Raw genomic sequence first — 71331 nt, forward strand, 5'->3', positions numbered from 1 at the left:
ATGCTCTCCGGCACGGGGGGCTCCCAGAAACTATTTTTGGAGAAACCAAAAAAGCTAACCAAAGGTATTCCAGTGGGATACCTGGAAAACTAAAGCCAGTTCTTAAGAAAGTAGACGAGACTAAGAAACAGCTAGAAAAACACAACAACTGCTCTACATCCTCGTGGTTTGATTGGTAGGAACGTCTGCCGTCCCTGTTGAATGAGTAGGGCAGCTTGGCAGGCAGACATCACGATACCAGCAAACTAATTGTGTTGCTAGGCTGGAATTCGGCTGGATTCGGGGCCTCAACTTGTAAGCCAGGGGGCGGAGGGGAGCCGTACATTTGTCCCCCTAAGCTCTGAATTTCTGAAACTGAACATCCTCATTCACAGGAGTCGTTCCTTAGCGGAGTTGGGGATGTTGATTCCACGGCGTTCGAGGCTACGTCATTAGTACTAGCACCAGCGTGATGCTCGGGGTAAATCTTCCCTTGCACTGGGAGCAAGCTGGATTCCCACTCTACTCGAACCCACAGCTGTAACATCTGGGCCGGGCAAGAACAGCAGCAATTTACTATTGGGAATACAGATTTTGGTTTCGCGACGCCTCTCCTGCCTCCCAGGTTCCCGCGGGGTGGTGGACCCAAGAAAGCCGTAACAAGATACTACCAGCGTTTTGAGACTGGGACAGCAAACGTTCGCCCAAATAACTCTTAGAGCGAAGCCGGTCCAAGTTCAAGTCCTGGGCTGCTTTTTCTAATACTGAGATCTCTTGGTCCGGGAGGGGGGGGGGAAGCATTTTGTAACGCAAAACACACAGAGACTCTCTTTCTCTCTTTCAAATCGATGTACCGCTAACGGGACGGAAAAGCAACCACACATAGCTATACTCATCCTCTGTCATTCACGTGTTAGAACACATCTCTTTCCCATTTGAAGGTTCATCCCTGTGGCTGAGTTTATATACATGCAAGGAAAACCAGTGGTAATGCTTTACCTAGGTGGGGAACACCTGGTGCACCAATGTTGCTGTACCCTATTAGCCCCTACCAGCATGGCCAGTTGCTGGGGATGATGGGAGCTATAATCCAACATCAGGAGGACCACAGGGTCCTGCTGTCACCTAGAGTGTATGCCCCACAGGCTGCAGGGAGGAGTTTGTTACAGGACTGCTCCACGCAAATAGAAGAGAGATTGCTGGGGTGAACTCTTCTTCCTGACATGCTAGCTTTCTACAGGCAAGGAGATCTTTATTTTATTTTTTAGCAGCTAAATAAGCTGACTGGCACCTGCAGTCTAAAAGCAGTACACCTCGAGGGGAACGCTGTAGTGTTTTCTTTATTCCGTTGCATGTATAAATCGGGCCAAGGTAGAAAAATTAACCCTCAAGTCATGGGGAAGATGTCTGAGAACTTAAAAAAAAAAAGCAAACTTGGTGAAAACCATGGAGAAGGAAGCAGAAGATCACATCCGCCTTCTTCGAGGAGCCTCCTGCAACGTGAGCCCTTTCCAGAATTGCTGTCCTAATGGACGGCAGCTCCCAGAATTCCAAGCCGGCATGGCCAACTCCGGGATTTGCCGTCCAATAGGTCCAGAAAGGGCTCACGTTGCGGGAGGCTGCCCTAATGCTTTGCTGAGTACATAATTCTGACAATCTCTACTTTGTCTTCAAACCTTTGCACGGGGCATGTTAAAGCAAAGAAATCTCTGAGCAGACGAGAGGCATGTACGGCCGCCAGCGAAGTCCGCCCCCGTTTCGTAAACTCCAACCCACCAACAACTCGACAGCTACCGACGTTAAAAAATAAGTTAAAGAACGGTCCGCCTGAAAATTCGCATCCCACATTGAACGTGATTAGGATTAATCAGAAACTCCCCGTCCGGGACTTCAAGAGTCTTTTCCGTGACACCTCCGAACAAAGTCGTCCCCCATTGGCCAACAGCGCCGGGCGGTAGGTATTCTGCAGACCGGTCAAATCCGGAAAGGGCAAAGAAGAGCATCCGTCAGGAGGAAGCCGCATGGGTTTCTCGGGGATTCGCAATAAAATAAAATAAATCGCTGACTTCTCCCAACAGGGCCCCTGGACTGAGGCATCGCTACCCGCCGACGCAGCAGGGCGCCTGCCGCCCGCCCCAAAACTGGCACAGTTGGGCCCTTGCCAATTAAACCGCCACTGAAGGCTGCAAATAGCTGTACCGCTTTCTTCGGGAAGCAGGCCCAACTTGGGAAATCTGAACCGTTTAGGGCAGGGGCCGTCCTGATTAGGTGCGTGAGTCCACGCTATGAATGCGGTAGTGGTCGTAGAGCAGAAATACTTTAGGTAGCGCTTAAACGGGGTCCCGGGTACTGGGGGAGGAGGCCTCTGTGGTGCCGCCTCTTCTCAGGAGTACACCCGAGCATCACATAATCCTCTCCGCCTCTTCTCCTTCATCAGTGCTTCTCCTGAAAGAGAGGAAACCGGGGCGTGAAAGTGAGAATTGCTGTCCTGATAGAATAATATATGCTCGTCCAAATGTTTGCTTTCTGCCCCATAAAGCAGATTTGGCCATATGAGGGTTTACGGCACCGGTTTCTCCGACGGGCTAGGACCTCTGCGGACTGTAAGAAACACACCCCTAAAGCGCACCAAGCTCTGCAAAAAAAGAAGAAGAATCGGCATTGTTTAGAAAACAAATCTCACCCAAATCAGTCATTTCCCCTCTGAGAAGAGTCCCTGCGCTACTCGGATTTAGCTTGATGCCAGCTGTTGTCCTAGCGCCGACCTACAGATTATGTTAATTGCGTGAAAGAACTAAATGCAAAAAAAGAAGAAGAATCGGCATTGTTTAGAAAACAAATCTCACCCAAATCAGTTATTTCCCCTCTGAGAAGAGTCCCTGCGCAACTCGGATTTAGCTTGATGCCAGCTGTTGTCCTAGCGCCGACCTCCAGATTATGTTAATTGCGTGAAAGAACTAAATGTCGTTGTTTTTTTAAAAAACACACACCCCCCCAATAGCCACTGTGTACGTGTGCACGTCCCAAGTGAGATCCATGGAGGTGGGGTTTAACCCTTATTCCCTTCCTCGCTGCCATGGTACCAATGTGTGTGAATGGCATTTACGGAGAACCCGTCATGGAATGCCAACGTTTGGTGCAGCAACCATGAGGGCAATTGGGCAGTCAGTCTGGCTGGGGGAAAAGGTTCACACAGGGCTTGCGTTTGGGCAAAAAAGGGGGGCGCTAGGTTGATATTGGGTATTAAGATAGGAAACTACCCCCATAACAGTGGCAACTGAGCAGCTATTGAGCCGGAAGCAGAGAGCCAGTGCGTGTAGTGGCTAGAGTGTTGGACTGGGAGTCGGGAGATCCGGGTTCTAGTCTCCACTGGGCCATGGAAGCTCTCTGGGTGACTTTGGGCCAGTGAGAGACTTTCACCCCAACCTACCTCACAGGGTGGTTGTTGTGAGGATAAAATGGAGAGGAAGATTATGTATGCCACCGTGGGTTCCTAGGAGGGGGGGAAAGGTAGGATATAACCTTTTTCAGGAGCTTGGATCCTGGTTTCAGATCCTAGTTAGTAAACCAGCATTAAACCAGCATCAGATATAACCACCAATGGTGGTTTAAAGAAGACAAAAGGCAAGCAGTCGTCTACTCCGAGGCCAACAACCTGGCCTTTGCTTCCACGTCAACATATAGGTGGTCAGCAACAAAGCCCTGATATGACATCACTTCTGCAAGCGGCCAGTCACTGCTGAATTGTCAGCAACAGGGAACTGGGGCACAGTGCCAACTCCCAGCTAGGAACAGATCTGTTTTTATTATTTAGGAAAAGAAGAGTTCTTTATAATGAACCGGCTGGTAGCAGCAGAAGTTGGTTTCTGTTTATAACACAAATCAGAAATGAACTACAGGACTGGAACAGCCAGAATCTTCTCTTTTAAAAAAAAAAAATCAGAGCATAGTAGATTGTAGAGACAGGAAAACTGACATATATAAAGGCATGTCTTGGAAAAGAGATCCAAGTATCATTTCAAAGGATTTGCTGAAAATTGTAATAATCAATGCAGTCATTGTCTGGAACATGACTGTGTTGTTGTTGCTAAAACTCTTTGTGTAACTTTTTTTTTATGGGGAGACGGGGTGCCCACACCCACTTCTACACACCCCATGCCTGGTACCTTTGCGCCCACAGGCGAAACAGGGTGGGCAAGTGGGAGGGAGGGTCTTAAAGACCCATTCCCAGCGGAATCCCCCTTTGATGGGAAAAAGGATTTCTCCCGAGGCCTGGCTTTTAAATCACAGGAGAAATCCTTTTCCCCGACATGTGGGAAAAGGCTTCCTCGGAGATAGAGAGGTGTGGGATGGGGGAAGGAAAGGGAGACCCCACCCTGGCATGAAGGGGTACCTTGCCCTCTTTATTTGGGAATCCCATTTGTGCAAATGGAACTCTAAGAACATTTCTTTCTTTCTTTTTTTTTAAAAAAGTGGCAAATTGGTGTTGGGGGCAAAATGGCCAAGGACAGTTGGGGCAACACGGTCCTTGGCCAGGCATTGAGTTTGCCACCCCACCCCTGATTTTCCAGGCAGGGCACCTTTAACTCGCCAATGGAAGTCTACAGGAATGATCTTCACGAGGAGGATCAGGGGTCTGGAAACAAAGCCCTATGAAGAGAGACTGAAGGAACTGGGCATGTTTAGCCTGGAGAAGAGAAGATTGAGGGGAGACATGATAGCACTCTTCAAAGACTTAAAAGGTTGTCACACAGAGGAGGGCCAGGATCTCTTCTCCATCCTCCCACAGTGCAGGACGCGGAATAATGGGCTCAAGTGACAGGAAGCCAGATTCCGGTTGGACACCAGGAAAAACTTCCTGATTGTTAGAGCAGTACGACAATGGAACCCGTGACCTAGGGAGGTGGTGGGCTCTCCCACTCTAGAGGCCTTCAAGAGGCAGCTGGATAACCCTCTGTCAGGGATGCTGTAGGGTGGATTCCTGCATTGAGCAGGGGGTTGGACTCGATGGCCTTAGAGGCCCATTTCAACTCTACTATTCTATGATTCCTACAACCCCGAGGAAGGCCTAGCAAAAATACAGGCTGAAACGCGTCGGGCTTCTCAACCTAATATAAAAAGTTCAGCGTCTTGAGAACTCGTTTCTCCCTTTTTTGCACCTTAAAATAAACGACACCAGAGGATATGATAACCCAGAATGGGTTAAATAAGCCATGTTAACCCAACGTGGGTTATCGTGATGTCCGAACCCGGCCAGAGGTTCCATCAGCAGAACAAAGGGGGAAAAGTCCAGTATTATAGATATTTAAAAGCCACTAACCTCCTGTTTGTGGGATTTATCCTGTTGATGGATCCCATTAGCAGATCCAGAGTTTCCAATAGTCTAAAATGAAAAGAACGCTTTGTAATAGATGGTTTATGAGTGCATCACAATTACATATAGAGAGGGCACCATTTAAAACAGTTTTATGTGATGCCCCCAAAAAAACTTATGAAAAAGAAATGTTAAACGCCCTAAAGCTTCTATTTTTAAAGAAGAAGAAGAAGAAGAGGAGGAGGAGGAGGAGGAGGAGGAGGAGGAGGAGGAGGAGGAGGAGGAGAAGAAGAAGAAGAAGAAGAAGAAGAAGAAGAAGAAGAAGAAGAAGAAGAAGAAGAAGAAGAAGAAGAGAAGTTTTGAGGGGGGGAAATCAGGGACAGTTGAAATAACTTTCTGAGATTAATAACGAGGTATTTATAAGTTCTGTTTCTCATAGGTGGAGCAACTGTGTCTACATTGCACCGCTTCACAGACTGGGGTGGGGGAATGTGTGTTTTGGGGGGTGGGAGAATCCAGTCCATATCGAGAGCCAGTGTGGTGTAGTGGTTTTAGAGTGTTGGATTTCTTAACACCAACAATAAGCTTGAATATTTCTCCATAAATCGAAACAAAATTCACAACACAGAGGAAAACCGGCACACCAGGGGAAGGCTAGGCTAAAATGTGCATGGAATTATCTATGCACGGAGCCGTATTTGGCTAACGGGTGTTCCCACCGGCCGCCTGAAGTGGTACAGTCCTGACAGGTTTATCATCTCAGCGAGAACTTGGCCAGAATTAACGTCCCGCTGCAAGGGGCGCTCTGCCGTATATTTACCATTCCATGTATTTCTGAAGTTTGGCTAGCTGTGAGGGACCCTGGATATGGAGACAAAGGTGGCATCAGCCACAGACGAGAGGCGGTACCAGCAGGCTTTGGGGGGCAGGGGGTGGAGAGGAAGTCCAGAACAGCGAAGGAGGCCTGAGCATGAATCCTGGCGGAACGGAAAAGCCGGCGGAAGATGGGATGAATGGAGCATCATTGCGGAAGTCATGACTGACCGGCGATAGCAAGTTATAAGGGACGCGTGACACGGCGACATTTTGTGGCCACTCCCTCTTCATTTTATTTCACATGTATCTCCCGCCTTGCAACCCGCATAGCCCATGTTATTCCAACAACCCTGTGAGGTAGTTTAGGCTGAGGGAGACCACCCAGTGACCGTCCTGGATGAGTGCCAGTTGAAACTCTGGCGTTCCTGGTCACAGTCCTGTTGATGGACTACGTCGCACGGGTTCCTCCTTTTTAAAAATCCATTGTTGTTTTTATTATTCCATTGAGAAACGCAGTCCCCTAAGGCAAACACAGTCTACCAGGAAAAAATGTATCAGCTAATGTATATTTCTGTCATGTCTAACCCTACTGCCCCTGTTTTGGGAGAAGGTGTTTCAGGTAATCCATCAGAATCAGATTCGGACCTAGAGGAGGAGGCACCAGACACCAGCCAGCCTGTACCGGAGAGGGAGGAAGCTCTCACAGGCGATTCCCCAGCTGGCAATCAGCCCTCTCCAGAGCTTATCTCCTCAAGGCCAAATCCTACACACTCAGTGGGAAGCGAGGTTTCTTCCGGAGGTGAGCGTCCCAACAAGCTAGCTGATGCTAGGGTCCACCGGAAGCTAACACATACGGGGCGGAAGGAAGGTGTGAGAAAGTCAGTCCGGCTAGGATTGCACCAGAACCTGCCTCCACACCAGGCTCTCTGAAGTTATGGGCATTTGGGAAGAGGCTTCCTGTTCTCCTTGGTCAGACAACAGTCTCGCTTAGTTTGCATAGTTTTGCCTAGGGGGAAGTTTCCAAGAGATTAGACTCTCTTCAGGTAGAAGAAATGTTTGCTGCTTAATAAAAGCTTTGTGGATTACCTAGCAGGCCTCGTCATTTGTCTCCCATCGAAAGCAGGAGTGTTCTGAGAAACACAACAATTTCTACATCGCTCACACCAGACAAAACCGATTGGTTGACCAAGAAATAAAGACCAGGAGATTGAAATCGGGCATCGCATTTCAGAGTTCAGGAGGCGAGGGCAGGCCCGAACTCACAACTCTAGAAGATGCTGGAGTGACCAGAGAATCCACACAACTTGGGACCACGGGGACCAGAGGACTGGTTTAACAGGCCACAGAAAATCCACCTGACGGGGAACATCTACCTGTGCTTTTTCAGAACAGCTTCTCATGGCCTCCACGAGCTTCTCCATCTGTTGGCCCTGGTCCAACGCATTCCTCAGGACATCCTCGGTGCTGACTAGCCGATGCTGCAACCGGAGAACTTCCGACTCCGACGAAGGGTCTATGAGAGAATATCGCCGCTGGTCCGTTACCGCTTTCTCTTTATCCTGGACATATAAAATGAAAAACAACGTTGATGTCATTAGATGTTCCTATATTAGAACAGGAAATCAATGGAATCTTGATTTTGCCAGTATTAAATCAGCATCAAAAGAAGGAAGCAGAGGAATTTTGGACCCATTCACCCAAGGAAGAGCTTTTCTGAAGAACGGGTAAGAGGCTGGATTTGGGCTGACACGCCAGCTGCGCCCCTTCCTAGAGTTGGAAGACCTAAAGATGGTAGTGCATGCGCTGGTAACTTCGAGGCTCAACTTCTGCAATGCACTCTACATGGGGCTACCTTTGTACCTAGTCTGGAAACTTCAACTAGTTCAAAATATGGCAGCCAGGCTGGTCACCAGTACACCTACGGGGAACCACATTACACCAGTTTTAAAATCTCTTCACTGGCTGCCAATTAGTTTCCTGGCAAAGTATAAAGTGTTGGTGATCACCTTTAAAGCCCTACATGGTTTGGGTCCAGGCTACCTGTGGGATCGCCTCCTCCCGTACAATCCGCCCCGCACACTCAGGTCCTCTGGGAAGAATTTACTCCAGACAACAAAAACAAGGCTGACAAACTATTACCCAGAGGGCCTTTTCTTCTGCCGCTCCTGCTTTGTGGAATGGCTTGCCGGGAGAGATTTGCCAACTGAACAGTCTTCCGGAATTTAAGAAAGCCGTAAAGACTGATCTCTTCCGGCAGGCCTACCCAGTTGAATTTTAAGATGCCTTTTTTTTAATGGTGTGCTGCTTTTAAGGATGCAGTGGTTTAAACATTTGAATTAGTTTTATGTATTTTATGGTGGTTTTATTCGTGTTGTACCCCGCCTCGATCCAGAGGGAGAGGCGGGTAACAAATAAATAGATTATGATGATGATGATGAACCAGAAGACATATGTTCAAATCTCAGCTCTTCCAGGAACTGAAGCTGTAAGCAAGCCTCACTCTATCTCAGCCCTTCCCATCTGCAAAATGGGAATAATAACAGACACACAGAATTGGAGGGGGTGGTGCTTACAGGACAGGGGTGGGGAAATTTCAGGCTTGCGGGATCTAGTTAATTATCTGCCACAACCTGTGGACAAATCTCTATGAGAGCTACCTGATACCAGGGATTCTAACAACATTCTGATGCTGGCCAAGGCAATTAAACAAAGCGCTGATCAAAAGCAAACACTCAGTACTCCTACTAAGTGTTTATATTGTATTTATATTGTATATTGTATTATATTGAGCAGGGGGTTGGACTCGATGGCCTTGTAGGCCCCTTCCAACTCTATGATTCTATGATTCTATGAATTCCTGATCTTAGAATCATAGAATAGTAGAGTTGGAGTCCAACCCCCTTCTCAGTGCAGGAATCCACCCTAAAGCATCCCTGACAGGTGGTTGTCCAGCTGCCTCTTGAAGGCCTCTAGTGTGGGAGAGACCACCACCTCCCTAGGGAACTGGTTCCATTGTCGTACCGCTCTAACAGTCAGGAAGTTTTTCCTGAAGTCCCACCGGAATCTGGCTGTTGGATCCTGGAATGGATCTTGGTTATGTTTTCCATTGCTTTGTTAATTGCTGAGGATCTGGAAGAACAGAGGACTCAGCAGAAACTTAAAGGTCAACTCTACACCTGGACATTGAGTGTCATCATTGAATAATTGTCTAACTGATTGTCTTCAATTAAGGGTTGCAAGGAGTTGCATCATTGTACATGTTGTCTATAAAAGTAAATGTGTTTTCATGTTCACTTTACTTCCATGTCCCTTACTCAACTTGATGTGAGCTGTATTGACTGACCGTTTGTAAGTATTTGTATCTGTACTGCCATAACTAAATTATATATTTATTTGCCAGTAAAAGGTTTGTTTTAACCTACAAAAATCTCTGTCTTAATTCATGTCTTTGCTGACTTGGCTGAGAACCGCTGCAATCTCTGCTAGTCTCTGGAAGGCCCAGACAGAGACTTAACACAAAAGGTTATGTGCCAGAAACCCAGTCTGTGCTTCTAAAGCCATAACTCAACACTGGCTTCCGACCTGCAATCCCTAGAGTGATGTCTGGTCACTGCATTGTTGACCAACTGGAGTTTCTAGACTGTGTTTAAAAGCAGCCCAACCCTTCCGCCCCAAGGTGGGAGCACCTGTGGGTTACCTGTGCGGCGCTCTCCCCCCCCCCCCCATTCTGCGCTCACCAGAACGACCAGCTTCTCTCTCAGCTCCTGGATGTCGTCTTTGAGTTTCTGCTCCTTCATCCTCCACTCCGCTTTGTGCACCTCACGGCTCAAGTCCCGCTCAGGCCCGGGCGAGTGCCGGTTGGCTTCCATGAGCAGAGCGCGGAGTTCGTTCAGGCTTCTGGGGGGGGGGGGGGGAGAACGTCACAAAGGGGTTTTTAAAGCAGGACTTCCAACAATGCTTCCTTCCCCCAGGGATTTCCCCCCCCCCCGCCCAGGGAGGGGGCTCTGGTACGGCCTGAATGAGCCGCAAAGGTTTCAATTCGTATGCTGAACCCCCTCATGATCACAGAATCATAGAGTTGGAGGATCAGCAAGTGATCAATGCAGTGATCCACCTTAAAGCATCCCCGACAGAGGGCTGTCCAGCTGCCTCTTGAAGGCCTCTAGTGTGGGAGAGACCACCACCTCCCTAGGTAACTGGTTCCATTGTCATGCTGCTCTAACAGTCAGGAAGTTTTTCCTGATGCCTCTAATGTGAGAGAGCCCACAACCTCCCTAGGTAACTGGTTCCATTGCCATGCTACTCTAACAGTCAGGAAGTTTTTCCTGATGTCCAGCCGGAATCTGGTTTCCTGTCACTTGAGCCCGTTATTCCGTGTCCTGCACTCTGGGAAGATCGAGAAGAGATCCTGGCCCTCCTCTGAGTGACAACCTTTCAAGGATTTGAAGAGTGCTCTCATGTCTCCCCTCCATCTTCTCTTCTCCAGGCTAAACCTGCCCAGTTCTTTCCGTCTCTCTTCATAGGGCTTTGTTTCCAGACCCCTGATCATCCTGGTTGCCCTCCTCTGAACACGCGCCAACTTGTCTGCGTCCTTCTTGAAGTGTGGAGCCCAGAACTGGACGCAATACTCAAGATGAGGCCTAACCAGGGCCGAATAGAGGGGAACCAGTACCTTACACGATTTGAAAGCTATACTTCATAGAATCATAGAATCATAGAATAGCAGAGTTGGAAGGGCCATCGAGTCCAACCCCCTGCTCAATGCAGGAATCCACCCTAAAGCATCCCTGACAGATGCTTGTCCAGCTGCCTCTTCTATGAATGCAACCCGAAATAGCATTTGTCTCTTTTGTAGCAGCAATTTGGCACAGACCCTGGAGAAGGACCCTCAAAGATGACATTAGGGTCCGGGCCGGTACATTTGGGAGGAGATGAGCCTTCGGGTAACCTGGCCCCAAGCTGTTTAGGGCTTTGAATGTTCATACCAGTACTTTGAACTGGGCCTGGAAAGGGTCAGGCAGCTAGTGCAAGTATTGCCAGAACCAGCCAACATTTTCCCTGAAGGCCATCTGAAATTACAAAGTTCTCACTCCTCCTGAATAGTGAACAGTGACAGAGATATGTGCGGATGTCCCATCTTGGAAGACATTCCATGCAAGGCCTCCCTGGGGTGGTGTCCCACTCCACTGGAAGGAAAGGAAAGGAAAGGAACCTCTCGTGCAAAGCACTTGAGTCATTACTAACTCTTGGAGGGATGCCAGCTTTCGCTGACGTTTTCTTGGCAGGCCTTAGAGCGGGGTGGTTTGCCGTTGCCTTCCCCGGCCGTGATTACCTTTCCCCCAGCTAACTGGGTACTCATTTTACTGACCTCGGGAGGATGGAAGGCTGAGTCGACCCGAGCCGGCTGCCTGAAACCAGCTTCCGCTGGGATCGAACTCAGGCCGTGGGGAGAGTTTCAGCTGCAGAAACTGCTGCTTTACCGCTCTGCGCCACACGAGGCTCACTCCATTGGAACTACCACCAAAAAGGCCCTGTCCTACAAACAGTGTTGTGTTATGGGTCCCCAAGATAATTGCTGTTGCTATCAAGTTCTATGAACATTTCACACCCTTTGTGGAGAACAGAGGAGTCTGACCTTTCTTTTTTGAGTAACTCCTGGCTGATCATAACCAGCTGACCAGAAGCATCATGTGTTTTTCTAGACACCGTGTCCAGTTCAGCTTCCAGCCTCTTCTTCTCTTTCAACAACGAATCAGCCTTTCTCTCGGTACTTCTGCATCTGTTTTCCAACGCTGCCGGACAAAAAGGAGGAGCGGGGAAAAGACACAAGATCAGCCAGAAACTAGCTCTGTAAGACGGCGGAGTCCTCGATAGTCTGTCCAGTTCTGGGCCCATTTTGGCAAGCCGGAATTAACATCAATTGTGAATTGATGTCCTTTTCCAGCTTCATTGGCTGCCAGTCTGGGCCCGATTCAAAGTGCTGGTATTAACATTTAAAGCCCTAAACAGCTTGGGGCCAGGTTATCTGAAGGAACGCCTCCTCCCATATGTACCTGCCCGGACCCTAAGGTCATCCTCAGGGGTCCTTCTCCACGAGCCCCTGCCAAAGGAAGTGAGGCAGGTGGCTACCAGGAGGAGGGCCTTCTCTGCTGTGGCACCCCAGCTGTGGAATGAGCTCCCTAAGGAGGTTCGCTTGGCACCTACGTTATATGCCTTTAGACACCAGGTGAAGACCTTTTTATTCTCCCAGCATTTTAACAGTCTATAAATACATTTTAACATGGTGTTTTAAATTTGTAATTTTGCATTGCTGCTGTTTTTATCCGGTTGAGCTTTTATATTGTATTTTATATTATGGTTTTATACTGTCGTTTTATACTTTGAATGTTTTTAATTTTTGTGAACCGCCCAGAGCGCTCCGGCTATTGGGCAGTATAGAAATGTAATAAATAAATAAATAAATAAATAAATACTTCGAGAACCTCAAGACTGGCGTCTTTTTGGAAGTAGTGAAGGAATTGAGAGGTAACTTTAAACCAGCAATATTTGTCAACCACTGTAAGAAGGAAAGGCATTTTTTAATATTGTCTTTTCTAGTCCCTATTATCGCAACAGCTAGTAATGTAAAACAACAACAACACAAAAATACCACAAATGTTTTAATCAGCCCCCAAAATTAAAACTGATGGATTTTCTTCTTCTTACCAAAATCTTTTTTAAAAAACCCTGCAGGTAGAGAACTAGCATGTCAGGGTTCTAGTTTTGCTTTCACACTGAACTGCTAGTTTTCCACAGACAGGGAACATACACAATTATTCACTCATGTCAGCCCCCATTTCCCCTCTGAAGTGGTACAGCCCAGACCCAGAAGATTTAACCTGTGCCCCAGTGAAAATTAGGACTAACACTGATGTAGCTCCACCAAAAGAGTCTGTCATTCTGACCGACGAAAGTCGAGGAAACTTACCACTTACTTGGGCCCTTAGAGTGTCCGTCTGAGAGGCGAGAGACGAGACCTCTTTGTCCTTCTTACTCAACTTATCCTGGAGATCTGGAGAAGAAGACGAGGTAGTCAAGTCAGTCTCTTTTCATCACCCCGTTCTCTTTTGCAACCCCCGTCTTCCTACCCAACCAACAGAATGCCAAGAAGGGACAGATGCAACAGAGGCTGGTGCGTCCGATGTCAGTGGAGTGGAGAATCCGCTCCGGGTTTCATTCAGAACCAGTCAGAACTCTAAAGGAACTCTCCAAGGGGCTTCCGCTATCCACGGCTACTAGCCTTGATGGTTGTGTACTGCCTCCAGTATCCGAGGCAGTAAGCCTGTGTGCACCAGTTGCTGGGGAACATGGGCGGGAGGGTGCTGTTGCACCATGTCCTGCTTGTTCGTCCCTGGCCGATGGCTGGTTGGCCACTGTGTGAACAGAGTGCTGGACTTGATGGACCCTTGGTCCATCCAGCATCAGGGCACTTCTGATGTTCTTATGATGAGAGGCAGTAAACCTATATACTCCAGTCACTGGGGAACATGGGCAGAAGGGTGCCTGCTGGTGATTCCCTGGTCAACAGCTGGTTGGCCCCTGTGTGAACAGAGCTCTGGACTAGATGGACCCTTGGTCCATCCAGCATCAGGGCACTTCTGATGTTCTTATGATGAGAGGCAGTAAACCTATATACTCCAGTCACTGGGGAACATGGGCAGAAGGGTGCCTGCTGGTGATTCCCTGGTAAACAGCTGGTTGGCCCCTGTGTGAACAGAGTGCTGGACTAGATGGACCCTTGGTCTGATCCAGCATCAGGGCTCTTCTGATGATTTCAGCAAGAAAACCAGAATCCCCCCAATATTTTCCATTGTAAAGACTGGACCAAATTCTACAGTGGATTTAGAATCCAGAATTCAATGCCAGGTTACCTTCCATCGTCTGCTTCATCTTGATTTTCTCTTCTGAAATGTCATTAGTTTCAATCATCTGCAAGGAACACAAAAGACATACACACAGAGGCACGTATAGATTATTATTCTTATTATTATTCCGGTCTACGTTGTGGTTCATGGGAATGTCAGGAGATGCAAGGGTTATACCCATTGGCCAGTGAATGTGCAAACGTCTCCCAAGCGGAGAACGGAGGCACACTCACTGGGATAACGTTCTGTTGATGTTGGATGTTCTATACATCCCCCAATAGCCTATAGTTCATCTGCAGCATGTGGCCAGGGACATTTTGGACTTATGAAATTATCCCAGACAAAAGGACTTTCTGGAACACCTAAGTTTGGCCGTCCTAACTTAGCCGATTGGAAAAGAAAGGAATTCACTTCGAAATGCCTGCATTTTTCTCTGCTGTTTCCATTTGCTCCTTCTCCTTGGCTGATCCCACGCCCCCAATCGCCTCCTCCTCCTGCAATTGAACAAATTTGGGGCCCTTTTTTAAAAAAGTTCATAGAATCATAGAATAGTAGAGTTGGAAGGGGCCACTAAGGTCATGGAGTCCAACCCCCTGCTCAATGCAGGAATCCACCCTAAAGCATCCCTGACAGATGGCTGTCCAGCTGCCTCTTGAAGGCCTCCAGTGTGGGAGAACCCACAATCTCCCTAGGTAACTGGTTCCATTGTCATACTGCTCTAACAGTCAGGAAGTTTTTCCTGATGTCCAGCCGGAATCTGATTCCCCACTGATTTGCCTGCACCTCTCTCCCTTCCTTCAAATCCCACCTTTTTTGCATGAATTTTGGCATATCCGTCTCCTGGGCAGCTTGGCCACGGTGGTACAGGTGCTAGTAACCTCAAGACTAGACTACTGCAAAACGCTCCATGTGGGGCTGCCCTTAAAGCTGCTCCGGAAGGTGGAGCTAATACAGAACGCAGCAGCTGGGCTGCTGTCAGAAGGTGTCCCTTTTCAGCGTGTAACTTCTTTGCTGAGAGGGAACTCCACTGAGTGTTTATTTGCTACCGGGCCAGGTTTAAGGTTTTGTCACTAGTGTACAAAGCCCTAAACAACTTGGGACCAGGATACTTGAGAAGAGCCAACCTGCCTGATCTCTGAGGTCATAGAATCATAGAATAGTAGAGTTGGAAGGGGCCTCTAAGGCCAATAAGTCCAACCCCCTGCTCAATGCAGGAATCCACCCTAAAGCAACCCTGACAGATGGCTCTTGAAGGCCTCTAGTGTGGGAGAGGTCATTAGAGGGCATGCTCCTGGTGGTTCCACGTGGGCCTATAGCCCGACTAGAGTCCACCCGGAAAAGAGCCTTCAGTGTGGTGGCCCCCTTCCTTTGGAACTCCCTGCCCGTGGAGGTCAGGCAGGCGCCAACATTGTGCTGTTGCCAGCACCTCCTGTAAGCAGTCTTCTTCCACGAAGCGTTCCTTGACCGACAGCCACGGTTTTTATTGCCTTTCTGCGCTTTTCGGTATGACAATGGTGTTTTAATTTTTAGATCTTTTGCTGTTTAAATTCTTTACGTTCACCCTCCAGAACCTGTTTCAGATATGGAGCGGTCTACAAATTTTGTAAACAAATAAATAAACCTCCCCCTTAACCCTCACTACCAACCCTAACCAAACTTGAAGGCTCTGTAACCATCCCCCAGCCTGCCTGCCTGCCTTTCTCCTTTCCATACCCTAAAATAAAACTGTAAGCTCCTTACGGGCAGGGGCCTCTCTTGTTTTTCCTACGCAACTCCATCCTGAGCTATGTACACTGATGGTGCTGAATTAAACAATCAGACAAACACATCCAAGAAACCCAGAGGCACCCAGAGTCTTGGCTGGGGCAACGGAGGTCGTTCCAGGCCACGGAGCAATTCTTGTACACCATGGCTTTGTGGGTCTTTTGGGTGGCGTCCACGTGGTCCTAACAGCTCGGCTGGGGCAGCTTCGGAGACCGCCAGTGGCTTAAAACTGCTCAATATGTGTTACTTCTGTATAAATACCTCCAGAAGTAAATTTAAAAAAGGGGGGGGGGGGAAGGCAGGTAAGAAAAACCAAACAGGTTCCTCTTAAAAATTAGCTGTTCGTCAAAGACACACAGAGCAATGAACTCAAACACATACGTTGGCATGTTGGGATTGGTGGAGCGGCTCCGTGGACTGCAGCTTGTTCTCTAAAACAAGGACTTTCTCCTGCCACCGCTGGATCTCTTGTTTACTCTGGGCCTCGGTCTTCTGCAGCGTCTCATAATCCAACATCTTCTTCTCGGCCAGAGAGATCTGCTCTTTCAAGAACGCGATGGCTTGGGCCTGGTCTTTGTAGTCCCCGTGCAGCTTCTCCAGCTCGTGGACTCGGAGGTCCGCGTCCCGGCACTTCTCCTTCAGGTCTTGAAGTTCGCTCAGGTGCTGGTTGGCTTTGGTTTCCAGCTGGGTCTTCCAGTTGTTGTTGTTTTCTTCCACCTCGTCCTTGGCTTCTTGCACCTTCAACTTCAGGCCTTCCTTCTCTTTGACGTGAACGGCGGTCTCGATGTCATGCTTGGCTTTCAGGTTCTCCAGTTCCAGCTGGTGTTCCATCTTGATGCTCTCCACCACAGCTTTCAGCTCCACAATCTCCTTGTGTTGGGTATCGGGGCCCGTGTTCAAGGTAGCCTTCAGGTCCTCCAGTGACTTCTGATGATCAGAGGCCAACGTGTCCAGCTTGGATTTCCAGTTGTCCATTAGCCCCATGTTCTCGTTGGTGGCCTGTTGGACTTTATGCTTCAGGTCCACGATTTCTTGGGAGTATTTCTCATTTAGAGCTTTCAACTTCTCAATCTCTTGCTGGTGCTTCTTCAAGGTCCTCTCGTACTTCTCCTTCAGCTGGACGCTCTCTTTCTGGTGCTCCTTGTTGGCCGAAAGCAGCTGGTCGCGCAAGCGGAGGGCTTCAGACTGCAGGCCGAGGCCATGATCCGGAGACTCTGGCTGGTGAGAGTTCTTTAAACACTGCCGTAGTTCCTCCACCTCACTTCGCCTTAAGGTCAATTCTTCCTCTAGCTGAAGGATTCTTGACTTCTCTGCAACCGTGGTCAACTGGGAACATTTATTATAAAACACACACGCACACACAAACACATACACAAAGTGAGTGCTTGCATTTCCATACTCATCAATTCCTTCACAGGGGTGGGCAAACCATCACCCTCCAGACGGTGCTGGACTACAGTTCCATCCTCCCCCGATCATTTATCATGCCGGCTGGAGCTTGGAGTCTAACAACATCTGGAGGACCACAGTTTACCCGTTCCTGTAATTTCTAAGGCCCTCTTCACACATTGTGGGGTTTGTTCATTTATCTGGCATACACTCAAAATCTGTTAAGTATATATTTAGCAGTGTAAAGTGTGAGCGCAAAATGTGTTTGGAAACACAAACGCCACATCGATAGGAGAGCTGGGAGACAGTGCAAGCTCTCTACACTCAATGGCAAACCTCCGTTTGCTCCTACGTAATGTGTGAAAAGGCTCTTAAGTAGCGCAAACAGAAATCCCTCTCCGAAATACGATTCCCCTCCACTTTCTTTTTTGCAACAGGGTAAATTTTCCACCAAGTATTTCTTGGCAATGAGGCCATTAATAAGGAAGCCCAAATTTGCATCTTGCTGTCTTCTCTGCAGAAAGGATCTTCTACCTGGAAATATCACTATTGCTTGTGAAAGACAAAGTTCTAAACCAGCCTATATCATAGAATCATAGAATAGTAGAGTTGGAAGGGGCCTATAAGGCCATCGAGTCCAACCCCATGCTCAATGCAGGAATCCACCCTACAGCATCCCTGACAGATGGTTGTCCAGCTGCCTCTTGAATGACTCTAGTGTGGGAGAGTCCACCACCTCCCTAGGTCACTGGTTCCATTGTCGTACTGCTCTAACAGTCAGGAAGTTTTTTCCTGAACATAGAATCACAGAGTAGCAGAGTTGGAAGGGGCCTACAAGGCCATCGAGTCCAACCCCCTGCTCAATGCAGGAATCCACCTAAAACATCCCTGACAGATGGTTGTCCAGCTGCCTCTGAAAGGCCTCCAGTGTGGGAGAGCCCACCACCTCCCTAGGTCATGGGTTCCGTTGTCTTACTGCTCTAACAGTCAAAGTTTTTCCTGATGTCCAGCTGGAATCTGACTTCCTGTAACTTCAAGTGCGAAAGCAAGGAAAACCCCGTAGGGGACTAAAGAACAGCCAAAGGCAAGGGTGAAACCAAGTAATCTTCTACAATAATATTATTAGTAAAAGTTTTATTAAAGTGCTGGGTGCCTACGCGTTTCGAACGTGACTGCGTTCTTCCTCAGGGCTTTATCTAAAAAACAAAGAAATCCTCTGTATCATAATATTTACAATTAGAGGCATTTTCCAAGTATCTGTACCTTAAAAATATATAATATCTAGTTAGAAAAATGTTAAAACAATATGTATAACGAGACATACAAATTACATCATCATTCAGCCAATTGGAGTAGCATAGACGATTTGTTCCTGGTTGTTATACTTTGCATAGATACTCCAATTGTATTACATCTTATTGTAGAAGATTACTTGGTTCCACCCTTGCCTTTGGCTATTTTTTACTTTCCTGTAACTTCAGCCCGTTATTCCGTGTCCTGCACTCTGGGAGGATCGAGAAAAGATCCTGGCCCTCCTCTATATATCTTAATAGCAAACTCCAAAGGCCTTATTCACCCTGGTTAAAGCCGTGATTTCAGGTGTCTTTTGAACAGAGCCAATGAGCCGCTCCATCAATCCCAACATGCTTATTCCATGAATAAAACTTGGTGAATTCATGAGCTATTTTAACCCTCGACAATTGGTGCTACCCGCTGGGCCTGGGAAAATGCAATTAACTCTACTACCCCCTGGGCCTGGGGAAATGCAATTACCTCTGCTACGCTCTGGGCCTGGGGAAAATGCAATTACCTCTGCTACCCCCTGGGCCTGGGTAAATGCAGTTACCCCTGCTACCCGCTGGGCCTGGGAAAATGCAATTAACTCTACTACCCCCTGGGCCTGAGGAAAATGCAATTACCTCTGCTACGCCCTGGGCCTGGGGAAATGCAATTACCTCTGCTACCCCCTGGGCCAGGGGAAATGCAATTGTACCAATTGTTCTGTCTTTGTTTGTATTTTATGCTTTTTACGGTTTTAAATTTTGCATATTTCTTTTTAATGTTCACTGTTTCTAACTTTTGTAAACCACCCAGAGAGCTTCGGCTATGGAGCGGTATATTGTTGCTCATTTACATTGTAGGCTTAGACACAATTTGACTGTAACAAGGCTTACCCTGGTGTAAAAAGAACTTGGCTTTTTAAACAGAAACGAAACCAATCTGTGGAAACCAGTTAGAAGAAGTCATTAGCAAAAAAACCAAAAAACCACCCCAAATTAAAGGGAATAAGTAAGGAAGGATGCTCAATGTAAAAGCGAATTGCTGATCATGGTTAATGTTTAATGACAGGATTGGAAGTAGCGGGCTAGTTCATGGGGTGCAGCGTGTTCGGCTCGCAAGTCATGGTAAAAATGGAAGTGACTGGGTGGGCGGCACATCCAGAGGCAGGAAGTCTGTCCAACATTGGCCGTTCCAATAAGAGGAAGAATCCAACCAATTCTTTCAAATGAAAGAGCAGAATAAGCCTATGAAGCAGGAGAATAAGCCTACGTACACAGCTGCTGGGGAACATGGGCGGGAGAGTGCTGTTGCACCATGTCCTGCTTGTTCATCCCTGGCCGATGGCTGGTTGGCCGCTGTGTGAACAGAGTGCTGGCCTAGATCAGTGGTTCCCAAAGTGGGCGGTACCACCCCCTTGGGGGCGGTGGGATTGGATAGGGGGGCGTTAAGAGGCAAGGGGGCGGCAGGACACAGAATAACGGGCTCAAGTTAAAGGAAGCCAGATTCCGGCTGGACATCAGGAAAAACATCCTGACTGTTAGAGCAGTGCGATGGTGGAATCAGTTACCTAGGGAGGTGGTGGGCTCTCCCACACTAGAGGCCTTCAAGAGGCAGCTGGACAACCACCTGTCAGGGATGCTTTAGGGTGGATTCCTGCACTGAGCAAGGGGTTGGACTCGATGGCCTTGTAGGCCCCTTCCAACTCTGCTATTCTATGATTCTATGATTCTAGGGGGGCGCTCGAGGTGGTCTTTTCCATACCAGGAGTTTTGGTTACAGAAGGAAATTTCTGATCGCTATCCTGCACTACGGAGAGTGGTTTAGAAGCTCCTAGTTGCATTTCCAACATCATATTTGGTGGAATGTGGTTTTAGGGTGGTCTGCCTACTTCTCTCCAAGCAAAGAAATCGATTCCAGATTACTAAACGGGGTGATTTCAGACTCGTGTGAAGTGGCTTTAAACCAGACATTGGGAAACTGGTATCCCTTCATCAAGCCCATCCATCAAATTAGGAATTTACAGAATAGTGAGGTCCTCTACCCTAGTTACTAAACGTGATATCTAATATTCTTGCTCAATGACTATCAGACTTTGAAAAGAGGATATCACTGGATCAAGTTCATCAATTATGTTTAATTGAACAAACTAAAAAAAAGTGATTGGATTTTGAATATTCAATTAATTGTTACTGTTTTGAATTTTATTGTTATTATCTTCCTTAGCGGGTCGTTGAAAATTGCTATTCTGAAGAATGATTTTTATAGTGTAGGGTAGGGGGGCGCTGGGCACGAGTTTGTGGAACCAAGGGGGCGGTGACCTGAAAAAGTTTGGGAACCACTGGTCTAGATGGACCCTCGGTCTGATCCAGCACGGCTCCTCTGATGTTTGTTGAAATCTGCCAGCCCTATTTCCCATAATGTCTGCATTTCCCATCCTCCAGCTGGGAAATGTCAAAACATGTAAATGCTGCTGTTCAGGATAGACACCTGGCCTGCTTTGGAGAAGACCCTCCTCTGCTTGAAGGTGCCCACTATTTGAAGGACTGTAGTCTAAAGATGAAGACGTTAGGATGAATCTGCAACCCTGGACTTTCCACCCATGGTTAGACCCAGGACACCAGGCAGAGCAGGCAGGCAAGTGACCTGGCCATAGCGAGATGCATTTCTATTAAAATTATAGCAATGATTTCTAAATTTGCATCTTCAGATCTACAGGAGCACGTGCCCATTTTACGCAAATCTGGGCCCTCCTTTATTCTCTTTGTTTGCTGACGCACACAGCAATCTCTTGTTGCGTACAGAAATAAATTAAAGCAGCAAAAATTGAATGGGACAACATCGCTTTATTCTGTAGTCATGTGACTGCCCCAGATGGCAAAAGTGAAAGTTGGGAAGTTCCTGGGGAAATGCAATTAACCCTGCTAACCCCTGGGCCTGGGGAAATGCAATTAACCCTGCTAACCCCTGGGCCTGGGGAAATGCAATTAGCCCGGCTACCCCCTGGGCCTGGGGGAAGCAATTAATTCTGCTACCCCCTGGGCCTGGGGAAATGCAATTAACCCTGCTACCCCCTGGGCCTGGGGAAATGTAATTAACTCTGCTACCTCCTGGGCCTGGGGAAATGCAATTACCTCTGCTACCTCCTGGGCTTGGGGAAATGTAATTAACCCTGCTACTCCCTGGGCCTGGGGAAATGCAATTAACCCTGCTACCCCCTGGGCCTGGGGAAATGCAATTAACTCTGCTACCCCCTGGGCCTGGGGAAATGCAATTAACCCTGCTACCCCCTGGGCCTGGGGAAATGCAATTAACCCTGCTACCCGCTGGGCCTGGGGAAATGCAATTAACCTTGCTACCCCCTGGGCCTGGGGAAATGCAATTAACCCTGCTACCCGCTGGGCCTGGGGAAATGCAATTAACTCTGCTACCCCCTGGGCCTGGGGAAATGCAATTACCTCTGCTACCCTCTGTAGCCAGTTCCAACCCCCACTGCTGCTCTCTTAAAAAAGGGGGGGGCTGCAAATACCAACAGAAGACAATCGTTCTTCCAACACCGTAGAATAAGCCTCCTGCCTCAAGGCCTGTGCTATCCTGCTACTCTGCGCCCCCCCCCGCCCTGCCCCCCTGCAGAGTCCTTGCATTACTAATACTCTCCCCATAAAATCCCTCCCCCTTTAAAGCAGTTACACAATTCCAAAAACACACGGTATTGGGGATTGTTTGCAGACGCCCCGCTTCTCTACCGCCGGAGTGTGGGATTAAGCATCAGGCAAAATGAAAATTCAGCATCCAGAGGGTTTGATACCAAATTCCAGAATTCCTGGGTCTGGCTGTTGTTGTTTTTTCTGGACCCATTTTGGAGTCTGGGTGAAAACAGCCGGACTTCAAATGAACCCCAACATCCCACCCCTCCAGAGGCCAAGGTGTCTTGAGGATCCCTCCCCCAGGGACTTTTGGCTCCCATGGGTGCCAGGTGTGATGTTTTGAGGCCTTGTTACGTCCCCGGAGACCTGCGTGTGTCTACTGTGCCCAGGGCTTTCCTTCTCTCCCTCTCCTTGGAGGGCTTTGTGGGGAGAATGGGGGTGGGGGGGCAAGGAGAATGCAATCCACTCTAAGCCCAAGGCATATGCAGTTATGACCCACACACACACACACACACACACACACATTGAAGGCCGGTGGCTCCGATGTCAGTGGGCTGGTGAATCCGGTCCTGGTTGCAGTCAGAACTCTAAAGGAGTTTCCACACCTTGCAGAGTGTCAGGTTCTGTCCTGCAGCACCACCTGGTGGCCGCAGCGCACCTTGCCGGCCGCAGAGTAGTTGCGGGATCCAAGCTCATATCACCCAGCACTCACAGGTGGGCTGATGCAGACCCAGGAAAGGGCTATATAAGAAGTGCATTTCCATGCCAGCTTTGCCACAGCAACACGGTCTCCTGCTTCTGCTGCAGCTCGTGCCTGACTACCTGCAATCCCAGATCTTGCCTTGCCTGACCTTCGATTTCTCCTGGCCCCGCCTGGACTCTGTTTGACTCTGGACTCCGAACCCTGCTTGCCTCTGGACATTGCCTTTTGCCTCCAGCCCTGCCTGGGCTCTGTTTGCCGGTTCCACTGCTGTCCATCCCGTCCCTGGCGTTCCTGCACTGAGGCCTTGCTGCCCACGCCCCGGACCGTGACACAGAGCTCCTTTAGAGTTCTGACTAAAACCCGGACCGGATTCACCGACCCACCGGCCTCGGAGCCACCAGCCTCTCCATAGGCAAGGCATCCATGCGGTAGATGCAGTTCAGATAGAGGCAGAAACACAGCCTCCTTCCACCAGCGCCCCACGGCACCCCCCCCCACCTCCGTTGAATATTTAAGCCAATATAACCCCCGTTAGCACTGCGCTGCAGAACTCCAGACCCACAATTATGGAATTTGGCTCTGATGCAGAATTCCTGCGGGGCCCAGCAATGACGATGAGTGAATACAGTCTGCCATTTACCAAGTGGCCCACACAGCACCACTCCATAAGCCAGCGGGCAGGGCATTGCAGACAAGGAGGGGACAGAGCCTCATTGATTTGGGAGAAGAGGAACAATTAAAAGAGGGGGGGGGCGCAAGCCCCAAACTCTCTTCTCCCCGGGTGAAACGATAACCGATACAACCACTTGCCAATCAAGGTGGCTGGACCCACCCCACAGGATAAACGGCCTCCTGTATTCAGCGGATGGCGGGTTACTGGTTTGTTAAATTGGATGGTGAATGACAAAACGGCCCCGGTCCCAAAACAGTCTCATGTCACATGAGAAGCCGGAGAGAAAAAGCCAAAAGAGAAATTTGCCCTACAGACACCGAGAAGGCAAAATTGCAAGGCGTTGCCACCTCCAAAAGGCAGAGGAGAAGGAGGAGGAGGAGGAGGACTGGGGTTTGCATAATAAAAGGTTACAATGAAATAATGAAAGCTCAGCCTCCAAAATAAAAGGGGGGTGTAGTTTTAAAACAACACAACGGCAGCAAGGATTTGTTGGTGTCATTAATGCAGCTGGTGAAGCGATTTGATCCGCAGGCGTTGGCTAGCATGGGGCAGGATGGGATGGGACGGTTGGGGGGGGCGGGGGAGAGGTGGGGGGTGGATTACCCTGGCGTCCTCCAATTCTTTGAGAAGCTTTTCAGCCTGCGTCTTCTCAAACAGGAGGCTTTGCTCGAGCTCCCGTATTCGGGCATGCTCCAGCCGGGTCTGAGTCTGGTCACGCGTCAGGAAGGATACAGAGAGCCCCAAAAAGACGAAGGGGAAAAAAAAAAGAAGAAGAGGAGAGTAGAAAAAAAGGGGAGATTAAAGAAAGAAGGAGAAAGACAGACCGAGAGAAGGCTAAAATGTTGTTATCGCCTTTGGTGCCCAAGGCGAAGAAAGGCAGTTTGCAAACCGGAGAAAGAAAAAGAAAGTAGGGTGACCCTATGAGAAGGAGGACTAAATCTGTGTTTAGAGTAAAGTAAGCGTAACTTTTCTTTTGTACTGCAGATATTTGCATTCTGTTTTTTTGTTTTGAATTCAGCATTACATTCTCTTTCCATTGATACATAAACATTTGAATTTCGTGGAACAGAACGTTTTCTATAAGCCTGCAGAGCTGCAAAACATTTCAAAAAGTGTCCACAATTTTGGCCGCCACTGTAGATAGGGTCCAGCTATCCGCCTGATCGGGGATGGCGTTGTGCAAATGTCACAAATTGTGCTTGCTTACAAGCAACAAACTGATATGGGTCAGCATAGAGGGGATTCCTCTAATAATACAGAAAAGCTCAGTTCCTTCAGAAGGCAATAGAGGATCCTTTTTGAATTACCTCTACTCCAAAGAATGAAGATTTAGGCCGTAGCTAGACCTAAGGTTTATCCCAGGATCATCCCGGGTCCGTCCCTGCCTGAGCGCTGGATGTCCTGTGTAGCACTTAGATGAACAGGTTTGACCCCAGGACAATCCTGGGATAAACCTTAGGTCTAGCTACGGCCTTAGGCTGCAATCCTATGCAGACATACATGGGAGCAAGTCCCATTGAGCTCAGCGGGGTTTAGTTCTGAGTAGGATTTGCACTGTTAATCTCAATCAGCCTTCCCCGACGTGGTGCCATCGATGTGTTTTGGACTACAACTCCCATCATCCCTGGCCAAAGTGCCTGAAGGGCACCGTGCTTCGGAAAACCACATTTTGAAAGTCTTTGTAGGACGCTCACTGTACATCTATATATTGTCGTTTTAAGCCTCTGTTTATGAAGAGGCAAAAACCGCCCAGAGAGCTTTGGCTATGGGGCAGTATATAAATGTAATAAATAATAAAAGTAATGCTAAAAGTAATGATAACACAATTACTCCTAACCAGCGCTCAAAACAAGCGTCGCTGAAGTGAAAGAATCGAAATAAAAATGGGAGGAAAAACACCCATGACTTTTGGGAATTTTTTTTTTAAAAAAACGGAACTGTAAGCAATTTACTTAGTGAAGAATAAATTCCACAGAGATGAAACGAAAAAACAGAATCACCCCGTTATTGTCCATAAACCCAGACCAGTCATGTCGGCCACGGCATATCCCACAACGCTCCTTTGTCAACAGCCATTCTGAAAAATACACAACGCCCCACGCTGCATTTTATCAATAAAAACAGCCAATCAATGCTCTGTTTTTTAAAGTATATTAACAGATCTAGACTAGGGCCTCATCGACACCACGCAGGTTATTGCACTATGAAATCAGTATATAAAAGGCAGGAGCCGCACCAAGCGGGATATAGCGGTATGAAAGAGGTATATGGTGTATGTATCAATGGGTCCCAACAGTTGTCAGTGCACTTCAATATCACTATAAAGCAGCAGTGTGGCTCCTGCCTTTCATATACTGCTTTCATAGTGGAATATCCTGCTTGGTGTAGATGAACCCTAGAAGGCAGCCAAGGTACCAGAGGAGAAGGGAACACCCAACATCAACACCAATTCAGGCCGTACATTTTTAAAAGATGGACACGGCGGATTACCTCCAAATCTCCCTTCGTAATGGATTCTTCCTCCACGCGGAACTGCAGATCCTCTACCTTCCTGAGAAGGGACAAAAGGCGGGGAAATTGCGTTTATCAGCGTGATTAAATCAACTCTGATTCTTTGAAGTTAGCGACGTCAACATGAGATCTTCTGCCACTGGATGGTGCATTTTCACCAGGTATGTTTTACATTCACGTTATAAAGGGAGGCAGGAACGCGCTACACGAAGGCTAACAAATTGAAGCGTAATCCAGACAAAACAGATGCACTCTTGATCAAGATGGAGACAGGCTTCAGAATACAGATTCAACCTGTTTTGGATGGGGGTGCAGCCCCCTAGAAAAATTAAGCTTTGCGGTTTGGGGGTGCTCTTGGATTCGGCCTTGGACTTATATTGACTACCCATACACTGCGCTCAACATCCAAGGTCCTCCTCCGAGCGCCTACTCCGAGGGAAGCTCAGAGGATGGCAACAAGGGAGAGGGCCTTTTCAGTGGTGCCCCCCCCAATTCTGGAATGATCTTCCCGACAAGGATCACCTGGCACCAACATTGTTATCTTTTCCGCACCAGGTCAAGACTTTTCTCTTCTCCCAGGCATTAAACAGCATGTGCTGAGTTTTTAAACTGTCCCGAGTATAGTTGTTTTAAATGGATATTGTTGTTTTTATACTTTTGGTGGTTTAAAATTTTGTGTATCTGTTTTTAATGTTCACAGTTTTTAACTTTTGTAAACCGCCCAGAGAGCTTCGGCTATGGGGCGGTATATAAATGTAATAAATAAATACATATATATATAAATAGCAGAGGTGGCTGTAAGTGCCTTCACTCAGTTTCGGCTGGCGTGCCCGTTGCACCCCTTCCTGAGGAAGTGAGGCGTGGCTACAGTTAAACCTGCCCTAGCCCCATCAGGACAGGGTTACCGTTAACACGATATACATGGGGCTATCTTCGAAGACTCTTCAAAAGCTGCAATTGGTCCAAAACGCAGCAGCAAGGATGTTTGCCCAACTTTGAATATTCCGGAAACATTGCGCCCTGAAATGTTATACTAGCGACGCTGCTGAAACAGGAGTTGGGCTGAAACGTATCCGGCCTGTTATATTTCTCTTTCGTAGTTGCCACAAGCAAATTTACAAACATTGCTAAGAAATATTTTTGTAAGCCGCCGTGAGAGCCTTTTTTGGCTGAACGGCGGGATAAAAATGCTTAAATAAATAAATAAATATAACGTTGGACTTCGGTGATCTTTCGGTGCTTCTATTTATCGCGTCTGGAGTGTATTTTGATCTAGATCTAACTGTCGCTTGCCATGTGCTACCAACTTGGGGGATAGATGACAGCGTGTACTTTGGGGGGCTGAACAGGACAAGCACAACCACGTCTCCCTGGTTCTCTTGAAAGTCTCTACATTCTCAGTTTCTATGACAACAAGAGGCCTGAAGCCAAATATATGGACGGTAATTCCAGTTTCGTGTGCGATTCCTCCTCCTCGCAGGTGCAGTTTCCGCCAAGGTGCGCCCACTGGCTTTCACCCAATTCCCCCTCCTTCCTCTATTTCAATCTTCCCCTTGCTCGGGTAGCCAAGCCCAGTTACAAAATCCTATCACTAGCCTGAAGATTCATCACTGCCGCCACCACACACAAAAAAACCTGGCGCATTACAATGTAAACACATCGAACCACACTGCTTGCGCATTGGAGTGTGCATGAGCAGATTGGGGGGAGGGGAATATTTTGCCCAGACCTGCTTTACTCCCAACCAAATCCCCGATAACATGTACCTTTTCTCCTCTTCCAACTGGTTCAGCAACTCTATTTTCTCCTTCTGTGCCCCATCTATCAAGGTCCGTGCTCTCTGCAAGTTTCCTTCTGCTTCGGTGACATACTAGGAAGAGAAAAAGGGCGTAATTTACTCACAATGCACTGGTACTGAATAGATTGAATATGCACATCATCATAATCATCACTGACCACTTGCTTTTTCCTCTTCCTTCCTCATCCCTTTTTCCTTTTGTGTCGTGTCTTTTTATAATGCACAAAAGGGGTGGGGAATCTCAGTCCCATGGGTCAAATCTGGCCCTCCAGTATTCCCCAAATGGCCCCGCCTCATCCTTTGGCCCAACCGTCCATTTCGCCCAAACACGGATTGCTTGGGGTTTTCCTGGCTTTTGCAGTCCCCCACACACCCTGCATTCTAAAAGGTTGGAATTCGTAGCTGGTAACCTTTACAGAAGTCGCAATTTTCACAAATCCGCGGCCGTAAACAGCACAATTTGTGCAAAAGGCTTGGTTCCTGTCAGTAAGAGCTTTAAGCTAAAATGTGCTGCTATTTTGGGTGGTATTTCAGCTCCGCCCCTTTTGGCCTTCGGTTCCATCCACCAGTGGAATGCAGCCCCAAAACTGATTTCGTCACTTAAGTTGAAAGAGGGTCCTAGCCCCTGTTTTTACATAGAATCATAGAATAGCACAGTTGGAAGGGGCCTACAAGGCCATCGAGTCCAACCCCCTGCTCAATGCAGGAATCCACCCTAAAGCATCCCTGACAGGTGGTTGTCCAGCTGCCTCTTGAAGGCCTCTAGTGTGGGAGAGCCCACAACCTCCCTAGGTCACTGGTTCCACTGTCGTACTGCTCTAACAGTCAGGAAGTTTTTCCTGATGTCCAACTGGAATCTGGCTTCCTTTAACTTGAGCCCGTTATTCCGTGTCCTGCACTCTGGGAGGATCGAGAAGAGATCCTGGCCCTCCTCTGTGTGACAACCTTTTAAGTATTTGAAGAGTGCTCTCATGCCTCCCCTCAATCTTCTCTTCTCCAGGCTAAACATGCCCAGTTCTTTCAGTCTCTCTTCATAGGGCTTTGTTTCCAGACCCCTGATCATCCTGGTTGCCCTCCTCTGAACACGCTCCAGCTTGTCTGCGTCCTTCTTGAAGTGTGGAGCCCAGAACTGGACGCAATACTCTAGATGAGGCCTAACCAGGGCCGAATAGAAAGGAACCAGGACCTCACGCGATTCGGAAGCTATACTTCCATTAATGCAGCCCCAAATAGCATTTGCCTTTCTTGCAGCCTTGTCGCACTGTTGGCTCATATTCAGCTCATATTCTTGTGGCAGTGAGTTCCATAGTTTAACTCTGCGCTGTGTGAAGTAGTCCTTCCTTTTATTTGTCCTGGATCTCCCACCCATCAGTTTCATAGGATGACCCTGTTGGGTTCTAATATTTTGAGAGAGGGAGAAAAATGTCTCCCCGTCCACATTCTTCATACCATGTAAAATACATAAATAAATGAATTTATTAATTCCTTGCTCCCAGCCAGGCTGTTGTTCCTGGCCCGGCGGCCCACACAGGCCGGCCTTACCTGCTCGTGCTGGCCTTTCAGGATGGCAATCTCTTTCTCCACCTCGCAGATGCGGCTGGTCGCCTTGGCCACTTCCGCTCGCTCCAGGTCGCGCTCCGCCAACAGCTGCTCTATGTGCTGCTGTTTCTCCTTCAGGGCCTCCTGCAGCGCGGTGGTGCCGGAGATCTTCCGGGCGTAGCGCGAAGAGGTCTCCGTCAGCTGCAGAGGGAGAGTTGGAAAGCCTTGACGGGAAAGTTGGCTGGGTCTGTTGTCCGTCCCCTCAACTTCGCAACAAACGGAACAGGCGAAGAAAATGTGGCTTTTTCTACCCGTTCGACGCCCCCTTCCCTCTTTCCCTTCCTTCAAATCCTTCCTCAAAACTCACGGTCTCTGTGTTGCGCCTTTATACAACAAGTGGAAATGCCTTAGATTTTCCAAGCTTGGGACCATAATACCTGACGGAACGCCTCTCCCGACATGAACCTACCCATACACTGCGCTCAACATCTAAGGTCCTCCTCCAAGGGAAGCTTGGAGGATGGCAACAAGGAAGAGGGCCTTTTCGGTGGTGGCCCCCCAATTCTGGAATGATCTCCCCGACGAGGCTCACCTGGCGCCAACATTGTTATCTTTTCGGCGCCAGGTCAAGACTTTTCTCTTCTCCCAGGCATTTAACAGCATTTAACAACACATGCCAAGTTTGTTGGTTCATTTAATGGACCCCAGAACTGTTGTTGTTTAAAATGGATACTGTTTATTTATTTATTTATTTATTACATTTTTATACCGCCCAATAGCCGAAGCTCTCTGGACGGTTCACAAAAATTAAAACCCTGATAAAACAACCGACAGGTTAAAAGCACAAATACAAAATACAGTATAAAAACCACAATCAGGATAAAACCTCCCATATGTACCTGCCTGGACCTTAAGATCATCTACAGGGGCCCTTCCCCGTGAGCCCCTGCCAAAGGAAGTGAGGCAGGTGGCTACCAGGAGCAGGGCCTTCTCCGCTGTGGCACCCCGGTTGTGGAAAGAGCTCCCCAGAGAGGTCCGCCTGGCGCCTACACTGTACTCCTTTCGCCGCCAGCTGAAGACCTTTTTATTCTCTATTTTAACACTTAATTTTAATTTTACTGTTCTAACTCTGTATTTTAATCTTATATCAATTTCTGCTGCGTGGTTTTATCCTGGTTGTGCTTTTTATACTGCATTTTGTAATTGTGCTTTTAACCTGTCGGTTGTTTTATGATGGTTTTAATTTTTGTGAACCGCCCAGAGAGCTTCGGCTATGGGGCGGTATAAAAATGTAATAAATAAATAAATAAATAAATAAATAAAATAAAACCTGGTTGACCAAAGGAAGCTGTTCCGTACCAGTCCACTCCGGCTGGGTCTCCCCCCGACAGAGGAAGCGACAGAACTGACGGAGCTGATGGATGAGCTGCTTGGGCTATGGGTCAAGGCTGACACCCCCATGGCCATCCTCTTACTCTTCTTGGCTTTGGCCGGGCTGGTGGATGGGAAGCCAATCCGGATTACCTTGTGGATAGGAGCAAAGAGACCAAACTTGGGCGGGCACTGGAAATATCTGGAACAGAAAACACAGATGGACAGAGATGATATTTTGGCTTCTCTCTGTACAAAACGCTTTCAGCGCCGCACTCCCTTCTCTGATCATCGCTGGAGGCCGTGCTGTGCGTCCTCCACACCATCTGAAAGGCCTTCTCAGTGGAAGCACCTAAAAAGTGAAATTTCCTTCTTAAGAGATCGTTGCCTGGCTCCATCGTTGCTTAGCTTTAGAAAATAGTTGCAACGGGGCTTCCACAAGGGACTGAATCAGTGGGTTGTGCCCCAACGGTTAGACCTGTCTCTCTCCCACTATATTACTCTTAATGGTACCCCAAAACCAAAAGCCACCTCTGAAGCAAAAAACAAGGGCAATCGAATCAGTGTAGTGCAGCGTTGGACGTAAGAGAAGAAAGGTCTAGGTTCAAATCCCCCACTCAGAGCCATAATGCGGGGTGTGTGTGGGTGTGTAAGTTCCTCCCCCGAGTGCCTACTCCGAGGGAGGCTCGGAGGATGGCAACCAGGGAGAGGGCCTTTTCAGTGGTGGCCCCCCAATTATGGAATGATCTCCCCGACGAGGCTCACCTGGCACCAACATTGTTATCTTTTCGGTGCCGGGTCAAAATTTTTCTCTTCTCCCAGGCATTTAACAGCATTTAACTACATATGCTAAGTTTGTTTTTTAACAAGGTGTTTTAAGTAATCAATAAGAATCAGAATCAGAACTAGAAGACACAGCGTCAGACACCAGCCAGCCTGTACCAGTGGGGGAGGTAGCTCTCACGGGCGATTCCCCAGCTGGGAGTCAGTCCTCTCCACAGCTTATCTCCTCAAGGCCAAATCCTACACACTCAGTGGGAAGTGAGGTTTCTTCCAGAAGAGAGCGTCCCGACAAGCTAGCTGATGCTAGGGTCCACCGGAAGCTCAAACGCACGGAGCGGAAGGAAGGCGTGAGAAAGTCGGTTCGATTGAGCCAGAACCTGCCTCCGTACCAGGCACTCTGAAGTTACAAGCGTTTGGGAAGGGGCTTCCTATTCTTCTTGAACAGACAACTGTCTTGCTTAGTTTGCATAGTTTTGCCTAGGGGGACGTTTCCAAGAGGCTAGACTCCATTCAGGTAGAAGAGACATTTATTGCTTAATAAAAGCTTTGTGGATTACTTAGCAGGCCTCGTCATTTGCCTCCCATCAAAAGTACGAGCGTTCTGAGAAACTCGGCACTTCAACTGGTGGGCAATTTAATTGACCTTGCGAAATCCTTTTCTAATAGAGAGCCCAGGATTCCTATTTAGTCCCTGACGCAGTGTTTGAGTTTCACTGAAGTTGTGCTGTGGAATGGCTGGCCGTTAGCCTAATAAAAACCAATTAAGTTCCAGTCTCTGTTACGTTGATTGTATAAGGGGAGGGCTCCTTTCCCTGACAGCCATCTTCAGGCAGCAAAAAATGTCTTGGTCCAGCCCTGGGGAACAGTCTAAATACCACCACCACCACCACCACCCCGTCTCTACTGGAGTCAGCACAAGACAAAACAGCTGCCACAGGCTACAAGAGAACTCCTTGTTCTTTTCTGCACTTTGTACTCCTAGCATAGCTGTTTGCACTTTGTACTGTTCATTCATGCCTCAATGCACGGGAAAGGTTTAGAATCATAGAACCATAGAATAGCAGAGTTGGAAGGGGCCTACAAGGCCATCGAGTCCAACCCCCTGCTCAATGCAGGAATCCACCCTAAAGCATCCCTGACAGAGGGCTGTCCAGCTGTCTCTTGAAGGCCTCTAGTGTGGGAGAGCCCACAACCTCCTTAGGTAACTGATTCCATTGTCGTACTACTCTAACAGTCAGGAAGTTTTTCCTGATGTCCAGCTGGAAATTGGCTTCCTTTAACTGGAGCCCATTATTCCGTGTCCTGCACTCTGGGAGGATGGAGAAGAGATCCTGGCCCTCCTCTGTGTGACAACCTTTTAAGTATTTGAAGAGTGCTATCATGTCTCCCCTCAATCTTCTCTTCTCCAGGCTAAACAGGCCCAGTTCTTTCAGTCTCTCTTCATAGGGCTTTATTTCCAGACCCCTGATCATCCTGGCTGCCCTCCTCTGAACCCGCTCCAGCTTGTCTGCGTCCTTCTTGAAGTGTGGAGCCCAGAACTGGACGCAATACTCTAGATGAGGCCTAACCAGGGCTGAATAGAGAGGAACCAGTACCTCACGCAATTTGGAAGCTATACTTCTATTAATGCAGCCCAAAATAGCATTTGCCTTTCTTGCAGCCATATCGCACTGTTGGCTCATATTCAGCTTGCAATCTACAACAATTCCAAGATCCTTCTCATTTGTAGTATTGCTGAGCCAAGTATCCCCCGTCTTGTAACTGTGCATTAGCGTACTTCGCTCTGGCTTACACACTACTGATAAATAATAATTGATATCGTGTTGCAATGGTTGATTTTGCCGATTTTTGTAATCAATTCAAAACGTTATAATGTTCGTATTCGTGAAATGAACTTGCGGTGATGTACTATCATAATTGAGGTACTGGAATGCTTTCTTGTTTTTGCGTTGTTAGCCGCTTGGGGCACTTTGTGTTTAAAAGCGGCATATAAATTAAATGATATCAACAAACAAGAGCATAATAAAAAAAAACCATTATTTTTAGCACAATATATACACTAATATCCCCACCTCATCAGCCAATGTACTAGATAATGAAAGCATTGAGACCAAAGAAATTGTATTTTATTATCCCCTTCTTTTCTAATGACTGGTGAGAGGGGGTGGAAATGGAACTTTTCCAAAAGGGAGGATAAAGGACAAAAGGCACGCCTCAGAAGAGTTAATAATTTGCCAGTAATATTGTGTCTGCTAGTTCCTGCAAAAGCAAGCTATAATTTTTATAAGCCTGCTGAATAGCTAGCCCAGATGTGAGCAGCTGTTCCAGAACACCAACTCAAACTTGTTCCAAAAAATGGCTGGCAGCTGTTCTGGGTTGTCTGCCTAAAGGGAGGCACAGCTCAAGAATAATATAGCAGGCCGAAGGGGCGTTCCATCCCGAGGAGAAAATGCAAGCAGCTGTTCAAGCCTGTCTTTCCCAAATAAACGTAATCTCCCCGCAAAATAAGCTGGCTGGCTGGGTGACAGATTTGCAGAGGTGTCAAGAAGGTCGGGTGACCCCTCAGGCTTCAATAAGCACACTTTTCCTGCCTTGGTAACTTCCTCAGTCTCTACACCAGTTCAAGAGCTGCTTGATAAACCTAATTCTCATCTGAGGTGGTCCACCTGTGTCCAGGCTATACTACTTCATAGCCAGGTAAGAACCTAAGAAGAGCCCTGATGCTGGATCAGACCAAGGGTCCATCTAGTCCAGCACTCTGGTCACACAGTGGCCCACTAGCCATCGGCCAGGGATGAACAAGCAGGACATGGTGCAACAGCACCTTCCCACCCATGTTCCCCAGCAACTGGTTCACACAGGCTTATTGCCTCGAATACTGGAGACAGCACAGATAGAGGCTCTCAAGAATCAGTGCTCCTCTGTAAAGGCACCATTTTCATTTCCCACAGCGCCCAAAATACACCATTGCTCTAGGACACAGAGGAAATTAAATATGACGGATGGCCACGAGGATCAGTCACCTAGGATGTGGGGTGGCAAAGAAGGTGTCAACACAGTTGGGGCCCACTGCGTTCTGGGGCCCAAACAGAAGCCCATGGATGCTGGGGCCGAGGCCTGCACCCACGCTCAGACAGACCATGGCAGTAACTTATTCCAATACCTTGTTCCAGCAACAGCTCCGTCATTCTTCCCCAAAGGTTCATCTAACTCCACACCGCACCATTCTCCTTTGGCAAAATCCGTCTCTCCCACGTAGCGCACGACGCCAGTTTTTGTTCCGCCAACCTGTTAAATCATTTGGGGAAAGCAAAAGGGGGGGAAAAACACATTTATTTATTTTAACAGAGCTTTTCTTGAAACAGAAGTCAGACAAGCACACAAAAAGAAAAATCAAGCTAGTTGTAAACAGGTACAACTGGTCAGAAGAGGAAAACGGGACAGCAGTTCATAACAGATCCTTGTCATGACACAGAGCTTTTGCACTAAAAACAAACGTGGAGTACTATTAATGCTAACAGTCGTCACTAGAGAAAAGAGACGTACAAATTTAAAGTTTATGGAATCTAGTTGTATTGATTTAAGAGCACATAACCTCAGCATCACAATGAATTCTTCATCAGGCAGAGGAGAAAAAGCGAGCTAACAATATTCAGAGGTAGAGAGAAAGCAGTTGCTCCAATATCTGGTTACCTCCGCCTTCCCTGACATGCTACACATTATTAGTCTCTGACCTCTTATCCATCTAACACAAGTGTGTAATTCTTCAATCTGCGTAGGTCCAGCACAGCGCTGGCACTTCCCAAAATGAATACCTGTCATGTCTAACTCTACTGCCCCTGTTTCAGGTAATCAATCAGAACCAGATTCAGAACGAGAAGACGCAGCGCCAGACACCAGCCAGCCTGTACCAGTGGGGGAGGATGCTCTCACGGGCGATTCCCCAGCTGGGAGTCAGCCCTCTCCAGAGCTTATCTCCTCAAGGCCAAATCCTGCACACTCGGTGGGAAGTGAGGTTTCTTTTGCAAGTGAGCGTCCCGACAAGCTAGCTGATTCTAGGGTCCACCGGAAGCCCAAACACACGGCGCGGAAGGAAGGTGTGAGAAAGTTGGTTCGATTGCACCAGAACCTGCCTCCGCACCAGGTGCTCTGACATTACGGGCGTTTGAGAAGTGGCTTCCTATTCTTCTTGAGCGGACAATTGTCTTGCTTAGCTTGCATAGTTTTGCCTAGGGGGACGTTTCCAAGAGGGTAGACTCTATTCAGGTAGAAGAGAAGTTTGTTGCCTAATAAAAGCTTTGTAGATTACTTAGCAGGCCTCGTCATTTGCCTCCCGGCGAAAGCAGGAGTTTTCTGAGAACCACGACAACACCTGTTCAGTGATACCTGAATGATACCTGTTCAGTGCAAGGACATCCATTCATATTTTAAAGCAGCTGCAGAAGGCAATATTTTCACCAGAAAGCAGCATATAAAAGGCAGGAGCCACACTACTGCTTTATAGCGGTATTGAAGTGCACTGACAAATGTTGGGGGCTATTGACACATACCATATACCACTTTCATAGTGTTATGAAAGGGGCATTCTAGAAGCATTCAAGAGGCAGCTGGACAACCATCTGTCAGGGATGCTTTAGGGTAGATTCCTGCATTGAGCAGGGGGTTGGACTTGATGGCCTTATAGGCCCCTTCCAACTCTGCTATTCTATGATTCTATGATATCCTGCTCGGTGTAGATGTGTCCTGGGCTCCAACAGTTGTCAGTGTGCTTCAGTACCACAATAAAGCAGTAGTGTAGATCCTACAGTGCACTTCAATACACTATAAAGTTGTAGTGTGGCTCCTGCCTTTTATGTAACGCTTTCATACTGGAATATCCTGCTTGGTGTAGATGTGTCATGGGCCCCAACAGTTGTCAGGGCACTTCCATACCGCTATAAAGCAGTCGTGTGGCTCCTGCCTTTTATATACCGCTTTCATACCACTTTCATAGTGGAATATCCTGCTTGGTGTAGACAAGTCTTCTGTCTGCTGGCTGACACTCAGAGAAGGTGTCGTTGTTTAAAGAGAGACAAGACACACAAGAAAAGGAAAGGAAAAACAAAAAGACCCAATCACAAAAACAAAAGAACGGCCGGTATGATGACACATGTCTTCAGAAGGTGCTTGTAGAAAAGAATCAAGGAATGAAATGTGTAGAATCATGTCCGGCGGTGGGAGGTAGAGCATTAAATGTGTGGTTCCTAAGCAGCAGTTTCTGCAGCTGAAACTCTCCCCACGGCCTGAGTTCGATCCCAGCGGAAGCTGGTTTCAGGCAGCCGGCTCGGGTCGACTCAGCCTTCCATCCTCCCAAGGTCGGTAAAATGAGTACCCAGTTAGCTGGGGGAAAGGTAATAACGGCTGGGGAAGGCAACGGCAAACCACCCCGCTATAAGGCCTGCCAAGAAAACGTCAGCGGAATCAGAATCAGTAATGACTCAGTGCTTGCACGAAAGGTTCCTTTCCTTTCCTTCCTTTGGAAAACATCTGTTTGAAGGGCCATAGCTAAGTGTTGGAGCAAGCGGTCTGAAAAAGCCTGGAAGGCTGAGATGCAATTGCACATCCACGTTCCTACAGTCACCAAACTGATTTTGAAAAAGCTGATCTAAGTGCACTTAAAATTACCGTTCTTTCACACACGCACGGCAACGTCCCGTGAAAATCCCGTCCGTCTCCCCGCCCTCTCTTTCCTGAAGGCAATCTCAAATAGATGTCTGTCTAAAGCAGGGTTCAGGCCATAAATTGGTATGACCCCATTAGAACCCGCCTGCCACAATATTCTAGTTACTGGATGCAAAGCACGGAAACATATGTACATAAATACCAGCTGACTAGCAAAGAGATTTATTCAGCTCTATTAATCTGCTAATGCTGCCCAAATAAATGCAGAGGGTTTTTTTTTTCTTGTTTGTTTTATATAAAAGTTTGCTGACAGGTTTGGTCAAGTAGAAAATTCGTTAAACGCAAGGGATTTGCTGACTGCAATGGGATGGGACCATTCCGCATTGACAGAAACGCTTTTGTTTGGTTTAATAGACGGAGGGACGTGTCCTCAGAAGGTTAAAAACGGCATTGATGGCTGGTGGCTACTAGCTGCAACGGAACACACACATTTCACTAAGGCTAGAAAGGAAAAGTTTGGAGGCTGCGATGCAGTCAAAGGAGGAGACAGATATCAGAGTTTTGCAGCTAGGTAGAATGAAAAGATGGTTGTTGTTTTTCCTGTGGGGGCTGGGGAAGCAAAGTTACTAATACATGCTGTTTGCTTTTGGCGGAACTGCTGTTCTTTTGATAGATTAGAACCAATTTCCCCCATGGTGTATACAAGATGACCAGATAGAGTGAGAATCAGTGCTGATCCATGAAAAGGAAAGGGAAGGAACCTCTCGTGCAAGCACCGAGTCATTACTGACTCTTGGAGGGACGCCAGCTTTTCGCTGACGTTTTCTTGGCAGGCCTTATAGCGGGGTGGTTTGCCGTTGCCTTCCCCGGCCGTTATTCCCTTTCCCCCAGCTAACTGGGTACTCATTTTACCGACCTCGGGAGGATGGAAGGCTGAGTCGACCTGAGCCAGCTGCTTGAAACCAGCTTCCGCTGGGATCGAACTCAGGCCGTGGGGAGAGTTTCAGCTGCAGAAACTGCTGCTTTTCCCTTAACATAAAACACCAGACATCAATAGATTCTCTGCACCTTCTCCCAAAGACTCCTTTTCCTAACAAGCTGTGAAGCTCAGATTTCTACCTCCTCTTTGGCTACTTTCCATCTGCCAAGTTGTCTGCTGTCAAATATGATTTTATAAACCTCTGTCAACTCTCCTCTTAAATCGCCTGCCCCTGCTACCACCCTGAACTTAAAAGGGTCCCAAATCCCTTAGCCTGGGTTCATAGAAGACGCTAACCCATCCGGTGTGGCTTGTTGAACAGTGTATTATCGTGCTGTCTGCATGCAGCACGTTTTCTGCAGGGGAGCTGGTTATCATAGAATCATAGAATAGCAGAGTTGGAAGGGGCCTACAAGGCCATCGAGTCCAACCCCCTGCTCAATGCAGGGATCCACCCTAAAGCATCCCTGACAGATGGTGGTCCAGCTGCCTCTTTAAGGCCTCTAGTGTGGGAGAGCCCACAACCTCCCTAGGTAACTGATTCCATTGTCGTACTGCTCTAACAGTCAGGAAGTTTTTCCTGATGTCCAGCTGGAATCTGGCTTCCTTTAACTTGAGCCCGTTATTCCGTGTCCTGCACTCTGGGAGGATCGAGGAGAGATCCTGGCCCTCCTCTGTGGGACAACCTTTTAAGTATTTGAAGAGTGCTCTCGTGCCTCCCCTCTATCTTCTCTTCTCCAGGCTAAACATGCCCAGTTCTTTCAGTCTCTCTTCATAGGGCTTTGTTTCCAGACCCCTGATCCTCCTGGTTGCCCTCCTCTGAACCCGCTCCAGCTTGTCTGCGTCCTTCTTGAATTGTGGAGCCCAGAACTGGACGCAATACTCTAGATGAGGCCTAACCAGGGCCGAATAGAGAGGAACCAGTACCTCACGTGATTTGGAAGCTATACTTCTATGAATGCAGCCCAAAATAGCATTTGCCTTTCTTGCAGCCATATCACACCATTTAAATATCTTCCTCAAACTCCAAAGCAGAGGTCAATTTTCATAAAAGTCCCAAACGCAGCTGAGGGAGGGGTGTGGGAGAGAGAGATTTCTGAATGTGCCACTTGAACATCAACATGAAAATAATCCCTTTGGGAGCCAGAGGCAGAGCAAAAACCTAAAATTATTGTGTCTCGTAATTGTGAGGCAGTCACTGCTCCGAGAGCGTCCCACACGCTCCTCCTTGCCACGGCCCACTTCTGCAGCGCAGAAGCTTGAGAACACAGCCACGTTTGCACACAAAACAGAAGTTGATTGTAATGGTGAGTCAACCCTGGGGCCTATTTTCTACGAGCCTCAGCCCTTGAGAGCCCGTCAGAAGTGCTCCTCTGAGCATGCACAGAGTGCTTTGACGACAGACTACGCCTGCCTCTCTTTATCAGGGTCAGACTCTGTTTCTCGTTCCAATCGGTGGAAAAGACTCGCCCTGTTTTGCTTTGGGGCAAAAGCGAACACGGTGCTGGTGTGATTGGCAAGCGTGGCCCGCCTTTGGTGTTCAGCTCCCTCCCACAAAGGTTCTCTAGAAATGTCATGTGAAGAGTGAGGACTGGATGCATCACGCTCTTTAGAGCGCATGCATGCGTATGCATTGCACATGGACGCTAAGGCAGCATGCAACGCACAGCCTGCCATTCTGTGTGCCGCGGCTTCTGAACCGTTCAGAACTTATCGTAGGGCTGCTAAGTTTTCATGTTTTCTAGAATGCCGCAGGACAGGCAATTGCAGACTATATAAATGCAGCATAGCCATCGCAGGAGGAAGAGGAGGAGGAGCAAGGCCGGTACTACCATAGAGGCCACTCAGGTGGCCGCCTAGAGCACCAAGCTAAGAGGGGCGCCGGGCGCAGTGCAGCACTCACACGCGTTGGCTGTGAGCCGGGCATGTGCCTGGGCATCGCGGGTTGTCCCGGCTCCTTGTGAGTAACTGCGAGGAGCTGGGTGGTGGTAAAGAGTGGGCATTTTTTTTAAAAAAAGCCTCGTGTTTTGCAAATGAGCGCTCGTGCGCTCCAAGCTCCTTTAAAAGAAAAAAACAAAATGGCGGGCGCATCCTCTTCCTCCTGGGACATCGCACACGCCATGCAGATTGACGGTGCTATGTAAAAACAAGTGAGATCTGCAACAAAATGTTACAGTAGGGAGTACTCCTGTTTAGTGGACCAGTCACTCAGCAAAGCCATCTTCCAGAATACTCCATTTTTAATTCTCTCTTTTCCCCACCCCTGTCTGTCTGTGTGTCTGTCTGTCTCTCTCTCTCTCTCTCTCTCTCTCACACACACACAGAGTAGGGTGACCATATAAAAAGGAGGACAGGGCTCCTGTATCTTTAACTGTTGTATAGAAAAGGAAATTTTAACAGGAGTCATTTGTTTGCATTCAGCACCTGGTGAAATCCCCTCTTCATCACAACAGTTAAAGCTGCAGGAGCAAAACTAGAGTGACAAAAGAGGGCAGGGCTCCTGCAGCTTTAACTGTTGTGATGAAGAGGGGATTTCTGCAGGTGCTGCATGCATACACATGAGACCTGCTGAAATTCCCTTTTCTTCACAGCTGTTAAAGATACAGGAGCCCGGTCCTGCTTTTCATAGGGTCACCCTAACACACACAGGAACTCCACGGCCACTGAGCACACTCAGTTCTCATTGGGCCAGGGGAAGGGGGGAATCCTCCCCCTTTAAGATTCTCCCCCCCCCCCCGATTTATTTATTTTTTGTACATCTGCTGATCCATTTTGGCTCCATCAGTATCAATGCTCAGGCCCAAACGTCCGAAATACAGAGAAGGATAAAATAAAAATGATTGGTTTGTTGGTTTAAAACGCACACCTAGGTATCCATCAACCAAAGAATTAAGCATGGGTTCTTCCTTAAATTATCTAGAGAGAAATCCTCCCCGGCCCGTTCATTCCCCGGCAGGAAGACTGGAAGACAGACATGTGGCCTAAATTAAGGCTGACGAGAGTCAGTCATAATATCTGAACTTCCGCTGCAATTTTCAGATCCCGCCACGATTCTCAGGAATGTTTTTTTTCCCCCTTCATCTCCCTGTTTTCCATTTACGAAGGTCCCTTGTGCTCTGCCAATGCAGGGCCAAGGCAGATTTAGATTCATTCACATTTTAATGTTTAATCCAAGAAAAGGATTTAAAAACAAAATCAAAGTTGGAATTTTTAAAATATATATACACACACACACACACTAACTTCCCATCTTTGAATAGCATTATAAGAACATCGGAAGCGCCCTGCTGGATCAGACCGAGGGTCCATCTGGTCCAGCACTCTGTTCAAACAGGGGCCAACCAGCCATCGGCCAGGGATGAACAAGCAGGACATGGTGCAACAGCACCCTCCCACCCATGTTCCCCAGCAACTGGTGCATATAGTCTTACAGCCTTGGATACTGGAGGTAGCATATTAGCCGTCAGAACTAGTAGCCTAGTAGTGTCATCCTCTCTTAAAGCCATCCAAATTGGTGGCCATCAATATATCTATGTTTCTAACAAAATCATAGAATCATAGAATAGTAGAGTTGGAAGGGGCCTACAAGGCCATCAAGTCCAACCCCCCTGCTCAATGCAGGAATCCACCCTAAAGCATCCCTGACAGATGGTTGTCCAGCTGCCTCTTGAAGTCCTCCAGTGTGGGAGAGCCCACAACCTCCCCTAGGGAACTGGTTCCATTGCTGTACTGCTCTAACTATCAGGATTTTTTCCTGATAATAGAATCCTAGAATAGTAGAGTTGGAAGGGGCCTACAAGGCCATCGAGTCCAACCCTCTGCTCAATGCAGGAATCCACCCTAAAGCATCGCTGATAGATGGTTGTCCAGCTGCCTGAGAGCCCACAACCTCCCTAGGTAACTGGTTCCATTGTCGTACTGCTCTGACAGTCAGGAAGTTTTTCCTGATGTCCAGCCGGAATCCGGCTTCCTGTCACTTGAGCTCCTTATTCCGTGTCCTGTACTCTGGGATGATCGAGAATGCCAACCATCAGCCTCTGGGATGTTTATAAGTCAGACAATGTCCCCCCTAAGTGTACTGGTGACCAGCCTGGCTGCCATATTTTGAACTAGCTGAAGTTCCCAGACTAGCCCTATGTAGAACGCATTGCAGAAGTTGAGCCTCGAAGTTACCAGCGTGTGCACGACCGTCTTTAGGTCTTCCAACTCCAGGAAAGGGAGCAGCTCAGCTTCATCCATTTTCTCTCACTGTCCCTTATGCCTGGAATTCTCTTCCAGAGCATTTGTGGATCACGACTTCAATGACTGCTTTTAAAGCTCAGTTGAAAACTTTTCTTTTTTCTACAGCTTTTAGAACTTGACTCTGTTCTTACTTTCACACTGTTAGTTTTATTTTCCCCTGTGCCTATTTGGTACGTTCTCTCTCCTCTCTTATTATTATGATTTTATTAGAATGTAAGCCTATATTTACTACATACAGCACCATGTACAGCACACCATGCAATAAGCCTGTGTGCCCCAGTTGCTGGGGAACATGGGTGGGAGGGTGCCGTTGCACCATGTCCTGCTTGTCCATCCCTGGCCGATGGCTGGTTGGCCCCTGTGTGAACAGAGTGCTGGACTTGATGGACCCTTGGTCTGATCCAGCAGGGCACTTCTGATGCTCTTATGTACATTGATGGTGCTAAATAAATAATAATACTATCAGTGAGGTGGGGAATCTGCCCGGGTTTCCGTCCAAACCAAACAGAACCCTCAAGGATCAACCAGCCTGCTGACATTGGAGCCACCAGCCCCCACTGGAGGTGACCTCGGCTGTCTGCCCATGAGGCTGACTGGGGACGTGTCTGGCAAAGTTGCTGCACCGCCAATTGTTCCGGCTGCAGGGAAAAGAACACAGCAGTCCCTTTGACAAAGGAGCGGCATTGGGACGACTTCGTGCCATATCGCTCAGCAAATTTCGGGCGTGCCGAGCTCATCCAAAAGCCGAATTAAAAGGCCAGGGATTACGTTTTGATTAAATTTTTATGTATTTTGTGCTTGTCGTTCCCCGCCTCGATCGGGACGGAGAGGCGGGTTAGAAATAAATGGATTATTATCATTCTAAAAATTCACCACTGACGCCATCCAATAGCATCGCTCATTCGATAAAAAGCTAGCGAAGAGAAATAAACGACTCACCAGGACACGGTCTCCGAGCCGAAAGTCTTTATCCCCTTTCTTCACCGACCCGCTGTCCGAGAGGTTCGATCCAGATTCGTTCCCGGTCTTCATGGTGCTGTTCAGGACGCTCTCCCGCAGTGGAATGACTCGGGTGGAAAGAGGTGGGGTGGACGTCCCAGAGTGGAGGGACAAGTTCTGAGCCGTCAGGGACTCCACGGAATGGGCGTCGCTCCCGGAGCCCTCCGCCGTGGGCTGGCGGGTCAACTTGGAAGGCCGTGTGAAGATGCCCTGAAGGGGTTGGCATTCAAAGTAGCGAACGCCACCCACAGAGCCATCGTTCTTCCCAACGGGGTCGTCCAAAACGACCCCCGCCCACTGTCCCGGGGCAAACTGGGTCTCTCCGAGATATTGGATCACGCCCGGCTTCACTCCGTTCACCCAGACGCGTTCGCCCACCACAAAGTCCCCCAGGAAGTCATCGCCCACCTCGGCAACCTTCGACCCTGGTGGCTTCTCGGCGGCGGCGGAGGAAGAGGTAGAACCCTGTTTGTGAAGAGGTGACCCTGGAAAACCAAAGAAGGGGAAAGAAGGGTGTGTGAAAAGAAAGCCCTCAGCAAACGAGATCCTAAATCTAAAATAACTGGATCGTCTCTACAGAAAGGATGGAGAAGTCAGACAACCTTTTCTTTCAAAGAACTGAAGGGAGTTTGCAAAAAGGGATCTCTGCACTTGGTGCACACTCATCCCCATACAGGGGTGCTAAAAGGGCAGGACGTTGGGACGAAATCTGGCCTCAGCAGATTGAACCAGAGGCCACGCTAGAGGCCTTCAAGAGGCAGCTGGACAACCATCTGTCAGGGATGCTTTAAGGCAGATTCCTGCACTGAGCAGGGGGTTGGACTTGATGGCCTTAGAGGCCCCTTCCAACTCTACTGTTCTAGGAGTCTATGGAAAGAAGTGTGTGCGTTGTGTGCCTGTGTAAACACACACACACACACACACACACTGAGCTATATATATGTTAAGAGAAGTGAAGAGTGTCACAAGTCACTTATTGCTAGTCTTCTTGTTTTATCATCAGCACGTGCTGGAACAATCTTCAAGCAAAACCATCCCATAAAGCACAGATGTGTAAGGGACTGGCCATGGCCAGTTTTGCTAGTACCAGCCACCAAGCACTTAAAAAAAAAAAGCTTGCACATTCCTGACCTTGCATTCACATTTGAAAACTGTGGGATTTAAAAAATGTGCATCTTACAAAACAAACGTGCGTTTTTCAAAACAAAACATGCATTCCCCCTCCAATTTTTTTTGCAGTTTTTAAAAAAGTATGCAGTTGTGTTTTTTAAAAAAACACATGCAGTTTCCCCCCCCCCCAAAAAAAATAGACACTTTAGTGCTTTATTATATGGGGGAATGTGGACACTTGGGTGCACACGCTTTTTAAATGCACACCTTTCCCGTTGAGGGGGGAAAAAAGGTCCGAATCGAACATGGGACCAAGGTGATCGGTACTTCAAAGTGACGTTTGGAGAACCTCAGCATCCTCAAACGTCGCTGTTTCTCCCATCCCTAGTTCATGTTAACCGGGATTGCTTGCAATAATCAAACGTTTGCTTTTGCATGCGGATGGTTCAATGCTTGTGCGAGGCCACGGAATGTGCACCAACACTCCAGCTTGGCGCAAGAGAGGGCTAACATCGCACAGAACCACCAGAGCAAGCTTTTCCCGGAACTCGGCGCCGTTCTGCCTAACTTGCCCTCCGCTCCTGTAGACATTCCTTTCACCCGGTAAGGAAGTTTAAAAGGGCCTGACATCGCTTCCATCCCCCACCCCAAAAGACCAGAAGAATCTCCTACCTAAAACACGCCCAAAGCAGGGCCTAGGGATCAAAAGCAAAAGGTGTTCTGCTCCAGTTGGTGCCACGTGGTCCTAACAACGTTTCGGCTCCTATGAGCATCAGAAATGTGATTTAAATGCACAGTTGACCTTTTAAGTTACAGGTTTGCCACCAGCAGCCTGTGGCCACAAGCCAGGCCTACAGGCAAACGCCAGCAGGAAAATACCTGTCCAACTGGAAAAAAATGACAAACTGGGCACCCAGCACTGTTATTTGCCCTTCCTTTCCCATCAGCTGAAGAATCCAGTTCTTAATGTTGTTCTGCCTATGCCAAAATGACCAGCTGTCAGGAGCAGCAGAAATGCAACATAGCTGCCCTGTTTCCATGGTGATCCAGGAGACGGGTGGGAAAAATGGCGCTTCAATTGAAAGCTCAACGAACGTGGGACTTTCCCCCAAATACCCTCAAGGAAAGGCGCAGCGTGGGAGTTGGGGGACGCGCATGAAATACCAAAGGGCGTGAGCATCAGAGGCTGCAGCTGGATGTGAGAGCGCCTGCTTTGCATGGGTTCGAACCCCGACTTCTCCAGGGATTAAATAACAAGTGCATTGAGCAGGGGGTTGGACTTGATGGCCTTATAGGCCCCTTCCAACTCTACTCTTCTATGATTCTATGATGGAAAACTGGACTGGCATCAAGCGGGGCATGGCTGCACACCTGTCGAGAGGGTCTCACTGACAAGAGCGCCCCCTGGAGTTGCTCCTCTTCTTCACCCTTGCAACCTGTTTGTTGACCTGCTGGACCAGGCAACAGTGAGGAAGAGGAGGAACAGGTGCCATGGCCTACTTGCTCCCTGGCTCTCTGGTTGCCAAGCAAGTGGGAGCCATGCTGAGAAAATGCCTGAAGGGCCGAAGCATCCGGTGACCATGGTGACAAGAAGGTGGACTCACTGAGGGAGGAAGCCCAAGCGCCCTCCCAAAACTGCCATGGATGGGAACGGCCTCTCTCTCCCGGAGATCCAGTTAAGAGTGGTGTTACTAGACTAGAGGGACAAATAGTTGTCATGCCTAACCCTAACCCTGTTTTGGGAGAAGATGTTTCAGGTAATCAATCAGAATCAGATTCAGAACTAGAAGACGTGGCACCAGACACCAGCCAGCCTGGACCAGTGGGGGAGGAAGCTCTCACGGGCAATGCCCCAGCTGGCAGTCAGCCCTCTCCAGAGCTTATCTCCTCAAGGCTAAATCCTACACACTCAGTGGGAAGTGAGCCTTCTTCCGGAGGCAAGCGTCCCGACAAGCTAGCTAATGCTAGGGTCCGCCAGAAGCTCAAACGCACAGGACGGAAGGAAGGAGTGAGAAAGTTGGTTAGATTACGCCACAACCTGCCTCCGCACCAGGCGCTCTGAAGTTTGGGAAGTGGATTCCTATTCTTCTTGAACGGACAATTGTCTCGCTTAGTTTGCTTAGTTTGCCTAGGGGGACGTTTCCAAGAGGTTAGACTCCATTCAGGTAGAAGAGACGTTTGTTGCTTAATAAAAGCTTTGTGGATTACTTCGTAAGCCTCGTCATTTGCCTCCCATCGAAAGCAGGAGTGTTCTGAGAAACACGACAATAGTCTGATCTGGGTATAGGACAGCTACCTCTGTGGCTAGGATCACTGCCTGCGTCCAGCAGGCGCGTTTCTTGAATAATCAGATGACGCAGCCCAGTGTTAGAGGAAAATCTGCAGACTTCTTCCGACAACCCCCTGAAGACAGCCCTTGAAAAGACACAGGCCGAAACACGTGGGGCTTTCTATCAATACATCCTTCTGCACCCTGAGCTTTAACTGTTGTGATGAAGAGGAAATTTCACCAGGTTCCCCATATATACAAATGACACCTGCTGAAATTTCCTTTTCAATACAACTGTTAAAGATACTGGAGCCCGGTCCTCCTTTCCATAGGGTCACCTATTCAGAAAGAGCCATGCAAAAGATGGGCTTGGGCGGGGGGGGGGGGGGTCTGATAGGCTGGGGGGGGTCTGATATTGAGGGGAAACATGAGAGCAGTCTTCAAAGACTTAAAAGGTTGTCACACAGAGGAGGGCCAGGATCTCTTCTCGATCCTCCCAGAGTGCAAGACACGGAATAATGGGCTCAAGTTAAGGGAAGCCAGATTCCAGCCGGACATCAGGAAAAACTTCCTGACTGTTAGAGCAGTATGACAATGGAATCAGTTCTCTAGGGAGGTTGTGGCCTCTCCCACCCTAGAGGCCTTCAAGAGGCAGCTGGACAGCCATCTGTTAGGGATGCTTTAGGGTAGATTCCTGCATTGAGCAGGGGGTTGGACTCGATGGCCTTGTAGGCCCCCTTCCAACTCTGCTATTCTATGATTCTATGATAGGCTGGGGGGGGTGTCTGATGGGCTGTGGGGGTCTGATGGCGAATCCTACCCCACCCCTTGGCAGCTTTGTGACAAGGATAACCCAGAGGCTTAAAATAAAACGCCACGGCCTTAGCAAGTTCGAAACCAAACAGCAAGTACAAAGGAAGAGGTGGAGATGAAGGAGGGGAAAATTCCGTCAGCCTGAAAGCTCAGCTTCTCAGCATGAAGGATAAAATACAGTCTTGAGAAGCGGGAGAAGCATTCCCCTCCATTAGTGCTCTCTGTGGGACCAGCCTCCCGGCTAAGCGGCTCATTGTTTAGGCTCCAAACCGGCTGCATTTCCAAGGTGAGGTCGGGTGAACTGGCAAAATGCCACCACCCCTTTCTGGGTACACGGTCCCCAATCACATAGCTAGGGTGGCCGTGTGTCCTACTTTCCAGAGGAAAGTGTCCTCTGATCGAAGGAGTGTCCAATCCATGTCCAGTTTCAAGATAAACAGGGCTGGATTAAGATATTCAGAGGCCCCATACCATACAAATAAAGGGGGCAAGTGAATTATGTTATAATAGGAAGGGTAGTGAAAGGGTACCACCCAGCGTTGGGGTGTGTGTGCTTGTAATTAAACAGTATTAGATAGCCTCCTCTAATGAGGTGTATAAAAACATTAATAATGTAAGTTGATTTAAACCAGCTCTAGCCTGTATTTATTGTCTCCAATACTAAATGCTGCGTTGCCACGCTTTCTCTGTATAAGGCAACTCTGCTGTAAGTCACACCGGACTTGCCAACGTATTTAAGCCAAAGCGGTTTCAGTTATAATGCGTCTTAATTATCCCCAACATATTCAGAGGCCCCTCATAATACGAGGCACCAAATTCTTCGGTGGCAGGATGAACAGTTTGAAAAGGCTCAACTTTACCGACCTCGGAAGGATGGAAGGCTGAGTCGACCTGAGCCGGCTGCCTGAGAACCAGCTTCCGCTGGGATTGAACTCAGGCCATGGGGAGGGTTTCGGCTGCAGTAACTGCCGCTTAAAACGACATTTTCCACCTCAATTAGGCTGCTGAAATGAAGAGAGCTTAGAGATATCCAGGACTGGGCTTCTGAGTGAAAGGACTGCAAGCCCAGTTCAGTTCCGGTTCTGAAAACAAATTCCTAAGTTCAGGGGCACCATTTTTTTTAAAAAAATAAAATACTAAGTATTTTATCTATTGAATCTGATTCTGTTTGGTAGACCTTGGGTTTCTAAGTAAAAACAAAACGGATCTGACAAGCTTAAAATCCGCCTGTTCTGGAATATACTCGTCTATCTATCTATTATAATGGCACAGAGGGCTTTAAAAAGAAAAGTTGCTAACTCAATCAAAGTTGCTGATGGTTCGGGGACGTGCAACAGCCAGGAGTGGAATCGGTAGCTGGCAGAGATCCACTTACACCATGCGCAAGCAGCCAATAAAAAAGCGGCATTTTTTTTTTCAAAAATTTGACCAGAAACGTTAAGAGCAATAAAAGAACCAATTGTGCACGGTTCACTTCGCGCCCCGGGGATCAACAGTTTGCATTGTACCAAGTGTCCGCTGCTATTTTAAAGGGGGCGGGGAAGTTTGGGGAGGAAGAGAGAGGTCTGAAAAGAAACGCGTCTCCTTCGCTCGAGAATTCCAGGAGAGAAACAAAACGGAGACCACGTTTCGAATTCCGTATACAGGGGTGGCCGAAATGGTGGGCACTTTTTGAAATCTTCACCTTTTTGCAACTTGGCCTGCTTATAGAAAACGTTCCGTTTCACGAAATTCAAATGTTTATATATCAATGGAAAGATCTGATTCACGGAATACAACCGGCCTGTTTCTTTTCCTGGGTGTCCAAATCCACTCTTTTCTTTGGTACCATTGCTCTCTTTAGGATGGACATACGTACACTTTTAATTTGAGAAATACTTCTGTAGTAAATACCTCACGCACTCTGAGGGTTGAGGTGACCGAAGTGAAGTTTATTGAGCATACACAAAGTTTAAGTAGCCAAATCCCTGCTCCTTCTTCCCCCCTCCTTCCTCAGCCAAAACCCCTTTGATCACGTTGCTTGTATCCTGAATCAACACCTTTAATCCCTCCTGTCTGCTGAGTTAGTCTGCCTTGGTGTGGATTCCGTGTTAGTCTGGAAGTCTAGCAGGACATGCTTAGAGTTGAACAATGGTCAATTAACTGGGAGGGAGATAACGACAGAAGCCCGTTTACCCCCGGACAGTCTTCTGTCAACGTGGAGTTCCAGGCCTGTGTGTAATACTTCATACTTTAAATATTCACACCATCTCCCATTGTGCTTCAGTTACAGAACAGCAAAACCGACTTTCCCCAACTTGAAACGTGATGTATCGCCGCTGCTGCCATGGGATTGGTCCCCAGGACAAGGACTGCGATTGGCCAGCCGGGTTTGCAATTCCAATCCGCTTCTTCATTCAATCACACCAGTGTTTGTTTTTAAGACTAAAGTAAGCCTAACGTTTTTTGTACTGCAGATACCATATTTCTTCAATTCTAAGACTCACTCCCCCCCCCCCATATAAACATCTCTAAAAACGGGGTGCGTCTTAGAATCGCGGGGGCATTTATTATTTCTTAGAATCAAAGCTTTTTCTCTGTGGGTGGTACTGAAATTAGTGTGCGTCTTACAAACGATGGCTTCTAAGAATCGAAGAAATACGGTATTTGCATTCTGGTTTTTGTATGGAATTCAGCATTGCATTCCCTTTCAATTGATATATAAACATTTGAATTTCGTGAAACAGAACGTTTTCTAGACGCGTGCAAAGTTGCAAAACATGAACATTTCAAAAAGTGGTCCACAATTTTGGCCACCACTGTATATAACGTGAATCATTCTATAGAAGACATAAGCCTGGGGATCTTCGAAGCTGTACAACGTTGCTACAGAAATAGGCTTGTTCCTGCTACATTCTAAAACACCTAAACCCTTTTATTTGAACTTTCGGCTGCAAACTTGTGCACACTTAAGAATGCAATCCTAAACCCCAGAACCGCTGGCTGCAGGGGCTTTCGACAGCGCAAAGATGTCCCCTGTTTCTGGCTAGGAGGAACTCCACCAATGAGGAGGGTCATCGCCATCATCTTCATCACTATTACATTTATATCCCACCTTCTTCCTCTTCCAAGAAACCCAAGGCAGTTTAACTGGTCGTAATATTTATTTATTTATTTATTTATTTTTGTATTTATATCCTGCCTTTTTTCCCTACAAGGAACCCAAGGCAGGGTACATAATCCTCCTCCTCTCCATTTTATCCATGCTCTGGTAACCTCCAAATTAGACTACTGCAATGCCCTCTACGTGGGGCAGCCCTTGAAGACGGTTCGGAAACTGCAGCTTGTGCAAAATTCAGCAGCCAGATTGATAACCGGAACAGGGAGGTTTAAACATATAACACCGATTCTGGCCCGCTTGCATTGGCTGCCTATACGTTTCCGAGCCCAATTCAAGGTGCTGGTTTTAACCTATAAAGCCTTACATGGCTTGGGACCACAATACCTGAGGAATCCCTCACCTGACATGAACCTACCCGCTCACTGCGCTCAACATCTAAGACCCTCCTCCGAGTGCCTACTCCGAGGGAAGCTCGGAGGATGGCAACCAGGGAGAGGGCCTTTTCAGTGGTGGCCCTCCAATTATGGAATGATCTCCCTGATAAGGCTCGCCTGGCACCAACATTGTTATCTTTTCGGCGCCAGGTCAAGACTTTTCTCTTCTCCCAGGCATTTAACAGCATTTAACAACGCTAAGTTTTTTGTGTTTTTTAACAGACCCCAGACCTGTTGTTTTTAAATAGATACCGTTGTTTTTATCCTGTTTACGTTTTTGATGGTTTTCAATTTTGTATACTTTTTAACGTTCACTGTTTTTTAACTTTTGTAAACCGCCCAGAGAGCTTCAGCTGTGGGGCGGTATATAAATGTAATAAATAAATAAATACTGCCACGCTGTTCAATTAAAACTACACGCCACTATTATCCTCTTAACTGAGCAGCAAAGCAATCTGCCTGGCAAAATTCTGAAGGTCAGGCTGGTACCAGCAAGCAGCATCCTTGGACAATTAATGGACCGCAGTGGGGCCTAGGTGTGAGACCCGTCCATCAAAACTCCCACAATACCCCTGACAAAGAATTGCTCTGGGGCGTTACGGAAAATTTAAATGTCTCCTGCCATTCATTGCAGTGCAGGTGAGCCCAGGGCCCACCAATGCAGGATCAAGCCCTTCAGATTTGCCAAGGACATGTGCAAATCTGAAAACAGCCCTACATTGCAGAGGCACTCAGATCGAAGGATGACAAGGAGTTTTCTTTGCTATTTTCTACTACAGAACTAACAGTGCGATCCTACGCACGTACAGTTGGAAATATGTCCCCTTGAGTTCTCCGGATTTCACTCCCAAGGAAGTCTGCACCGGATTGCAGCTTCAGCAGCTTTTGAAAGGCACACACTGTGTGTATTTTCCCTGCTTGCCAAAAACCCTGTTCCAAATCTGAAACTGACAACAGGAAATAGACTTGCCTGCCCTAAGAAAATTCCTGAAAGAAATCAGTATACGACCAGCGTTTCCTTCCACTCATCTCTGCCGATTAATACAGCAGAGGGTTACAAACAGAGCCATGGTTCGTCACCTGCAAGCCCTGCCCCAGCCATTGGGTGGATTGCTGTGACGTCACGGCACACGCATCAAAAAGCCACAAACCACTACTTACAATAAATCTCAGAGCAGCCTTTCAAAAAGGCGTAGTGCAATAAAAGATAAATATTTTTAGTGAATACCGTTAGCTAATGATGGGCCGACGAAGACCAGCCTTTGTTTTTCAACTGACTGATTAAGATCGCTATCCTGGTCTATTGAGAAATGCCCATAATTCCAGAAGGCTTTTGGCAATGCGTTTGCTTACCTTCCTTGGTGGCCGTGGTGGCCGTGGCGGCCGTGGTTGTCGTCCCGCCAGGGCGTCCCACAGGGCTGGAATGCTTCCCAGCCCTGCCGGGAATTTTTAATCCACTTGGTTTCAGCATGTTTGCCCAGGATTGTGGTTTAAGCAAAAGAACGCCTTCCGCCCTCCAATCGATTACTTGGTGTCACGACGTCAGGCATCTAGGAGATGTACCCCTTCATCTACCATTAGAGACCTGGAGAGAGAGAGAGAGAAACACCCCAGTAGATATTTAGAAGGGAAAGAAAGAATACCAGCTACAAAAGAAACCGTTGACTTTCATGAACTGTTGCTTCAGACCAGTGGTTCCCAAAGGGGGTGGTACCACCCCCTTGCGGGCGGTGGGATTGCACAGGGGGGCGTTAAGAGGCAGGGGGATGGGAGCGCGGCCCTTGAGGTGGTCTCTTCCAAGAAGCACCTTTCCAGAAGGCCTTAAAACCCAGGGACATTTTTATGGGAGAAGGTAGTTTGGTCCCAAGCCATATAGGGGAAGAATCCACACACATATTAATACTGTTTAAGAAGAGTCCTTTTAGTGGTGAATCAAAATGTTTCAAAAGAACCAAAACGCGAATGAAGAGACATAGCCTGCTTGGTGTGCCCCGCCACGCCGGCTGCAAAACAGACGACTAAACGTGGTGATTTAAGACTCATGTTAAGAGAGGCTCGGAGTGTGGCAACGAGGGACAGGGCCTTTTCGGTGGCGGCCCCCAGACTATGGAACGATCTCCCTGGCGAGGCTCGCCTGGCGCCAACGCTGCTATCTTTCCGGCACCAGGTTAAGACTTTCCTCTTTGCCCAGGCATATGGCGGCGCATCTTAATCACCCACACGTTTCGTTTTTTAACGGTTTTTAATGCTTTCTGTGTGTATGTTCTGTGTTTTAGAATTTTAAATTTTGTATACTTGTTTTTATCTCAATTTTAGAATTTCTGCAAACCGCCCAGAGAGCCCTGGCTATGGGAGCGGTATATAAGTGAAATAAATAAATAATAATAAATAATATTGTGCTGTCATGTAAAAAGAAAGGAAGTCCATCTCACCCCAGTGGAGGAGACAGTGACCCCTTGACCCATGTGCCTGCTGCTCAGTCCGCTGCCCGGCTGCTAACTTCAAGGCCCCCCTGCGTTCCCTTAAACAGTTCTTCAGCTTGGACCAAACGGCCCTTAAAATAGAGGACTGTCCATTGTGAAGTAAGACGCAGGGCCACCCCCTCTTCCACGCTCATGGCCATCCCCACAGCCAATTCCGTACATTATCAGCGGCAAAAGCAAAAACGCTTGCCGGATACGAGGCCGGGCAGAATTTGTGGGAGATCAAGGGGTCTCCCCCCCTGCCCCCCCAAAACAAAGCTGCTTATAAATGTGGAACAAAGGCGGCTGTGTCTTTAAGAAGGGGGGGAAGCAGGCGGTGTAGGTATGAAATAGGAACACGCCAACTTCCGAGACAGCGACGGTCCCAGAGAGTGGGGAAGACGCCAGCTTTCCGCGATGACTTGCCAACGGGAGGTTCTGGAACTCGGCTCAAGGAAGCAAAAGCCAGGAGCTGGAATGCAGAAGGGGGACGGGTCCCGTCCCCCGCCTTAATAACCGTCGCCTACCATTCAGAAAAGCTAGTCAGGCTGCTTACCTGACAAAGAGGTTCACTTGCTCTAGTCTAGGGCATCACCGGAACCCCAAAATGAGACGGACACCCAACATAAGCTCCGTCTCTCCTCCTCTGGCCTACGAGATCCGTGCCGTAGGAACCGATCAACTGCAGATCCGTTGGGATGAATACAAGAGAGGGGAGGATTTCTCTCCCACCACCACCCACACACACACTTTTTTTTTTAAACAGGAAGTGGGACAGCACCACACGCAACACGCACACCAGCCGTGCCAAAGCGGCTGCAGGCAATGAAACGTTTGTGCAGACATGCCAGACGCTTTCCAAAGAATGCTCTTGCCCAGGAACGGCAAAAGGGCTTCAAGAAAGCGAGGAGAGAAGAAAAGGAGTGTATTCCAAGTCGTCATGCAGTTGGGCAAAACGTGCTGCATTGCTGCTATAAAAAACTATCCGTAATATTGCTATTTCTCCCTCCTGGTATATCATAGAACTATAGAATCCTAGAATAGCAGAGCTGGAAGGGGGCCTACAAGGCCATCGAGTCCAACCCCTTGCTCAATGCAGGAATCCACCCTAAAGCATCCCTGACAGATGGTTGTCCAGCTGCCTCTTGAAGGCCTCTAGTGTGGGAGAGCCTGCAACCTCCCTAGGTAACTGGTTCCATTGTCATACTGCTCTAACAGTCAGTAAGTTTTTCCTGATGTCCAGCTGGAATCTGGCTTCCTTTAACTTGAGTCCATTGTATTTTAGATAATGTTTTTAGACTGTTTGTTTTATACTTTGAACAGCTTTCATTTTTGTGAACCGCCCAGAGCGCTTCAGCTATAGGGCGGTATAAAAATGCAATAAATAAATAAACGAATAAGGTAGAATTCTTCCTTTTATACAATTCTTTTAAAGGGTGCGGGAAAAGGGCCTGGATCCCGCAATCCTATTTGGAAGGTGGACAGCAAGAGCAGCTTTGCTAACACAGCCTAGAATTATCTGCGTGAATAAGCAAGATTTTTCAATTCCCGGCCCTCCCCTTTTTATTCTCGCTTTCCTCCCCTGGACGGCATTTCACCCGATGAGACTGTTGAGTGCTTTGCTTTCAGAAGGAGACCTCATTACGCCAAGCGAGAGATAAGAAAACCTTCAGAAAGGGGAGGGCGAGGGTTGGCAGACACAGAATTTGCTCAGCAGGTTCAAAGGGAGAAAGAAACTTTGATGCCCTGCGTCGTTATGCAACTGTGACATCTTTGGAATTCACTGCAGGGAATCGGCGTTTCAGCGGCACCAATAAGCCGTTCTGGTGCAGCGTCTGGAAGGCGCAAAACATAAAAACCTTTGCTGGATTGGACCAGGGAAGACCACGAAGAGGCAACAGCCCTCCTTCATTGTAAGTCTCCAGTGTCTTCTGTTCATGAGTATACTGCCTTGGGTCAGGGCCAGCGGCCGGCATCATCGGGCCATTACCACTGGCCCAAACCCTTAGGACAGTGGTTCCCAAAGCGGGTGGTACCGCCCCCTTGGGGGTGGCGGGATTGCATGGGGGGGCGTTAAGAGGCAAGGGGGCAGCAGAGGGGCGCTAAGAGGCAGGGGGGCACTCGAGGTGGTCTTTTCCGAGAAGTGCCTCTCCAGAAGGTCTTAAAACCCAGGGACATTTTTATGGGAGAAGGTAGTTTGGTCCCAAGCCATATAGGGGAAGAATCCACACATGTATTAATACCGTTTAAAAAGAGTCCTTTTAACGGTGAATTGAAATGTTTCAAAAGCACCAAAACACTAATGAAGAGACATACTCTGCTTGGTGTGCTCCGCCACGCCGGCTGCAAAACAGAGGTGTTCGCTCTCTTTTCCCTCCCTCCCTCCCTTGGCAAGCCTGCGGGGGGTGCTTCCCATTTAAAGGGGCCGTGTGCAGGGGGCACTGGGCATGAGTTTGTGGAACCAAGGGGGCGGTTACCAGAAAAAGTTTGGGAACCACTGCCTTAGGATTTCGGTTGTCACCAATCCAAAATGCCAGCTACAGACACCCAGGCCTGCCGCTTCTCTCAACACGGAAGGCTACCATCTGCTACATTGGAGAGCCAGTCTGGTGTAGCGGCTATAATATTAGACTGGGAGTCAGGAGATCTGGGTTCGAGTCCCCACTCAGCCATGGAAACCCAACTGGGTGACTTTGGGCCAGTCAGAGACTCTCAGCCCAGCCCACCTCACAGGGTGGTTGTCGTGAGGATAAAACAGAAAGGAAGACTATGTACATCACCTTGGGTTCCTTGGAAGAAAAAAGGCAGGATATAAATGTAATGAATAAATAAATATATTAATTCCCACACTATGCCTCTGGGGTCCCAACACTGGGTGGCCCACTTCCATTTTGTGAACCGCCCAGAAAGCTTCAGCTATTGGGTGGTATAGAAATGCAGTAAATAAATAAATAAATAAATATCCCCCCCCCCAAAAAAAAGGGAGGGCAAAAAAGGAGACGGTTTTGCATCAATTTTGCAAATGCTAATTTACAAACATAGATGCACTTTAAAAGCAATCACATAATCATAGAATCGTAGAGTTGGAAGGGGCCTATAAGGCCATCGAATTCAACCTCCTGCTCAATGCAGGAATCCGCCCTAAAGCATCCCTGACAGAGGGCTGTCCAGCTGCCTCTTGAAGGCCTCTAGTGTGGGAGAGCACACAACCTCCGTAGGTCACTGGTTCCATTGTCGTACTGCTCTAACAGTCATGTCCAGCCGGAATCTGGCTTCCTGTCACTTGAGCCCGTTATTCCATATTCAGCACTCTGGGAGGATCATTTAAGTAGTAGTTGCAAGACAGTGACCAGCTGACCTTAGGGTGACATTGCCCCCCCCCAAAAAGCGGTCAAGAGAGGGCACCAATCTGCCATAATATTTGTATATGCAAATTTAAATGCACAGGTGCAACTTTAGAAATAATTACTATTTAAACAGAAACGCAAGACATCTCACCATAGGGGGAGAAGTATTACTGCCTGCCCCTCACTCCCCTGGGCGGCCCCGGAAAGGTTTTGCAAGCGCCAATGCAACCCTCTCCACTCCCAGATGTGGGCCAACCCAATCTCATGGTTTTCAGGGGGTTATATGGGGATCTTCCCAGCCCTACCTGACTATGGGGGTGGACTGAAGCTGTGCTCTTACACAGCTACAGCCTTTTGAAAAGGTAACATAGGAGGTCACCTCATACCAAGTCAGACCAATGGTCTATCCAGCCCAACTTTGCCTCCTGTTCTAATTGGCAGTAGCAACCCTGGTTTCCTTATATCCAGAGATGCCAGGAATTGAACCCGGGACCCTTGGCATGCAAAGCACGGCTTCCACCCAGTGAGCTAAAACACCAGCACCCTGATCGCTGCCGTTATCAGTTCAGATTCCTTTCCCCATCCAACTTTAATCTGCAAATTAAATCTTAACGGGAGCTGCTTTCTGCATCTCTTGATAGGCGATCAGAAGTCCCATGAAGGACTAGGAAGCTGGCTCCCTTTGCTTTCATATCGCCTCCACAATCACATCCGATCTCACTCAAATTTCTTTTACGGCAGAAAGATAAAACCGCCCCGTGCATCCAACCTCACGTCGCTGTTTTGAATATCAGCCAAGCTGCAGTTCAGCCTGAGTAAATCATCTAGAGAAACACGACTGAAAATCCCTTCCAACTATGCCTTAGAAACAAAATCTGGTTGTAAGGTAAGGCTGTTTGCTTTTACCGTTCTTCACCACCACCGAAAACCTTTCAAAAGGGGTCCCTTTGCTGCGAAATCGCTGAACTAGGATTTGTGAGCTAGTGTGATTTTATTCCATTCATTTAGACCTCAATCAAAACCAAGCGATAAAGAGGCTTTAAGTTTACCAAAAACAAGGCAAAACGCTTCTGTTACTGCCAATTCCTGCTGAAAAGAATGGTCACTATTTTATTTTCTATACATTGGAACGTTGCATAGTAATGTCAGATACTAGCTGCCTTTCATGGCAGCTAGTATCTGGCATGGCAGTATCCAACCGTAGTCCTACACAGAGAAGACCTATTGAAATGAATGGGAGTTTAGTTAGTTGCGACTGAAGTCTCATTCATTTCAAAAGGTGGCCACAAATAGGAACCGTGACATTAAATCAGGGCAAAAAATAAGAGAAAGAAAGAGGGGAAAAAACCTCGCCAGATTAGAAGAAGGCACAAAAAAATATTTATTTATTTTATTATTTATTTATTACATTTTTATACCGCCCAACAGCCGAAGCTCTCTGGGCGGTTCACAAAAATTAAAACCACAATAAAACAACCAACAGGTTAAAAGCACAATTACAAAATACAGTATAAAAAGCACAACCAGGATCAAACCACGCAGCAAAACTGATATAAGATTAAAATACAGAGTTAAAACAGTAAGATTTAAATTTAAGTTAAAATCAAGTGTTAAAATATTGAGAGAATAAAATACAAGATGCGCTGTTTGCACTCTTTGTTCCAGCTGGCAAGCGGATACTTGAGTAGGTAGCCCAGGACAAGGCGGCTAACATCATACCCAAAGCTTGAGTCATTTGCCCCTAATTATAGCCCAGAACCCGCCACCAGCTAGGGTTTCCGTCCATGTGTACACACAGCAAAAGACATGTACCATAGCCACGCCCAACGGTACACCCAGTTTTCCTACCCAGAAGGGATTCTTGTAGTGGGAATTAAACATGCTTGTAACGTTGCCACCCCAAAGCCGCAAATGAGTTTTAACAGGAAGGAAGAGAGAAGTTGCCACTCGCAGGTAAGCGGCTGAAACCTGTGGACAGCTCCTTCCGGCTAGCTCCACAAGGCAGCCCTTCTGGCTCCAGGATAGATCCCGGTTGCAACAGCCTTTAATTGCAGGAGGCTTTTTTTAATATATACCAGGGCATGTGCAGTCTTTAGGTTTACATCACTTGCTTTCTTCTCTTTCTCTTTTTATTAGAACCTGGGCAAGAGGCAAACGGTGGCAGGCGCAGAGCCAGATGCAAGATGGTGGTTCAGTGGGTGGGGCCAATATCTACCCACTGAAGGCCGGTGGCTCCGGTGTCAGTGGGGCGGTAAATCCACTCTGGGTTTCAGTCAGAACCAGTCAGAATTGTAAAGGAGGTATCCAAGGTCCGGAATCCACTCCGGTTTTCAGTCAGAACTGTAAAGTCACTCTCCAAGGTGCGGAATCTGCTCCGGGTTTCAGTCAGAACCAAAAAGAACCGTAAAGTCATTCTCCAAGGTACGGAATCCGTTCCAGGTTTCAGTCAGAACTGTAAGGGAGGTATCCAAGGTGCGGAATCCGCTCCGGTTTTCAGTCAGAACTGTAAATTCACTCTCCAAGGTGCGGAATCCGCTCCGGGTTTCAGTCAGAACTGTAAAGGAGGTATCCAAGGTGCGGAATCCGCTCCGGGTTTCAGTCAGAACTGTAAATTCACTCTCCAAGGTGCGGAATCCGCTCCGGGTTTCAGTCAGAACCAATCAGAACTGTAAAGTCACTCTCCAAGGTGCGGAATCCGTTCCGGGTTTTGGTCAGAACTGTAAAGGAGGTATCCAAGGTGCGGAATCCGCTCCGGGTTTCAGTCAGAACCGTAAAGTCACTCTCCAAGGTGCCGGAATCCGCTCCGGGTTTCGGTCAGAACTGTAAAGTCACTCTCCAAGGTGCAGAATCCACTCCGGGTTTTAGTCAGAACTGTAAATTCACTCTCCAAGGTGCGGAATCCGCTCCGGGTTTCAGTCAGAACCAATCAGAACTGTAAAGTCACTCTCCAAGGTGCGGAATCCATTCCGGGTTTTGGTCAGAACTGTAAAGAAGGTATCCAAGGTGCGGAATCCGCTCCGGGTTTCAGTCAGAACCGTAAAGTCACTTTCCAAGGTGCGGAATCCGCTCCGGGTTTCAGTCAGAACCGTAAAGTCACTCTCCAAGGTGCAGAATCCGCTCCGGGTTTCGGTTAGAACCAGCCCGCCCCACTGATACCAGCCTCCCCTGACCCTACCATACCTATGGGCCATAGACTGAGATGCTTTGCATGTACATAGCCCAAATCTACATCCGACTTCCTAGAGCTCTTGGGTTCAACTTTACCCAATATGGCACCCTTCATCCCATAAACATCCAGTGTGGTGCAGTGGCTAAAGTGTTGGACTGGGAGTCCGGAGATCCGGGTTCTAGTCGCCACTCGGCCATGGAAGCCCACTGGGTGACTTTGGGCCAGTCACAGACTCTCAGCCCGGCCTACCTCACAGGGTTGTTGTTGTGAGGATAAAATGGAGAGGAGGAAGAGGATTATGTATGCCGCCTTGGGTTCTTTGGAGGAAAAAAGGCGGGATATAAATGCAATAATAAATAAAATAAAATAATGTTTCCAGCAGGGACATTGCACACACTAACAGCCTCATCCGGACTAAAATTCGAACACAGCATTTCCAACAGACTCACACACACACTGGTTATGAATCCACGGAAGCATTTTTGTCTCACAGCTCCAAGCACAAATATACCCCGGACTGAGAGCAGAAGTGACATTCATTTCTTCTCCCATTTCATTCTGAAGGCCGCTGAAAGGCCTCGTCCCCGTCTAGACAAATGACCTATTTTCCCGCATGCCGAGAACCCAAAAGAGCTATTGATTTTATGCAGCGTGTGTTTGACACCTTGGGAGGTTGGAAGAAGGAGAAAGAGAGAATCAGGGCCATTGTGGGTTTATAAATTCCTTTGCCTCCTGTCTCGTGTTCCGACACCTTAGGTTATCAGCAGAATGCTTTTTCGGTCCACCTCTCCCTTCTGCTAGGCTTAAAGCAGCCTTCCAAAACCTGCCGTCGTCCAGATGTTTGGGACTACAACTTCCATCATCCCTAGCCAGCTGCCTGAGGTGATGGAAGTTGTAGTCCAAAATAGCTGGGAGGTGCCAGGTTGGGGAAGACAGGTCAGTTACTGAAGTCCAAAGATTGCTTCCTAGGAGCATCTGGATGGCTTGGCCGAACTGGGAAAGAGGATACTGGCCTTGATGGGACCCTGGACATCTGAACTGGTATATTCCAGTTTTCAAAAGGACAGGGACAATTCTTTGCCAGGGAGAGATAGCAAAGAAAAGTGAGCATAAATCACACTGTCTCTAGCAAATAGGAAGACTCGAAGCCTATAACCGTCTGGCCGTTCTCTCTTTCTCTTTCCAAAGCTGAACAATACCATTCTCCATTCAACATCCAATCACTGTTATCTAACAGAGTTAGTTCTCATTTATTTTAGCCACTGGCCTCTAGAATAAAGACCGCAGAGACCGGATGTGATAAAATCATCTCGGTATAAAAACGATAAACATAGATCTTCATGCATTCCGTTGGCAGTTGGGACGTGAACATCTGAAATACCTTCGTCAACATTGTGCAGCCGCAGCAAAAAAACCCAACCCACAACTGGTTCCTTTCAGCAGAACCTTCTTGTTAACTATTCGGGGACCAGGTTTTTGGCAAATGTGATTGCTAGGATCCCTCTATCGACACCTTTATCCAGCCTTTCTGGCTGAGGAGCTCTGTGTAACTCAAAGGAAGACATGCTCCCTATAAGGTTCATTTATGTTTTCAGTCTCACTTAAACACAGCTGTTCAAGAGGGAGATATTCCAAAGGTCAAACTCCCCAAAGTCATCACTGTCTTTATTTTGGGAGCCATCTTCCCAATCCTCAACCTCTGGAAATTGAAGTAATGTCTGTCTGTCTCTCTCTCTCTCTCTCTCTCTCACACACACACAGAGAAGGAAAGCTAGCCATGTCGGACAAGAGAAAAGTGTTAAAATGTATATTAGGCAAACTATGCAAGCTTTTGAACACTTCAGAATTCTTCATCAGGCAAGATGGCAATCAAACCAAAAGGCCGCAGGGGCAGAGTGGTTGATGTTAAAGCCGGAAGTCTACATTTGGTTACACCACCTGAAATTATCTCCAGCTTCGTTAATATTTTTTTAAAAAAATAATAATAATTTTGCTCTATTTCTGTTTCTACCTACCAAGGAAGCTTTGTGGCTCACCTTTATGGAATGGCTTTGGGGGAACAACTTCTATATTTTCAAAAATAGGGGATCTACTGGCTCAGAAATACTACAAACAAGAAGGATCTTGGAATTGTTGTAGAGCGCAGGCTGAATATGAGCTGAACAGTGCGATATGGCTGCAAGAAAGGCAAATGCTATTTTGGGCTACATTTATAGAAGTATAGCTTCCAAATCACGTGAGGTCCTGGTTCCTCTCTAGTCGGCCCTGGTTAGGCCTCATCTAGAGTATTGCGTCCAGTTCTGGGCTCCACAATTCAAGAAGGACGTAGACAAGCTGGAGCGTGTTCGGAGGAAGGCAACCAGGTTGAACAGGGGTCTGGAAACAAAGCCCTATGAAGAGAGACTGAAAGAACTGGGCATGTTTACCCTGGAGAAGAGGAGATTGAGGGGAGACATGAGAGCACTCTTCTAATACTTGAAAGGTTGTCACACAGAGGAGGGCCAGGATCTCTTCTCGATCCTCCCAGAGTGCAGGACACGGAATAAGGGGCTCAAGTGACAGGAAGGCAGATTCCGGTTGGACATCAGGAACAACTTCCTGACTGTTAGAGCAGTACGACAGTGGAACCAGTGACCTAGGGAGGTGGTGGGCTCTCCCACACTAGAGGCCTTCAAGAGGCAGCTGGACAACCATCCGTCAGGGATGCTTTACGGTGGATTCCTGCATTGAGCAGGGGGTTGGACTAGATGGCCTTAGAGGCCCCTTCCAACTCTACTATTCTATGATTCTATGATCCCTGTCCTCCTTTTCATATGGTCACCCTATATAGGATTACAACCTTAGACATTCTCCACACACACATACACAAAAGACTCAAATCAGCTTGCGATACAGAAGGGATAATGCAAAAGAACAAAAAGTTGGTCATAAATTAAAACAAGTTGGGACTCACTCGTTCCTCACAACTCGCCAAGTTCTATATATGCCAAAGACGTGTTTTGCTGCCTGAGGCAACGAATAAGATGGCCGCACTGCCCGCCCCCTCCATGCTGACTAAACAGGTAGTTGAATTTCACTTCAACACTGGTGATAAGACACCATCTTCCGCCTGCTTAGGGGATGCAGGCGGATCACGCAGCTCTATCCTCAAACAGAAGGGAACAGCCATGAGGCTGCCCCACCAGCATTTTCCGCCTGAAGTGACTGCCTCACGCTGCCTAATGGTAGGGCCAGGCCAGCCTACGCGGGTCTGAAAAGCAAAATAAAACTTGACAAAGGGATTTAGATTCAGAGCAGCGTGCAAGGCAGGAGAATACTTCCTTCCCATCCATGGCTGATTTTAAAGCTGGTTGGGTAAAAATCAATGATTTTTTTTATTTTTTTAATTAAAAAATTGGATTTTTTAAAATTTAAATTGGATTTTTTTAATAAAATGCTTTTTGGGGAAAAAATCTGTCTAAAGGTAGTTTTCTATTTAACATACATTATAGTCCAAAGGTTATTTATCGTGAGTTTTTAATTATGTAGCAGGTGGCTGTATATTCATGCAATGTTTAAATTTTGGGGTGAATGAATTCCATTAATCTATTCACAATGTCATGCTCTCCCAGAGGTTTCTGTAAGATTATAGGGCAATTTTTTCTATCTAGACCAGTGGTTCCCAATTAGCTAAGTATTGGGGACCCCTTGTTTTTCAAATGCCAAGCTATGGACCCCCTAACTTTTGAAAAATGTGTTATCTCTATGGTAGTTACCTGTGCAAAGCAATTTTTTTGGATAAAATAAGGGGTAGCCCCTAATAAGCAAAGGATTTTAGGTATACCAAAAAGAAAGACCATAAAATTTGTGATATTACCACGCAAAAATGACAATGATTTAGTTAGGAATATAAAGACAAATTTAATTTTACTAACGTCTGGTTTACAATTGGAACAAATTATGACCTGTTGAGCAGCTACTAAACCTAAATGTGATGGGAGAAATCCTGCCTCTTTTTGTCCCGAACAATCCCTTGCACATCCGGTTCAATATTTCCCACTTTTAATCTCAAATCTGGATCAATATCGAGCCCATTTCTATGCTTGCTCTTCATGTAACAAAATGTCGAAATTGTTTGTTCGCAAAGATATGTGGAACAGAAGGGAACTTGATTTTGCAAAGCTCTTTCACCTAACTTCTTATAACCAGGAAAAACCTTCACCCAGAATTGGTCCAGTCTATATTCTTTGAAAAATGATTTCAGTGAACCATCACAAGTCACGTCAACAAGTGCATTTTGCTCTTCTGCAGACAGAGTTGGTAGCTGTACATCACCACATTCAAAAGGATTCCTTCTCCATGAGTTTTCAGGATTAGGTGCAGGGAAGGAATCTCTGAAGCTAGTCGCTAAATCACACAGGTGCTCAGTGATGTTATATTTTACTTCTGGTAGGAATTCGTTGTCAGTGGACTCCAGAAATGAATGGTGAATATGGGAATGGGGCCACGGACCCCCACAATTGGGAACCACTGATCTAGAAGATATTATCACAGCTGCTTGGTTTTACAGTTCTCAGAACTGTGAATTGGTGTCTGCAGAGATCACAATCCCATTGTGCCTTTGCAAATCTACGTACACTGAATCAACCCCTTTATCTCTTAAGTGCTAAGTTCCAAAAAATTCAATGAATAGCGTGCACTTTTGGAGGGTGGGGAAGTCACATGATTAAATCGAGTCTTTCTGAGTAGTGATTTAAAGTTTTAAAGTTTACAAGCCTGCGGAAGGCTAGCACAATTAAGGACGCAGTCTCACGCAGGTTTAAACAGGAAAAAAAACTCCTACTACAACTCCCAGCATTCCTGAGCCAACTATGATAGCAGGGGGATGCTGGGAATTTCTGCCTGACCGTGCACAGCATGACGTCCTCAGTGACATAGCTTGATTTATCCAAGTGTAGCTCTGCAACTCTAGAACGCCTGACCAAAGGAGATGGCCGAAAACCAAGCAATCCTCCCAGAGTGCAGGACACGGAATAACGGGCTCAAGTTAAAAGAAGCCAGAGTCCAGCTGGACATCAGGTAAAACGTCCTGACTGTTAGAGCAGTACGACAATGGAATCAGTTACCTAGGGAGGTAGTGGGCTCTCCCACACTAGAGGCCTTCAAGAGGCAGCTGGACAAGCATCTTTCGGGGATGCTTTAAGGTGGATTCCTGCATTGAGCAGGGGATTGGACTCGATGGCCTTATAGGCCCCTTCCAACTCTGCTATTCTATGATTCTAAGCTTTCAAATTGTAACGGAGTGTTGCAAGTTCATTTAAAAACAACAACACATATTGTTAACATGCAGGCCAGGGGCTTATTCGGTTTTCAGCCATTGGTTAGTGCAGAGCTTTTAAAAAAATCAACTCTGTTTCAGTCAATGGTTTTTAGGGTGTTGCATTGATTTCTTTTTTCTTTTCCTTCTCACACAAAGATATGCCACCTAGGATAGGGTGACTGTATGAAAAGGAGGACAGGGCTCCTGTATCTTTAACAGCTGTGTTGAAAAGGGAATTTCAGCATAAAAAAATCCAGTTTTTATGCATGTAGCACCTGGTGAAATCCCCTCTTCATCACGACAGTTAAAGCCGCAGGAGCTATACTAGAGTGAACAGATACGAAAGAGGGCAGGGCTCCTGCAGCGATTAAGAAGCAATTTCCTACCCTGTGCCTGTTTGCATTCTCTTCCCCTCCTCATTGTTTTATTATGATTTTATCAGAATATAAGCTTATGCGGCAAGGTCTTGCTATTTACTGTTTTACTCTGTACAGCACCATGTACATTGATGGTGCTATATAAATAATAATAATAATAATAATAATAATAATAATAATAATAATTTCACTGCATGCATAAAAACATCACTTGCTGAAATTCCCTTTTCACTGTTAAAGATACAGGAGCCCTGCCCTCCTTTCCATAGGATCACCCTAATTCTACAACATCTGCAGGTAGAAATTGCTTCAACACACACACGGATGACATAACTACTATGCCCATTTTACAGCTGGGAAATTGAGGCTGAGAGATGGAGAATTCTCCCAGCAACGCGGAAACATTATCCCCCGGATATCATTCAGAGCTTTATCTTCTTTCTTTTTTTGTGAACCGCCCAGAGAGCTATTGGGCGTTATAGAATTGCAATAAATAAATAAATAAATAATAAATAAAAAGGAGTAAAGGAAGCAGCAAGTCAGTCCTTCAGGAGCCCATGCCCCCTGACCTGGAAGCATTATCACCCCACTCCAAAACGCAGGAGGAAGTTAGTACAAGGATTCATTGCTTGATGCTTGCAACATCCAGAGGTGACTTGCATTTAGGGATGAAACATCACAGACTGACATCATCACCTCAAACACAACTTTAAAAAGGATGGAAGAATCACACATGTTCAGCCAACAAATCTGTTCTGCAGTCTTGCCAGTGGTTAAGAGAAGCACTCTGCATACGCTCAGAGGCCCTTCATATTTTACTTGTCCTGGAATATCGTACTAGGTTTGGTTGGGGTACATTCAGCCTTGGTACCGGTTGCCAGCCAACCATTCCCGGCAATGGGCATCTCGGTACCGACATATCACCAAGACAAAAACCCAGACCCAAGTCAGATTTCACAAACAGCGGTGTCAAAACAGGTTTGGGGAAGGGGTACTAATATTGCTAGATATTTTCATTTTTTAGGGGGGGGGGAAAGGTGCATCACACACACACACCCAATAATGACCCCAATTTATTCTATAATCAGTAGAATTTAAAAAAAACAACCATTTTTATCTCATCCTCCAAACCTCAAGAAAAGACATTCCCCCCAAATCCATCCCCCCTCCCCATTCCATCCCTAGCCACACAAAACGCCCCTAAGAACGCTAAATTTGCTGGACGCCCCCCCCCTCCCCCAAAAAGGACAACGCTCCCAGTGCAACGGGAGAGGAGGGGCTGTGCAGGACTGGCCCCGATCCCTACTGGGCTCACCCATCGCAGGAGACTGGCGCAGGAGACCTTCAGGGTGGATCCTCCAACCTGCCCACCTCGCCACTCTGCGCAAAAAGCCACGACCAAGGAGAAGCCTCCGGGTGCATGCAAAGACACCCCTCCGCCCCCCAACAAAAAAAGAGGTCTCCTTCCACCCTTCAGCAACCCTAAACCGAGGACTGCTCCACCCCCTCCACGCCATGAAGCCCCTCCTTTGTTGCCGGCTCAGCAGATGCCCAGGGCAGCCTCCTCCTCCTCCTAGCCCTCGTTCTTCCTCCACGTTTGCTGCTTACCTCGTTCTTTCCATCCAGGCAGCTTTTGTGGCTGGGGAGGGGTGGGGGGGGAGAAAGCAGCACTCCAGACAAGCCGATCCCTTGGAGGGCGATTGAGGCCACCCCGCGAGCCCCCTTTTTTGCGCCCTCCAACGATACTAATACTAGTAGTAAACCAGGAGTAGCTGTAATCCGGGCAAGGCGCGCCAGCCACTCCCTCCCGGCTGCATCCGAGAGCCACCAGGCGAATGGAGGATGGAGGAGGCAGAGATGCCGGCCGAGGGATGCTGAGGCTGCAGGCTGTCGCTGGGGGAGAGGGTGGGGGGGGTGGGGAGACAGAGGGGGGCGCGATCTGGCAGCCCCCCGGGGGTGCCTTCCCTCTGGGGCGAGCGCAGAGCCGGCGTGCGCCTTGAATCCTGGCCTCGACGCTTGCTGCCACTGCCTTGCATGGAACAAAAGGGGAAGGCGCTCAGCAAGCCAGCCCTGGAGAGGGGAGGGGAGGGGAGGGGAGGGGAGGGGAGGGGCAGTCCAGCTGTTTTTGATCCAGCAAGGGTGGGAGTTTCATCTCTCTGTTTCTCAGGCCCCGGCGCCCGGCAGAAGCCAGGCGGGAGGGTGGGAAACGGGGATTCTCGCTGGGCGCGCGCGCGCCTTTCAATGTGCCTATTAACTAGGGTGACCCTATGAAAAGGAGGACCGGGCTCCTGTATCTTTAACAGTTGCCTAGAAAAGGGGATTTCAGCAGGGGTCAATTGTACATATGGTAGGGTGACCACATGAAAAGGAGGACCGGGCTCCTGTATCTTGAACAGTTGCCTAGAAAAGGGGATTTCAGCAGGTGTCGTTTGTATATATGGAGATCCTGGTGAAATTCCATCTTCCTCACAACAGTTGAAGGTGCAGGAGCTATACTGCAGCTATACTGTGTTCAGATTTAAAAGAGGGCAGGGCACCTGCAGCTTTAACTGTTGTGATGAAGAGGGAATTTCACCAGGTTCTCCATATACACAAATGACACCTGCTGAAATTCCCTTTTCAATACAACTGTTAAAGACACAGGAGCCCTGTCCTCCTTTTCATATGGTCACCCTAGCTATACTCTGTGTGATACAGCTTTCACAGCTGCATAGAAAAGGGAATTTCAGCAGGTGTCGTTTGTATATATGGAGAACCTGGTGAAATTTCCTCTTCATCACAACAGTTAAAGCTGCAGGTGCCCTGCCCTCTTTTGTATCTGGTCACTCTAGTATAGCTCCTGCAGCTTTAACTGTTGTGATGAAGAGGGAATTTCACCAGGTTCTCCATATATACAAATGACACCTGCTGAAATTCCCTTTTCAATGCAACTGTTAAAGATACAGGAGCCCAGTCCTCCTTTTCATATGGTCACCCTAATATATGGAGAACCTGGTGAAATTTCCTCTTCATCACAACAGTTCAAGCTGCAGGAGCTATACTAGAGTGCCCAGATTTAAAAGAGGGCAGGGCTCCTGCATCTTTAACTGTTATGATGAAGAGGAAATTTCACCAGGTTCTCCATATATACAAACGACACCTGCTGAAATTCCCTTTTCTATGCAACTGTTAAAGATACAGGAGCCCTGTCCTCCTTTTCATAGGGTCACCCTAATGGCATAAAACAGGGAATTTCAGAAGGTGTAGCATCCATCAGCTGCTGAAATCCCCTCTTCTATGCAAATATTAAAAGTGCAGGAGCCCTTTCCTCATTTGCTTCTGGCTGCCGGATGCCGAATCTCCATTTCTTGCAATTGGTTTACTGTTACAGAATATATGAGCCTCACAGGACAGTGAATAGGGAGATATCTCCCTTCCTTCAAATCCCTCAACACCAGGAGGGAGTTCAATAGTCCCCGTTTCATGGACCTGTAAATTTCGCTTTTCCTGGTGAAAGGACATACCACAGGGCTTCAATTGAAGATCGCTCTTGGAATACTTGAAAGCACTATAACAAACATTATTTATTGGCAGTTTTTAAAGGCAAGCTTCTCTATGTACTGGTCATGACAGCTGCCCTTCAGCTCATCTGACGTTACCCTCTGGAGCTGATGCTAGAGGCTTGAAAACTGAATATTGTCAGCCCCGTAGAGAAGAGGGCAAACTTCTCCCCTATGCTACGGGTCCCTCATCCTTTTCCGAACTGGAACGGGTCCAGCACGGCGGCGCCAGTCAGCCAAAACAGGGTGATAATATCCAGACGCCAAGACACCCACGGGCTTTTGCAGACCGCCCAATTTATGAGCCCATTTCCTGGCTACCGGTTCTTTACGCCTCAGTAATAACACAGCTGGAGGCTTCTGGACCCTCATGATAAAGACATCGGAAGTGGCCTTTCCAGCTTTTACAAACCAAGTCTGAACTCACAGGGCTTGCTGCTTAAAAAGAGAGACGTCCTGGCATCAGGAGTCAGTAGTCGCAGGCTCCGGCCATGGCCAACAGCCGTGCAGGGGGCTGCTGGCCACAGGGCCGGACCTATCCTTAGGCAGAGTGAGGTGGCCACCTCGGGCAATGGAATTTCAATTTTCATGGAAGGGCAGCGAATTGTTCCTTATTTAATTTGTTGTTGTATTTTTACTGCCAGGGATGAAGACAGGGGCTCGTGGAATTTTCTGCCTCATGTGCCTCCACAATGAATCTGGTTTTGGGTACTATGCCCCTTGGAAGCCAGATTCCAGCTGGACATCAGGAAAAACTTCCTGACTGTTAGAGCAGTACGACAATGGAACCAGTTACCTAGGGAGGTTGTGGGCTCTCCCACACCAGAGGCCTTCAAGAGGCAGCTGGACAACCATCTGTCGGGGATGCTTTAGGGTGGATTCCTGCATTGAGCAGGGGGTTGGACTCGATGGCCTTGTAGGCCCCCTTCCAACTCTGCGATTCTATGATTCTATGATTTGGGTGAGTGGGTGACCACCATTTCGGATGGGGTTTTTCTTAACGGTTAGGATTAAAAAGGCATCAAATAAATATCATTGCCTCTATTTCAGATGTTGCTTATATAGTAGCTAAAATGCATGAGATCATGGTTTGCAGAAGTACAAATAATCTTTGGTGTGGGGGGAATCCAAAAAGAGGGGGAAACACACACACCCCAAAAAACCTCCCCAACGGGGACTGAGTGTGCTCGGTGGTCAAACAGAGAGCACCCTACACCACAACAATTCTTTGCAGCACGCATCATCTAGTTTTGATCACCGTACATAAGATTTTCACTGGGTGGGGTATTTATTGTTCCCGGTTTTCTCATCGTGGCTTTCTTAATGCCGCCCATATGGATGGAATTGGATTAGAAAAGCCTCACAAGAGGGAAGAAATCGCTTCAGAAGATTTGGTTACGTTACGTTAGCGGACAATATCGCTACATTTTCTCACTGTCGACTAGGCGGATTAAATGCCGTTCCTGAATTTACAGGAGACGGGACGTTATTTCTGTGGACAGGAATAATCATGTCAGATAACACTAAACAGCTTGCAAAACCCCGAATGTTGTTCCAAAAATCACCGTCCATGCTCCCTCCATGCGTGATGCTTTGCTAAAAGATGTTAAAAGATGCACCTGCAGCTTTAACTGTTGTGATGAAGAGGGAATTTCATCAGGTTCTCCATATATACAAAAGACACCTGCTGAAATTCCCTTTTCTATGCAAGAAAAAGATACAGCAGCCCTGTCCTCCTTTTCATAGGGTCACCCTATCTTATACCGACAAACTGGAGAGAAAGTCCCGTTGAACTCAATGGGATGTACCTCTGAGCAGTTGCACAGATTAGCAGTGTACATTTTCTCTCTCAGAGATGCATTTTAATTGCTTTTCAATGTTACGGGGTTTTTTTTTCATGCAAATAATTATTTAAGAGAGAAATTCTGGGAGTTTTTTTGGAGCAGGAGGCCTCAGCAACCAACAGAATAGGACGTTCTGGGTGACACCAGCTGGTAACGGTTTCCTCCTTGGAGAAGCAGCTCATATTAAATTCATGAACAGCAAAGCAGGAGGTGCGCAT

The 71331-nt window shown here is 47.6% G+C and overlaps 1 protein-coding gene across 3 annotated transcripts; it reads right to left on the reverse strand.

The window, feature by feature from the left end:
* Positions 1-1583: 1583 nt before the first annotated feature.
* Positions 1584-52585, reverse strand: CLIP2 (CAP-Gly domain containing linker protein 2). Of its 3 annotated transcripts, XM_063146707.1 has the most exons (16): positions 52430-52585; positions 43291-43835; positions 34633-34757; positions 30675-30888; positions 29319-29516; positions 27745-27848; positions 25958-26018; positions 24071-24175; positions 16159-17103; positions 14020-14077; positions 13077-13160; positions 11745-11901; positions 9847-10006; positions 7483-7668; positions 5300-5362; positions 1584-2424 (listed from the first exon to the last, which is right to left on the reverse strand). In XM_063146707.1, the coding sequence occupies exons 1-16, from the start codon at positions 52545-52547 to the stop codon at positions 2413-2415; spliced, it is 3135 nt and encodes a 1044-aa protein (XP_063002777.1). In that variant the 5' UTR covers positions 52548-52585; the 3' UTR covers positions 1584-2412. The 3 variants fall into 3 exon arrangements, with proteins under 3 accessions (XP_063002777.1, XP_063002778.1, XP_063002779.1); XM_063146708.1 differs by lacking the exon at positions 24071-24175; XM_063146709.1 differs by lacking the exons at positions 1584-2424; positions 5300-5362; positions 7483-7668; positions 9847-10006 and having other exon boundaries at positions 11768-11901; positions 13084-13160.
* Between the last annotated feature and the right edge of the window lie 18746 nt (positions 52586-71331).

This window comes from Elgaria multicarinata, chromosome 22 (assembly GCF_023053635.1).
Source record: "Elgaria multicarinata webbii isolate HBS135686 ecotype San Diego chromosome 22, rElgMul1.1.pri, whole genome shotgun sequence".
NCBI classification, from domain to species: domain Eukaryota; kingdom Metazoa; phylum Chordata; class Lepidosauria; order Squamata; family Anguidae; genus Elgaria; species Elgaria multicarinata.

Coding starts and splice junctions, on each gene's coding strand:
- CLIP2 (XM_063146707.1), bottom strand. CDS start 52,547: ATGCTGAAACCAAGTGGATTAAAAATTCCCGGCAGGGCTGGGAAGCAT. Junction 30,889..34,632: donor GGAGCTGTTGCTGGAACAAG/GTATTGGAATAA, acceptor TTTCTGTTCCAG/ATATTTCCAGTGCCCGCCCA. Junction 7,669..9,846: donor GAGAGAAGCTGGTCGTTCTG/GTGAGCGCAGAA, acceptor TTATATGTCCAG/GATAAAGAGAAAGCGGTAAC.